Consider the following 60,948-nt stretch of genomic DNA (forward strand, 5'->3'; position numbering starts at 1 on the left):
TACGTTACATATTGGTCTCATTTAGTCAATCATGGGCCGTAAAATCCGAGGGCTGGGTCAAATCAAACTGATGTGGGCCCTACCATGGAAAAATCACAGAAAAACTTAAAAAAAAAAGACGCAGCGCTGACGCTGCTGCAGAGCGTCTCAGGCAGCGCCTGCGCCTGACGTACGATGACCGGGCTAGGCCTCACGACCCCAGCTGTGGGCCCCACCGTGGTGCGTTTCGAACATCAACGTCGTGCATTAGGTGGGCCCTTAGGGCAGCGGCCCCCTTGCCAAAAATCAGCCGTATACGGAACTCAGGTGGGCCATACCATCTAAAATCGTGTGAGGACATGCTTAAAACATATAAAATCACTCGGTGGGGCCTACCTGAAATTTGGATGTGGCTGAAACTTGGTCTGAACCCTCAGTCAAGTGGGACACACATAATGGGTGGGCTGGATTTGTGAACCACATTACAATGGGCCCCCGACCATAGGCCCCTGGTCAGTTTAGATGGCAAATAAATATTACAGTGAGCTCCCGACCGTGGGCCCCTGGTCAGTTTGGATGGCAAATAAATATTACAGTGGGCCCCCTGGTCCACGTGACCTTATGAACGGTCTGGTTGGCATACAAACATTGCGGTAGGCCCTAGGTCCATGTGACCTTGCCAACAGGTTGGGTGCAAATTAACGTTAGGGTGGGTCCCACCAGCAGTTGACGTCACCAAATTCTGTGGGACCCACCTTGAATTGCTTCAGACCGTCCATATGCTGGTGCGGAGCGCACCATGATATGTGGGTTTTAACCCACCCCACGTGTGGAATACACATTGATGTATATATATGTGTGTGTGTGTGTGTGTGTGTGTGTGTGTGTGTGTGTTATATTATATTATATAATATATACATGATGGTGGGCCCTACGTTGGACCCACCTCTGCCTTTTTAAGTGTAGCAAGCTGCATAAACATCAGCTATATTGTTGCTCCCCTTAACGGCAATAGGCCGCAGGCCCCACATTGATATATGTATTTCTACACTGTCCACTGTTTGGACGGTGGGGCCCACCATAATGCACACGTTGTGTCCATACCGTCTAACCACCTGTGAGATCATTTTATGGCATGGGAAAATGAGTGAGTCAGATCCCAAAGTTCAAGTGGACTCCACCATTTAAATAGTGGACAGCGTCATCCACTATTCAAAATTCCTAAGGGCCACTCTAGTTTCCAATTAAGTTGATATTTGTTTTCACTTCATCTATCCATACGTTAATTTATGAATAGGTTGGATCTCAAAATACATCACGGTGGGCCACACCGTGCAATTTCGCTGTGGTATGGTACAGATGATCTGTCGACTTGATATTTTGAGGGTCATGTGCAGGGCCCACTTGTTATGTAGTTGTGACCCATTTGATAAGACCCATTGTGATATATTTTCAGCCGATTGGAGGCCCACCTGTAATTTATATTTTAGGCCCACCGGTAATGTATATTTGAGGCCCATATGATGGGGCCCACCTGCTTGAATCTGAGGCCCATGGGCAAGGCCCATTATGATACGTATTAGGCCTATGGGCAAGGCCCATTGTGCTATGTATAAGGCCCATTGTAATGTATTTGGAACCCGTGAGCAGAGCCCACCTCATATGTTCCACCCTAACCGTCCAGGTCATATAGGGCCAGCCTCGATGTACGTTTTACTCACACCGTCCGTGGGATGTGTGACCCACTAGATGTATGCATTCTATATCCACACTAACCATCTGGTGGGGCCCATCTACTGCATGTGCAAGGCCTACCTATTGTGCATTTGTGCGGCCCATTGATGCAACTCACTTGATGTGCATGAGCCCCAATAGTGTGGCTCATTGATGCAAGGCCCGTTATGATATGTTAGAGGCCCATGGTTGAGGCCCATTAGGATGTGTTTATGGCCCATTTGGTAAGGCCCACAGAGATGTATTTTCGGCCCATGGGTCGAGGCCCATTGCGACGTATTTTCAGCCCGTATGTCGTGTCCCATTATGACATGTTTCCAGCCCAGTTATCGAGGCCCGACTTGATGTGTATAAGGCCCATTAGTGCGGCTCATTGATGCGGCCCACTTGTTGGATTGACGCCCATTGATGCGGCCCAATGGTACGACCCACCGTGATGTGCATATTAGGCTAATGGTGCGGCCCAATGTATCGACCCACCGTGATGCGTAGGCCCACGCGCTGCATGTGTAAGGCCCACCTGTGATGACTATTTGAGGCCACCTGTTGGATATTTGGGCCCACCTTATGTTTGACTCTACATGGGCCACTACTTGGGAGTAATGTTGGTTGAATATCCACATTGATGGGTAATGACGGTTAGATGTCCTCATTGTAACCTTCCCTTAGGCCTTGTTAGGCCCATTCTCTTCGTGGGTTAACCCAAATAAGTGGGCCCCATTCGCCATAGACAGATGGCTCCGTGCCATCGGATTGATATAACCACGGCCGAGAGCCGATCTTTTCATTATTGTTGATTAGTTGTCCATCTATGGACCCCGCCTTGTTTATACATGTTGATTATCGGTACTGATTATCGAGGCCGATCCTGATTGTCGATTACGAGTATTGAGGCTGAATATCGAGGCCGATTGTTGAGGCCCAATGCGATGTATATGCGGCCCGTATTTGAGGACCGTTGTGATGTGCATTCAAGCCATGTTTAAGGTCTAGTATGATGTATATGAGGCCTATGCGATGAGGCCCATTGGGATGCATTTGAGGACCAAGCTATGGAGCCCATTATGACATATGTTAGGCCCATGAGAAAGGCCCATTGTGATGTATTCATGGCCCATGATGCATGGCCCATTCAATGTATTCGAGACCCATGTGTAAGGCCCACGTGTCATGTATTTAAGGCCCATGAGCAGGGCCCGCCTGTTGTGTATATGTGTCCCTTGAGTAAGGCCCGCTGTGTTGTATATCAAGTCTTTGTATGAGGCTGTGGGCCCATTATATGTTTGGCTCTATGTAGGCCATTCCTTGAGACAATGTTGGTTAAATGTCCACATTGTTGAGGTCGATTGTCAATGCCGGTTGTTGATACCGATTATGAGTATGTGACAGCATAGCATCATGATAAATGCCCATACGCATCATCTGCATGTTTGTTATGAGATGTGGTTGATCATTGCTTATGAGACTCCCGATAGCGAAGGTTATCTCTCATGAGCGCACAGTATGCACAAGATTGATGCATGACTCGATTGTATGACTCATGCACTCATGCATCTTGCCTTGTGTGCCCTAGCGACATCGGTCGTAACCTCCACAGGCATATCGTGGATGGCCAGATGGGACACCGAAAATGTTTGGTTCTAGCATATGGGCGCCATAGATGTCCCCGGGTGAAAATTCTTAAACCTCCGAGGCCAAGAGACGCCCAACGTCGAGACCGAGTGGATACATGAGCGACCGAGTGCCGAATACCGGAGGTCACGTCTCTCACCGTGTCGTGGTCGGTTGGGAGGGGTGTGACCTTACCCACCCTATGGTAGGGGCATTACTAGGCCTGAGTTTGACCAGCTCGTGAATGGGTCCGCTATCGTCGTCGGATAGGTATTGGTAGACTATTGGCCGGGCGGATAGTGAGGTTTCTTACGCTCACTTGGACTGTGTGACTAGGAGAGTAGTAGTGCCATTTGGAGTGTACTAAACCCCGATGATGATCCCAGAGAGGAACCGTACTGATTTGTGGACTTATTGAGTAGGAGTTGCATACTCATGCATTTATTTCATTTACCATCCACTCGGGTTGGTAGTGCACAACTAATTACTGTGTACCTTCGCATGGCCAGGATTTCGGTTGGGCGCGCGACTAACCTAAGATCAAGAGTTTACCACATTGAAGCTGACTATCTAAATTTAGTTATGGGACTGGTTTGGATAGAAGTCCCTTGTACTGGACCCCACAGCTTGTGATACTATGTACTATCATCCCGACTTCACACTCTAACATGATCATTCCATTTGCACCGTATATTGCATTACATTCATGGCATATGACATTTTGGGTTACTGTGTTTCTGCATTATATGGTCTAGATACGACTGATGCTATTCATGGACTTATCAGGAATTGCATATTGCATCGCATCCTCAGCATCTGATACCTGGCTCTTTACGACTCCTCATTTGCATAGCTGTTCTATATTGCGTATTCTGATATTGATTGACTTATGGAATTGTCCGTATTTTCGCTTACTTTGTTATCGTATGATTTATGATCTTGTCAGTATTTCTGTTTACCCTGATAATTCATGATCTTGTCAATATTTCTTCTTATTTCGATATGGTACGATTTATGGATTACCAGTATTTTCGGTATTATATGACTATGGCATTGCATTGAATACTTGGCACTTACCTTGTACACACACTTACACCACCCTCTAAGCTTTCTATAAGCTTATGCACGATAGATGCGTGCAGGTGATGTTAGGTTGCAGCAGTGTTGAGCTTGGAGCGTGCAGCGGTCTTCTGGAGCTTGATTTTTGATTTATGTATTTCCCTTTCAGCATTGTATTCAAATGTTTATATTAGTGGATATGTGATGATGATGTTGCCTTTGTGATTTGGGTATGTTTGTGGTTATGCTTATTCCGAGTTAAATGTATAAAAAAAATCCTCCTTGTAGCATCCTAGGATCGGAATCTGGCGTATGAACGCAAGGAGCCGAGAATGGGGTATTGCGAAGGCTGTCAGTACTGGATTCGACGATCGAGAATTTCGTAAGCCCGGTTTCTGAGTTTGGGGCGTGACATCAAGTGAAACCCTATCAATTTTTCTGGCAACCCCATCACTTTACCTATTGGAACATCATCACTTTGTCTAATGGAACTCCACTACTTTGTCCAGTAATCACGTCACTTTATCTAGTACCCCTTTACTTTATCTAGTGAAATTCTGTCACTTTGTCTAGCAACCCCATCACTCTGTCTAATAGAGCCCCTTCTTTCTTTCTTTTTTTTCTTTTTTTTAAAAATAAAGGTGGTCATATTCCACCAGAATTTTATTGAATTGACAGGATTTATAGCCATTCGGGCAGGTCTGAACAAAAAGGATTGGACCACACCTATCATATGCAAAGAGAAGAAAAATGCTACATATCACTAGTAGAACCTCTTCACTTGATATAGTAGAACTTTGTCACTTTGTCCTACTACATAGTCTCTTTGTCTAGTAGAACCTCATCACTTTGTCCAGCAACCCAATCACTTTGTCTAGTGAACCTCGTTACTTCGTTCAATAGTCTTGTCACTTTATCCAACTTCATCACTTTGTCTAGTGGAATCTAGTCACTTTGTCTTCCAGCCTCGTCACTTCGTTTAGTGGAACCAGGTCACTTTGTCTGGCAATCCATCACTTTTTCTGACAATGTGTAACTTTGTCTAATGGAACCCTATTGATTTGTCTTGTTTAACCTTATTACTTTGTTTAGTGGAAACATGTTGATTTGTCCGGCAACCATGTCACTTTGTTTAGTATAACTCTGTCACTTCGTCTAATAACCCCGTCACTTTATCCAATGAATCTCGTCACTTTGTCTAATGATTAAGAAAAAACTATCGACAATGAATGATCTATATTGTCTGTGGCCCCACATGATTTAAGGCCCACATTGAATTGTGCTCTACATAATGTAGGGTCGACATCAAAGGTTACCCTCACATAAATAGAGGTTAGGGCTCTAAATCATGGACATTGTATTTCTAACTAGTATAATGTGCTGAGTAAACTCTGCGGGGAAGTAGATTACATCTTGTCCCCACATATACCATATTCCCTATAGGCAGGGGCTATGTCAGGTTCATCGTGAGGTATGGGTTTTATCCATGCCACCCATCCAAATTTTTCAAATCATTTTAGGGTTTGGTGGGTAGGAAAATTCCTGCCATTGAAACCTCCATGGGCCTACAACAATGTTTACATGCCATCCATACTGTTCGTAACGTCATTACTACTGAGATGAACTGAAAACACAAATATTAGTCTGATTCAAAACTTTTATGGCCTCACGAGGGTCGAGGTTATCATGCATTCACTGCAAAAAATGGAGTAAAGGCTATAGATCTACGGTATCAAAGGCTAAATACTAAGTCCACGAAAGAATATTCAGTCCATAGCCATTGTCTTTAAAGGATCAAGGTTGAGCAAAGGCTACAAATCTATGGTACCAAAGGCTATGGGTTAAGTCCGTAGTGAAAGAATGTTTAATTTGTAGCCATTAGTATCGTAGCCATATATGTTGAAGGGCCGAGGTTAAGCAAAGCCTACGGATCTACGAGACCAAAGGCTACAGAATAGATCCATAATAAAAGAATGTTTTAGTCCATAACTATTGGTACCGTAGTCATTGGTTTTCAAGGGTCTAGGTTGTCATGTGTTAAGGGTCTATGTTACTGTGTGTCAACTTCGACCCTTCACACATGGCAACCTATACCTTTGACAAATGAAAACTATGACCCAAGCGCTTAACATATGATAACGTAGACCCTTAACACATGACAACCATGACCCAAACCTTTAACACATGACAACCTAAATACTTAACACATGACAACCTAGACTCCAAGAAAATATTATTCTACAAAAAATAAAATAAAATTTTCATTTAAAATATCTTCCATATATCAATGGCATCTATCTCTAAGAAATGTGGTCGTCAGAGTAAAAACAATACTTTTGCAAGGACTTAGAAGTTGGTGGTGGTGCCCATATGAAAGAGAAGTTGATGGCGGCAAACATATGTCGGAAAATGTAGTCGAAATGGGTGGTGGTGATTCGCTGAAAGACATATTTGAAAAGGAAGAAGAAGCTTAAGAAAAATAAAGTAAAAAAGAAAAAATCTCCATAAGGGACGAAGTTCCAAAGTAGGGGTATTTTCATCCATTAATTCTTTAAAAAGCAATCGAAAAGCTAACTAAAGAATATATTTAAGATGACAAATGTTTTGGGCATTTAGCAATACCACAGGACTATTATGATTAAAATCCCCTGGACTAACTAGTAATATATTTAAGATGACAAATGTTTTGGATAGCGTGAAAAGAAAAGAAAAGAAAATATTATATTTATCATTCTGATGATTTTTTAAGATTTCCTATGAACATGCATTTCATGATTCCCCTATAAGATGTCCCCATCCAATCGGTGGACACAGATTAGCTATCGATAGGTTAAGTAGCGAGACTCGTTACTTAAATGACGTCATGAAGTTCTATGGGCCCCACCATGATGTATGTATTGTATCCACATCGTCCATCCATTTGGATAAATCATTTGAGGACACGAGTCAAAGAATGAGGTAGATCTGAAGATGAAGTGGACCCCAACACAGAAAAACAATGGGGAGAGTGACACTCACCATTGAAACCTTCCTAAGGTCCACCATGATGTTTATTTGAGATCCAACCTCCTCATAAGTTAACACAGTCATGAAAGAAGGGAAAACAAAAATATTAGCTTAATAAAAAACTTTTGGAGCCATTAGAAGTTTTTAATGGTGGACGTCACTCACCCCACTGTTTTCTATGGTGGGGTCCACTTGAGCTTTTTATCTGACTCATTCTTTAGATCTATGGATGCTGGAGGGTGGATTTCCTGAGGGGACAGGAGATCGACTCTCACTTCTTTCCCTAGTTGATTCACTTGAGGGCTTTCATTAAAGGGTTAAGAGGGTGTAATATTTGGCCAGAGTCGCCACTAACCAATTATTAAGACTTTACAGTCGGTTAGACCCCGTAGAAATGCTTAAGATTGAGGAATCGAAGATCCGTAACCCTAAAATGACTCGTGAGTTTATATCTCAAATATTCCGAGTAAGGGACTGCGGTTACAAAGAGGTAAGTTGTTAGTCACACACTTTGCCCGTACGGACATACTATCTTTACTTCACAAGGTCTGACTAATTTGTGGGAATAAGGGTAGTTCTCGAGTGTAGAAAATATAATGTGATGTAATGGCAATAGTGATTAATTGATCTAAATTTTTTATGGGCAGGATCTGATTATATCAGTAAGCTGCAAAGGAAACGTTTAAAACAATCAAATGCAGGGTGCGAAGTATATATGTATGGGATGCTTGCTGTTGTATAGATGTTTATGATAAAATGACAACTAACCAGATAAGGTTTCTGCTAGAACTGCTCTAATTATATCAGCAGGCCTCAGAGCATACGCCCGCTAATCAGAAAAGAGAAAACGATGGAATGTAATGTATATGTCAAAACGACGAATAACTGGCTAAGGTTTCTGGTGGGTAGGATCCGATTATATCGACAAGTATTAAAGCATACACCTGCCAGTTAAATGCGAGAAAATGATGAAATGCACTATGATGTTAATGTATATGAGGAGCAAGGGGGTTGAGAAGAGAATGGATGTTGTTATCTTGAAGTTTTGCCTTTTACTCCAATTGGGCTTGATTTTTGGCTTAGGTTCGGTCTTAACTAGGTGAATTGACTAGGTTGTGGAGTTGGGTAGGCTGACCGAGTGAGTTGATTCGCCAAGCCGACTTAAGGATTCAGGTTTTTGGGTTTCTAGGGTTCAGGGTTTTAGTTTTTTTGGATTCAGGGTTATGCTGACTGGATTGACTGGGTTGAGTTGAGGGTTTAGGATTGGTATTTATAGGATTTAGGCTTCAAGGATTAGACTTTAGGATTATGATTCCTAGGGTTTGAGGTTATAAGATTAAGGGTTTGGGATTGAGGTTGCTGGGATTTAAGCTTATCGGGTTAAGATTTAAGATTAGGGTTGGGTTGTTTCGTCCATCAGTTCAAACTTAATCAACTTATTAACCTAGGGTGGGAATGGAGTGTTTATAGCTCATGCCCTAAAATGATCTCTCCCAATGAATTTACGGTGTGGATGCAAGACATACATCACGGTGGGACCACATAACTTGGTGATGTCACTTCAGTAGCTGGATACTCAACCTGTTAGCAGCTAATCCACCTCCCCGATCGGTGGCTACAACTTACACCCAATGGTCTACATTTAACAAAAGGAAAAGTTACACCCAATCCAGTGATCAAGATCATCTTATAGGTCAACCTCCTATCCGCAGTGAGCCATACTAGATTAACATCCCAGATCATGAAGTTATGCTCCCTGCACATTCCACCCCAAGGTATTTGTTCCTTCTTAGAATGAAAATTGCATTTTGGTCATTTTTTCACTAGTTATTTTGGTCATTTTCAGTCATACATTGCCCCTTTTAAATCTGCACTTACAATTGTATCCTTGAGAATCCAAGCTCAAGTCGGGTGTGGAAAACGCTGCACGTCATTGTTGCAAACTTCTGAACGGGCGTGTATGGAACCGCCTACCAGGACAGACTTGTCCTGGCAGGGGCTCTGTGGGGCCCACCTATGAGACTTTGAATAATCTGCATCCATCGAAAACCTCCTGCCCCTGTCAGGACCAAGTGGGGAGGGCATTAGGTGAGAACCTGCCCTCACCCAAGACGGTGCAGTCCATACCGTGGGACCCACCTTGATGTATCTATTCTGTATCCATGCCGTCTATCCGTTTTCCCAAATCATTTCAGGGCATGATCCCAAAAATGAAGAATATCAAAATCTTAGATGAACCATACTGTGGAACAGTGATGATTGAACTAACCTACCATTAAAAGCTTTTCAGGGTGCAAATAATGTTTCAGTAGTGTTTATTTGCCATCCAATCCACTGATAAGGTCTATTAAGCCTTTATGAAGGTTTTATCTCTCTCTCTCTCTCTCTCTCTCTCTCTCTCTATATATATATATACATATATATATATATATATAGAGAGAGAGAGAGAGAGAGAGAGAGATGCTCACACACAACTAGTTGGACCATTCAAATTGGTCCAACTAGTTGTGCATTAAATGTAAAAAATTACTATTTTCATCAACATGTAATGCACCACATGTGAGGACATGTGACATTGAGTCTTACATAAGTATGATGGGAATGATGTGTCATAAATCCAACCTATTCATCAAATAGGGCCCACTAATGAAATTTTATATACTAAAAATTAATTAATGATCATCACCCCTAGAGTCACACATATAAGTTGAATCTGGACTATTGGAATAGATTTTTAACAGTTCACTTTTTCTTATAGATGATATCATACTATTTATCATAAAAATGTAATAGCTTATCATTCACATGCTTATAAGGGACCTACCTAATTAACGGACTAGATTTTTAAGATATGTGGTTCATAATCCAAATATATCACATGTGTACATCTTCTTTAGTCATCCCATTTTCTTTGTAAATATTTCTCATCTTCCTTTCAATCTCTTCATTTAATGTTTTTTTTTCCTTTCTAATGCTCTATCTCTTATATGTATGAAAATGAATCAAGTTAGTCCTTTGCTTAGAGAGGGCTATGCGGGACCCACCATAATCTTTGGATTTTATCCAAGTCGATCATCCATTTTGTTATATTATTTTAACGCATGAACCCAAACGAGGCAAATCTAAGGCTAAGTGGATCACCATGATGTATGGACCCTATTCTCTTTTTAATTTATCCTCTAAAATCAAGCCCATGTTTGTGTTTCCTTTCATCCAGGTTTGTGAGACCTAATCAACAGGTTGGATGGAAAATAAACATTGTAGTGGACCTTATAAAGTTTTCAATGGTGAGCTATCAATCAATACTATTTCTTATGGTGTGGTCCACTTGGAATCTAGATTGGTTCATTTTTAGGATCATGTCCCACTATGATATGGAAAATTGGATGGACCGCGTGGATAAAACGCATGCATTATAATGGGCCACAAAGCACCTCTAATGCGGTATTAATGGACACTGCCAAATCCAAGTCCCATTTTTTTAAGTTTCATGTCCAATGGTTTGGACTATATATCTAGGTCCAACCACTAGTAACTTCTAACCTTTCATGTTTATATGACATCTAAACCCTCTAATAGGTTGACCACCATAAGAATCACCTTTTTCCGTAACTCCTTAATATCCAGTTGTATGGTCATTGGTTACCAACATATACTTAGTGTTTTATATGTGTGCACCACTTGATAGGTAAATACTAACAATCATTGTAATGAATGATCCTCATGTTGGGGCTAAACTGTTAAAAGGGTTGGATTTTATACGCACTTAATACTTTAAAATTTATCATACGTTTAATAGTAGATTATATCCCAACTGATTAAACTAAACGGCTATTTCTCTTGGAAACATATCACTTTTATGGTAACTTAGGGATGAATTTACGGATTGCGGATGTACACTTAACCTTGATTTTTTATGGGATACATATTGATATGTATGTGTGATCTACTCCGATCATTACATGTATAATCCCATGATGGTCCATGAGCTAAAACAAGCCGATCTCTGACTCAAGTGAACTATAACAAGAAAAATTATTTGGAGAGTTACGTCCATCCTTAATTTTTATAGGACCCACCATGATGATTATGTGAAATCCACTCCAACCATTAGATAACACATAAAACTTTAGTCTTGATTCTGAAAAGCAGGCCCATATATGATTCAACTAGGCTCTACTAAGGGAAACCATTTGGAGGGTGAGCTTTCATTGTACACTATTTCCAATAGTGTGGTCCACATATATATAGTCATGCTCACCTACACACGTGCACGCCTTTGCACACGTGTCATGGGCATCTAATCCAAATTGTCCATGTGATGCGGAATCCCATGAAACCCAAGGTACAAAATTTTATCTACATCAAAAATTCTGATGGACCATAGCAAAGAGAAATGCAAATCAAGGGAGGAAACTATTTTCATTTTTCATGGCTCACCAAAGTTTTGGATCAAAGTAAAAATTAGGTTTTAACTCATGGCCCAAGTAGTAGAATGAGTGATGAAAACCTCCTTTTGAACAAGGTCTTGAGAACAGTGGGGTGTGTACTAACAAGCTTGAGGTCATTGGTTTGAGCCCATGTTACCTAATAAAAAGTAACTTGTGTGTGTGTGTGTGTGTGTGTGTGTGTGAAATGGTACTATGAGATCGACCTCATAGGAAAGTTGTGTGGGCCCCACCGTGATATATATGGGTCGAACATCTACCCCATCAGTTAGATGCACCATTCAGTGGTGGGCCATGGGCTTAAAAATCAAGTCAATCCATATCTTGGGTGGGCCACACCACATACAATAGTTGAGAGGGGTTACCATCGCGTTAAAACATTCATAATTATTTCTTGGCCCACCAAGATGTGGTTCACAATTCCAGCCCATCCATTTTGTGTGTCCCACTTGGATGAGGGGTCAGACCAAGTTTCAGCGGCATCCAAAACTCAGGTGATCCCAGTGCTTTTATATATTTTAGGCATGTCTTCACATAATTTTAGATGGTATAACCCTCTTGAGTTTCCTATGTGGTTGATTTTTGGGATATCCCATAACCTAAAGGGGACCCATCAAATGCACAGTGTTGATGTTCGACCCACTTCATGGTGGGGGCCTGACAGCTCGACCTTATAATACCATTTCCATATATATATATATATATATATATATATATATATATATATATATATATATATATATATATATATATATATATATATAGAGAGAGAGAGAGAGATATATAGAGAGAGAGAGAGATGCTCACTTGTGCACCTACGCACATGCGCACCTTTGCACACGTGTCATGGGCATTTAATCTAAAATTTTGGTGGGCCATCATAGCAAAGAGAAATGCAAATAAAGGGAGGAAACTATTTTCATTTTTCATTGCCCACCAAAGTTTTGGATCAAAGTAAAAATTGGGCCCATGGGATTTCATGTGGTGCTGCTTCACGTGGACCGTTTAGATTTTGGAGTCACATCACGTATGATGAGTTCTTAGAAAGTTCACATGAAATTTGTGCAAACTAGCATGCAGCTGAGCATTTGGCTATATATATATATATATATATATATATATATATATATATATATATATATATATATATATATATATATATATATCGAGATAGTCAGAACTTCATCTGGGTTTGAATCCTACTGAAAGGTCCACTAGAGATGAAATGACTCAACGAAGTGTCATCTGGTGGCGAGGAAGGTATGGATATGAAATAAATACCCTTGTATCTTGATTTTTATGTTGCCTACTGAGTGTTTGATGAAATACATGTAAAATTCTCCACCAGAAGGAGAAGAGGTGAGAACCAATAGAGGGAGGACGGTGAGTATTATATAAATAATCTACTTAGAACCGATGACTTTCAGGCCTCCCTTTCCTAAAAAATAGGAACCTGAGACCTTTGCAGAAGCAGCATCCCAGAAGTGTCGGCACTCGTCCGGGTACATACCTATGGCCATGAGTGGGAGTGATGGAGTCTTTCGGAGGTGTGGCTAGCTCTGGGTCAGCTGTCTCTTTGTACATATATATATATATATATATATATATAGAGGGAAAAGGTACTATGCGCTCGACCTCACGAGTCCGTCCCATGAGGTCGAGCTGTGTGGGCCCCACCGTGATGCGTTTCGAACATCTACCCCATCAGTCAGATGCACCATTCCATCGTGGGCCTAGGTCTCAAAAATCAAGTCAATCCGTGACTTTTGTGGGCCACACCACATACAAAAGTGGGGAGGGGCCGTGCACCATTAAAACATTCATAATCATTTTTTGGGCCCACCGAGATGTGGTTTGCAAATCCAGCCCATCCATTATGTGTGTCCCACTTGGATGAGGGTTCAGACCAAGTTTCAACAACATTCAAAACTCAGGTGGGCCCCACCAAGTGCTTTTATATGTTTTAACGGTGTCTTCACATGATTTTAGATGGTATGGCCCACCTGAGTTCCATATACGGCTGATTTTTGGGATATCCCATAATTTAGAGGGGACCCATCAAATGCATGGTGTTGATGGTCGACACGCATCACGATGGGGCCCACACAGCTTGACCTCACGGGAGCTTATCGTGAGGTCGAGCGCATAGTACCTTTTCCCTATATATATATATATATATATATATATATATATATATATATATATATATATATATATATATTTCTCCCTGATCTAAATAGCCATTGGTCCAATGAGCATATGCCACACGTCATTGACTAGGTGAGTCGTCCCAATGATCTTTATACTCGAATGATAATATGGCCTGCACAGATGCATGGGTCGTTGTTACACTAGAACTTTCGTTCACTTGACATCTTTTCGACATGTGGACAACGTTGGGCAGGGGGCACTCTAGTATTGCCCTAGCCGGGGTATCATTTTTGTGGGGCAATCCACTCATTCATGCCCATATGATGATCCTAAGCATCCCGTTACTGACATAAAAAATGGATGAATAAGATGGAGTGGAGAAAGGAAGTAATCCAATCTTCCTGAAATATATATTTAATACATTAGTAACATGAAAAATGGATGATTAAGATGCAGTACATAATGGATAAGTAATCCAATCATCTTCCTGAAATGTCTATTTAATACGTACGTCCTACTATTGAATATTTGTGCTTCCAATCAGTAGGTTGACTGATTGGGATCAATCACTAGGTCCTAGTCTTTGTTGAAGACTCATGTAATCCTTGGGCTAAGGATAGTGTCTTCAGGCACATTCTATTACAGGGGCCTTGATGGATCAAAGATCCAAACCGTCTATTTGATGGTAATTACATTGGGACATGTCCTAGCCCCAGCCATCTGGTTCTTGGTCTTTTTATGTTAAATTTGGACCATCGTTAAACATTGTAGGATAATGATCCTTCATTTGCCACAATCTCATTTGGGTATTTGGGGCCTTCTCCATCCTTTGTGGACCTATCATATTGACGGTCAAGATTGTATGATCATAGGCTTCACAGTTGCCGGAGGATTTTATAGAAATCCACTGCCTGGGTAACACCTAATTCCTTCATCTGGTGGACCTCATCATCGATAGTTCTTGCACCAACACGCCCCCTGTTAGATGTCCACATCTATCCAATTCGTGGCTTGCATCCAATGGTATACATTTAACAAAATGGAAAGTTAGGCCCAATCGGATGATCAAGATAATCCTGTAGGTCTGATCCTTTTAGGCAACCTCCCATATCTAGTAAGCCCTGCAAGATGAACATCCCAGATCACGAATTGATTCCCCCTACACGCTCCATCCAATAGAGTGTGTTTCTTCTCATAGTAAATTAAAATCTGTCACATATCGAACTCGGAAACCGGGCTCACAAAATTTCTGATCGCCAAATCCGGTGCTGACAGCCTCCATAGTACCCCATTCTCAGCTCCCGGCATCTATACACCTAGTTTCGATCCTGGGATCCTACAAAGAGGATTTCAAATATGATTTTGATTCTGTACAAGCATAACCATAAGCATAACCCACGAACAATAACCACAAGAATACCATCACAAAATCCACTATGATCAAAAACTTTGAGTACAATGCGCATGAAAGGGGAAATACAATATAATGAAAGTAACAAAAACTCCAGAAGCTCGGCTGCACGCTCTAACCACGGCAAGACTATGGCTGTCTTGGCGTCACCTGCACGCATCAATCGTGCATAAGCTTATAGAAAGCTTAGAGGATGGTGTAAGTGTGTGCGCAATATGAGCGTGCTCAGAATGCAAGGTCAGAGTAATGCGGAATCATTCTGATGAGTACATGAATGCAAACAGTCGTACCAAGGCTATGCGGTGCAAGATATGAATGTTATCGGCCATATCAAGACCATGCGATGCGAGATGCAACTCAAGCATGTCAAACCTCATCCAGATCCTCATATAGCTCATCAAATATCAGTACAGTTCTTATTCTGGATAATCACTGGGGTCTAGTACACTCTACGCCAGCTTGTCGCCCCTATCGGACTCACAACTGGGAGAGTGGAAGAGACCTCACTATCCGCTGCCAATATCGGGCCCAGCTCGTTGATAGCGGACGATTCTTCAAGCTGGTCAAACTCAACCTAGAAATTGTTCCCTCACTCGGGCGGGTAAGCTCACACCCCTTTCCAACCGACCACGACACAGTGGGAGACGCGGCCTACCGGTATACGGCTCTCGCATGCTCATGTATCCACTCGGTCTCGACGTTGAAGTCATCCTCTAGTACCATTGGGTTCAGGAATTTTTACCCAGGGACATCTATGGCGCCTCGATGCTAGAAACAGTATTTTCGGTATCCAATCCGGCCACCCACAATGTGTCTGTGGAGGCTATGGCTCTAATGTCGCTTAGGCATATAATAATCATAATGACACACATGCAAGTACATGAATCACTCTACCAGACATGTAACAATTCCTGCGCATACCGCGCGCTCATGAAGGGCAACTCCGCATATCAGGGAGCCCATAAACAATCTGCCCGAGGGCATATGCTATAATCAGTCACTCCTCATATCAAGCATACATATGATGCGTATGATCATGAATCATGGATCTATACTAAGCATGTTATATAGTGATGGGCTCTGTGCATAGCGAAAATGGGCCTAGACGGCCTACACACTACAAGTATGGGCCTATCAATGGGCCTTAGGGAGAGGGATAATGCGGACATTTAACCAGCATCATCTATACAATGTGGACATCAAACCATCATTGCTCCCAAGGCAAAGCCCATTACAAACATCATTATATACATCATGGAGGAATCACACATTGCAATGGACCTAAATACATCCCATTGGGCCTTAAGTAAATCAAATGGGCTGTATCACATGGGCCTTATGTTCATTAAGTGGGCCGTATTAGTGAGTCGCACCAACGGGCCTTATGTACATTGCATGGGCCATTCACAATGGGCCTTATACAATTCAAGGTGGTCCTCAACAACGGGCCTCGCGTATATCAAATGGGCCACACCCAAATATAAGTGGTGATAAGGATTTTCACCATTAAAATTTCTAAGGGTTTAATGGTGGATGTCCAAATCCATTATTTTCTATAATGTGGTCCACCTGATCCTAGATCTGTCTTATTTTTAGTCTCAAGCCTTAAAATGATCTTTTAAAAATGGTTGGACGGCTTGGATGCAACCCATGCATCATAGTGGATTCCATATGGGAAGGATGGACGGCATAGATGAGGTACATACCTCATGGTGGGGGCCCACACTATGGAAGGTGTGGATCATAGTACATACATCAGTGGGTCCCATCTGGGGCCCACCATAATGCTTATTTTCCATCCAGCCTGCTAATGAGGTCACACTGACCAAGGGTCCATCATAATGTTTATTTGCACCCCAACCTGTTGGTGAGGTCACACAAATTAGGGGCCCACCGTGTTGTTCGTTTTCCACCCAGCCCGTTGATGAGGTCACATGGACATGGATGAAGAGTAAAAACAAATATCATATCTGATCCAAAACTTTTGCAACCCAAAAGGGTTTCAATAGTAGACGTTCAATCCAACTGTTTTCTGCGACGTGGGCCACCTGAGATCCAAATACGGCTGATTTTAGGGGTGGCCCATAGTCAGAAGGAGGCCCATCAAAATGCACGGTGGTGATGTTCACACACATCACGGTGGGGCCCACGGCTAGGACCGTGGGTCCCTGCTTACCCAGCGTAGGACGCTGTTGCGTCCTTGGGTGGTGTCAGTGGCAGCAGCAGAAGCTGCTGCCTAATATTTATTTATTTTTTGAAAACTGAAATCCTATGGTTTTTCCCATGTGAGGCACGCATCAGACGAATCTGCTCCAGCCATTGGATCGTACGACTTAAGACTGACCAAATGAGTCTAATATGCAGCCTGTTTTTGGTGAGTAAAAAGATCCAGGTGGTTTTCAATGGTAAACACCACTATTTCCTATGGTATGGCCCACCAAAAAAATGGGATCAGCTTCATTTTTTGGCTCAACGCCTAAAATGAGCTGGGGAACGGAATGGACGGCTTAGATTATATACATACATCAAGGTGGGGCCTGCATGCGTGGCCCACCCCAAGCCTAGTACACCCCAACGTCAATTTACACTTCACTGTTAGCCACATCCCTAGCCAGTTCACACTTCTCTGTTGAGCCACGTCCAACGTCTCTGGACGTTAGACGGTGTGGAATAACACAAGCATCATGGTGGGTCCCATATGGACGTGGCCCACCATGGATGTATATGTATATATATTATATAAATATATATATATAATATAAATATATTACATATATTTAGGTCTAGTGGGTGGGATTTCCCTGATATGTGGTGGGCCACTTCGTCTGATGGATGGAGTAGATTTAACACAAAAGGAGAGAGAGAGAGAGAGACAGAGAGAGAGAGATATATACGGTGAGATAGAGGGTCCCCGCCACTATGGGCCCCTCTATACATTGCATACATCATTTGGGTCCCACATCAAGTGGCCCTAAGATTGAAATCAACGGTGGATCACCCACCTATCGGCCATCTCCTTGGTCCCTTAGCCTCCTTAGCTCCTTGCCTTCTCTTTTGATGGTGGTTGATGGGGTTTTGATGGTGGGGATGAGAGATGAGAGGGTAGGAAAAGTGGGCCACACTTGTTGTTGTTATTTGGGAGAGAAGAGAGGTTGGACGTGGGATGCTTGGGAGATTTGAGAAATGAGAAAGAAAAAGGGGTGATGGGATGATATGGATGGGATAATGTAAGGAATGTGGATGAGAGGTATGGGTGAGTTTGATTTTTTTGTAAAAAGGGGATAGGTTTGTTTGAAAAATTGTAAAAGAGAGATAGTGAGGGGAGAGAGAGTTGACTTAAGGGAAAAGGAAGGATGGTTGTTGTACTTAGGGTATGGTGTGTACTTGACTTGGGTGATTGATTGATTGATGAGACACATTGTAGAGATTCCCTCAAAATTCGCAACATGCTGCATTTTTCTCGAAATGAACGTAGGCCCACATCTCCTAACCTAGGTATCGGTTCGGTGCGCAAGTCACGGCGTTAGAACCGCGGCGACGGTGCGGTCGCTAAGATACAAGTTTCAAATCAAGCCAATGTTGGTATGTGGGACCTGGCTTAGGATCGCGTGCAAACGTCAGATACGGGTCGAGGGTTACTGGAATTGGACCGGAAGTTCACAGAACAATACGGACTATGATACGGGTCTTACAAAATCATTTTCCTCATTTAGTCACAAGGTATTTTGATCATTTTAGTAATAGATGGCTTTTGAAATCTGCCCTTAAGATTGTATTATTGAGAATCCAGACTAAAGCTCGAGTTTAACACGTACGTCAATGTTGCAGATTTCTACACAAGCGTGTATGAAACGGTGTGGAAATGGGGGAGTGGAATGAGTCGAGCGAGGTTAACACTGAGTTTTGTTAGCCTAATGATGCAAGATATAAAAATTAAATATGATATGCGAGATTTCTGGCTTAAGATCATGTAAGTTCAGAAACAATTACACAAATTCCATATCCCACATGAAAGTCCACACATTCAATGAAGGGGAATATATGCGGGTCCAGGCCTACATATGATAGGGATGGATCAATAAAAATTATGAACCAAACGATACTCAAAGATAAGAAATAATCATCTACACATGCATAGTAATCAGTCCCTAATCCAAGGGATTTAGAAATTTCAATTAGAGGAACCCTAGGATAAGAAAAGGGGCATAACATTAGAGATTTGAGTAATTTAGGGTTAGGTTTAGGGATTTTGGGTGCAAGCGGAGTGAAAGAGAAGAGAGAGATGAACCAGAAAAGTACCGCACGCGTGGACAAGAACAATGGCCCAGACACACGTGCATGTGATCCCAGTCGCACGTGTGTGGGGCCCACTATTCAGAAAAAGGCCACCTTGGCCCTGGTCGGCCAGGGATGGACTCCAAAACCTCTAAATCTCAGCTCGATCCAATGTACGGTTTGTGCATGGTGGTCCACCGAAGTTTCAGCCCTCCTGTAGGGCCAGATTCTGAAAACCTGCTGTAATGAAGAAATCTAATGCAACAAAAGGACAGATTTGAAGTGTAGATGATAGGGTGGGATGAGAAGAATGGATGGTAGAAAATGGATAGTAGAGATGGCGATAGATAGGGGTGAATCGGGATAGATGTGGCTTCGCACCACGGTAAATAACCCTTCGATGAAGGGAGGGCTTCGCACCCAATTAGGCTTCACGACTCAGAGAGTAGAAAAATGCAGAATTTTTATTAATCTTCAATAAATCAAAAGAACTACAAGGGGTGCCTATTTATAGGGAAAACTCTATACCCTAAAACTCATGTCATGTGCGCAACCTATTACTTGGCGATGAAGTAAACTAAAATAAAAATCAATCAAAGAAATCTAAAGCGTTCACGATGTTCTAAATAATATAAATAACCAAAACCTAAAATATGAAATCAATCCGACTAGTGGGCCATGATCATGAGATCCTATGATGGACTTTTATTGGCTATCGGACCCACTCTCTTGAACCAAAACTCCATCTTCTAACTAGGAGGCCCTCCCTGGACGTCGTCATCGATTCAGATCAACTGTGGGGCCCTCCTTCTGGCGTACGTGCGTAGGGCGGCGGAGTGAGTGCGCGTATGCGCGTGATGTCCCCATCACCTAAGAAGGTTGGAAAGTGCCTCTCCAACAAACATTTAGCAGGTCAATGAAATAGTGCACCCTCACAATCAGACAGAACTCAATGTTACCCCAGCGTTACTCGATCATGACCAAGTCGTCCCGGAAGAGTCTATGTGGAGCCCACTGTACAAGGTTTGTTAATAAATTTGACAGGGATGATGTTGTGGAAAATTGCCTGTACTGCCAACCATTTTGAATTAATTTCATGTTGGGGTAACATTGATCCTGCTCCCATCATGACCAAGTCGTCCCGGAAGAGCCTATGTGGAGCCCACTATACAAGGTTTTTTAATAAATTTGACAGGGACGATGTCTGACATCGTGGAAAATTGCATGTAGTGCCAACCATTTTGAATTAATTTCACGCGAACTGCCTCCAACCTCGGTCAGAAGGTAGGTGAGGCCTACCATAATGTTTTTAAGAAATTCACTCCATGGGGACTATATGTTCAGGGTTGAAACATTCGCGATGCCACGGAAGTTTCAGATCAAGCTAATGCTTTTGCTCTTTGAGTTTATACCGGTGTAAGTGACCTTAAGAACAGTTTGGATGACATAAGAACATCATGTTGAACTAGGGATGCTGATGTAGAGTAGGTTGCGGACAGTTTCATGGCCAAGATGGATCAGAAAAGGCCTGGTCCATGACATAAGTGATCTAGACCATCAAACCTTAAATCGGGCGTATCTCACAATCCGGAATGAGTTACCGGATGTAAAATATATGATTCTGGGGGTAGAACGGGCTACTTTAGCCACCCAACCTGCTATGTTGGGTTGTGCAAGCTGGATTTGCAAAATACCATCAGATCGATGGTCGTTTCCCTATTTTAATTCCGTTTTTACAATAAATAATAAATTTTAGTTTGATTATAACTCTTCATCCGTTGGCCTTTAGAAGTTGTGCCCAACGTGAAAAGTGCTTAGAATAATTAGGAGAACAACTTGGTGAGGCCAAATAGGACACTTACTATTTTTCGCCAAAAACCTTGCGCACTAGTGGAAATCATGATCATCTATAAATAGTAAGTTTACTATTTATAGTACGCCACGAATTCTAGGAGTTTCAACTGTAGTTTGATTCTGAAATTTCTTCCATTGCTTAGTATCCCTATTTAAAGGGTTGTGAACTCTTTTATTTCATTCATCAATCAATTTCGAATTTTATAAAATTTATTCTCTATTTTCTTGTTCTTTTCCTCGTGGGTTCGAGGAGTCTTTATGAGAAGTCCAGAGAAGTTCTGTGGATCCAGAACAGTTATCCCCTTGAGGAAGACAGTGCTTGACTTCACGTCCTTCCCTGCGTCAAGTGCACATGGAATGGGTGGTACCGGTAAAACGGATTGGAACCGTCTAGACTACACGGTTTGGTCTAGTCATGAAGCGCACTGGTTCTAGTTTTGGTTCCAAAAATTAAAGAACTGGTTGGTTCAGTTTGGTTCTTGGTTTGGGGTTTTGTAAAACTGAACTGGACTGTAAAATCGAACCTTGGATCCAAATATGGAACCGAACCCCTCAGTTAATAAATATTTAATTTTTACTTTTTTTAAACATAAAAAGTAATAATTAAAATTTTATTTAAAAATAAAAGAGAGAGACAGAGCGAGAGTAAGAAAATCCTAATCTTCCTATATTCTCCCCCTATTTCATGGCTCTCTCCAACTCTCAAGAATCATATATTAGACCGGATTTTAAAAAAAAAAAAAAAAAAAAACCATGCAATTGGGCTAGATTATAAAAACAAACTATGCAATTGGATCGGATTATAAAAAGCCTGGAACCGTAAAACTGAACCGGAACTGAACCGGTTTTTCATGGTCCGGTTCCGATTCGGTTCTAGGGTGCAAACGGTCCGGTTCCGGTTCCGGTTCTGGTTTTCCTATAACAGTTGAGAACAGTTCGGTTCTAGTTTCACCCTAGAACTGGACCGAACCACCCCTACCTTGGACCGTAGGCATTTTCCTCCCTCCTTTTCGTGACCTATGGCCCACTCAAGTCTTGAATCTACTTAATTTTTTAGGTAAATATATTAACATGAGTGGGCAAAAATGGATGCACAAGTTAGATTTCTCACAAAACATCACAGTGGACCTACCCAACTTCCAACTCCTACTGTTGGGTCACGACCAATCCACATTTAAATTCTACTGAATTTATATGTTCTAGCTTTGGTGGCATTAAGAGGGGGCGTTTGGATCTTAAGTTGCTTAAGATAAGTTACTTATGCCACAAGTAGCTTATCTTAGTTTCTACTTATTAAGAAGATAAGTATATTTGTTAAACAATACACTAATCAGCTTCCCCTTTCTTCCATCTCTCATGCCTTTCTTCAACAACTTGTGAAAAAGTAAAAAAGCTAAAAAATAATAACAATAATAATAATAATAACAGATTAAGTACTTTTAAATTTAATTTAAAAAAAAGTTACGTATAGCTAACCATAAACCAAACTAACTTAAATAAGCTAGTTTGGCTTAAATATATAGGCTGCCTAGGGTGGTTTTCGTTAATGGAGGCAGCCCGAAGAGTCCGGGTTTAGAGTCCTGTATAGTTTTAAAAATATATATGATAAAATAATTTTTTTAAAAAACTTATCGTAAATAAGTAGCTTTTTTTTTTCCTTAAATAAGTAGCTTACCTACTGTTGTAAGTAGAAAAAGCAACTTATTTAGTGGTATCCAAAAAGGGCCCCGAGGGATCCAAAATATAGTACATATTTGCTGTAATGCCCGTTTTAATATCCCAGACTTTTGTGATAGTTTACTAAGCTATCCAACCATCCAAATTCACACTAATTAAGTGGCACAAAATCAAATTGTTACCACCTTTAAATCTTAAATTACCACATGCTCACTAGGTGGAATTTAAAACCCTGCTACACTGAACCAAGACGCAGGCTCACACACCATCTAAAACCATCCGAAGCCAGCTGGAATATGATCTGCGAAACTTTGAATATTAGCTGGTCCCGCCGGAATCTTTGCTAAACTGTTGTAGGCTCCCGGCCCACCTTGTTTTATCACTCCATGCATCAGGTGAGAACCATTATTTGAACAATGCATACAAAAGATCAGCCCAAATAAGAAGATAAGATGGGCCCCACAAATGGGATCAACGTAAAACTACTACTAAAAGCTCAGTTAACGTGGGGCCGTACTAATTTTTTGGATGAGGCTCATTTCTCCATTTTCAGGACATCCACGTGAGTTATACTTATGAAGGGATTTGATTAATGATGTGGGCGTACACATTCATGGCGAAGAAGGACAAGAGAAGAGGTAAAGATAGATTTTACCTACGACCTTATCTTTCGCAGGTAAAAGTGAGGTTTTCAATTCAAAAGACCTTTTACCTATGAATATTTTCGTAGGTAAAGACCATATTTCTTGTAGTGGTTAAGGTGCCCATGCTAGATTTGTGAGATTACATCATATCGACAGTCAAAACTCCCTTTTATTTTTGGTTTAAAAAAAATAAAAACCTATAAATAGTAACTTTTAGTTGGAATATAACTTTTGGTCATGTGACTTATTGGAGTGTAGCCTAACTTTTTTTTTTTAATTTTTTTTTTTTTTTTCTGCCTAACATGAAAATGGCTAAGAAAAGTCAAGAGAACAACTTGGCTAGGCTATATTAGACACTAACTATTTTTGGGTGAAAACCATGAAGTCTATAGGAATATGGTGGCTGTTTATAAACAGTAAGTTTACTAATTATAGTAAGCCACATTTTTAGAGAGTTTGAGTTTAAAAGTCCATCATCACTTTAAGTTCACTATTTAAAAGATTGTAATTTTATTTTATTTTTTATTATAAATAGATTTATTTTTAAATTTATTAGAAATTATTTTTATCTTTTATCCAACGTGGATTCAAGGAAGTTGTGTGAAGAGTCCAGATAGCTCCATGGATTTGGAGTAGTAATTCCCTATGGAAGACAGTGATTGACTTACGTTTGTCTGCACAAAATCGTATGTCCGGCATCCCATCCAATTGTTTCCTGTGATGTGGCAAGCCTTAGTTTTGCACCTTCCTTTTTCTTGCCACAAGTCATAGCATAAAGTTTGAACCTGGTGGCCGTAGTGGATTTTACATATACAAGGTGGTGGGCCATATAAGCGTGGGTGTTTTAGATGCTCTCAGCATGTCCTAATTTATTTTCGGTGGGAAAGGGACCACATCGCATAAGCCGAGATATGAATAGTGGTAGGCCCATGACCTTGATTCCAACAAGTCAAGTCACCAACCACCCACTACCTTCATTTCAACAAATCAAGTCGTCGTCCTTACCCACTAACTGCTTTATTTGTCGTCCGTACCCACGTTATTTTCGCATACATTTAATGAGGAGAGAAGCCATGACTCGTGAAAGGATGGCACTGACTTAACCATTTACATACCATGAAGGTTTGATTCTAGTTATTTTATATCCTAGACTTTTGTGATAGTTTACTAGCTATCCAGCCATCCAAATTCACACTAATTAAGTGGTACAAAATCAAATTGTTACCACCTTTAAATCTTAAATTACCACATGCTCACTAGGAGGAATTTAAAACCCTGCAACACTAAACCAAGACGCCGGGTCACACACCATCTAAATCCATCCGAAGCCAGCTGGAATATGATATGAGAAACTTTGAATATTGGGTGGGAATATGATCTGAGAAACTTTGAATATTGGCTGGTCCCACAGGAGTCTTTGCAAAAATGTTGTAGGCTCCTATATGCAGCCGACCTTGTTTTATATGTAAATCCACTCCATGCATTAGGTGAGAACTATTATTTGAACAATGCATACAAAAGATCAGACCAAATAAGAAGATACGGTGGGCCCCACAAATGGAAGCAACGTAAAACTACTCCTAAAACCTCCGTTAACGTGTGGCAATACTAATTTTTTGGATGAGGCTGATTTTTCCATTTTCATGACATCCACGTGAGTTATACGGATGAAGGGGTTTGATTAATGATATAGACACTTTCATGGCAAAGATGGACCAGAGAAGGAGGATCGGAGGTGGTAATGATCTGGACTATCAGAACCTTAAAACAGTTGTATTTCGCAAACTAGGATGAGATTTTGGACATATCATATATGATTTTGGGTAGGAGAAGGTACTTTAGCTGACCAACCCTGCTACGTTGAGGTGGCCACGCTGGATTTGCGAGATTACATCAAATCCACATTCAAATGTCCCTTCTATTTTCATTTTTTTAATATAAATAGTAAGTTTTAGTTGGAATATAACTTTTGATCATGTGACTTATCAAAGCCGTGCCTAACATGAAAATGGCTTAGAAAAGCCAAGAGAACAACTTGGCTAGGCTAAATTAACACTTACTATTTTTGGGCAAAAACCATGAAGTCGAGGAATATGGTGACCGGTTATAAATAATAAGTTTGCTATTTATTGTACGCAACATTTTTAGAAAGTTTGAGTCTAAAAGTTGAATTATTTTTATCTTTTATCTCTCGTGGATTCAAGGAAGTTGAGTGAATAGTATACAGAGCTCCATGGATTTCGAATAGTTATTCCCTACGAAAGATCGGTGATTGACCTCATCATATCCCTCTCTACGTCAATGAAAGATAGTATCATGTTTGCCTGCACACAAACGTATGTCTGGCATCCCATCCAATTGTTTCCTGTGATGCGGCAAGCCTTAGTTTGTGTCTTCCTTTTTCTTGCTCCTAGTCATGGCACGAAGCTGATGGACGTAGTGGATTTTACATATACAAAGTGGTGGGCCATGTAAGCTTTGGGTGCTCTATGCTCTACGTAAAACAGGTGTTTTATATGCTTTCAGCATGTCCTAATTTATTTTCCCTGGGAAGGGTACCACTTCGCATAAGCTGAGATATGAATAGCGGGTGAGCCCATGACCTTGATGCCAACAAGTCAAGTCGTCAACCACCCCGTCCTTAATCTCAACAAGTCAGTCGTCGTCCGTACCCCCATTATTTCCAAGCCATGACTCGTGAAAGGATGGCACTGTCTTTTGTCCATAATCTCATCCGTAGAATTCAAGACTTGGCAGTGACTCTGATCCGTGCGTGCTTCATCTCAACGAGTCATCTCAACAAGTCGAGTCGACGTACGTGCCCCCGTTATTTTTGGATACATTTAATGGCACCGTCTTTTGTACAAATTAAATCTGTATCCGTAGAATTCAAGACTTGGCAGTGACTCTAATCCGTACGGGTTGATGCTGCCAGTAGAATACAAGACTTGGCAGTGACTCTGATCCGCACTGGTTGGTGCTGCCTATGTTTTATGCGTGCAGTCTGCCTATTTTATCTTTTACCCTCTTATTTTAAGGCATCAATCCAAAAACACGGGAGATCTAAATCACATGTGGACCATTTCACAGGTAATACTGGTGATTGAACGCCCACAATTAAAACTTGCTGGGTTACAAAAGTTTTTGATTAAGCTAATATTTGTAATTTTTCCTTCATCAACTCTTCGTGGTTGTTGGACGTTGGGTCTGATTTATGTCACATGTATAGTGTGTGTGTGCATGCCAAAATCAATAAAACAACTCAATACAAACTGATCAACTTTAACCCCAAGCATTAAAATAATTAGATAACTTCAATATGAATATATATGGCCAGATTATGAGAAGATTGGTTGCTTATTCAACCACTTGCAAAATTTTATAAAAATCAGGCAATAATTAGAAGGTAGAGTTTTTCCCACGAAGATGGATTGCTTGGTGACTTCTATAAGAAAAAACTTTTATAATACCAGTGCAATTAAATAAAATGAAAAATTCACAATCGGTCACTAGAAGTAACTGCAATAATGCATCTCTTAAAAGAATTGTGTGATATTGAATAGAAAACAAATCTGACGTATAAGCGTAAATTTAAATTACAGCTAAAAATTATAACTAAGAATTATTGCTACTCCTACGATAAGCTGAGATAAAAGATAAATTAATTGATTAGTTATTTTTTATTGGATTATGTTGGACTAGCCTTGCTCTGTTGATTTCCCATGCTATCTATAAATTTATGTTGTAACTTATTAATATTCTTCCAAATTCTTCTTCCATTACAACAACGGTTATCATAGTTGAAAAGCCTTTCTACATCTTTCTATCGCTTAGATCACTCTCTATTTACATTTGCAAAGGACAATTTTGGATTTTAAAAAAATAACCACAGAGCGCATTCTTGATTCCCCATTAAGCTAGACTCCTATCACATAAAATTTTCGGCATAAAATGGTAGAGCGCTTTCCTTCCTCTGCGGTAATAAACACCACTAAACATGGAATATTTTCCAAATTCGACATTAAGTACAAAAATTCAACGTTAACAAACAGGCCATAAGTGTCCTATGTGGCTTAACCACGTTATTCTCCTAATTATTCTAAGCAATTTTCATATTGGACACAACTCCTAAAGCCCAACGGATGAAGAGTTATAATCAAACTAAAACTTACTAGTTATAGTAAAAATGGAATTAAAATAGAGAAATGACCATCGATCTGATGGTATTTCACAAATCTGTCTTGCGTAACCTGACATAGCGGGGTTGGTTGGCTAAAGTAGCTTGTCCTACCTTAAAATCATATATGGTACGTCGAGTAACTCATTCCGGTTTGCAAGATATATTTGTTTTAAGGTTCTAACAGTCTTGATGACTTCTACCTTCTATTGGGCCTTCTCTGGTCCATCTTGGACACAAAAGTGTCCGCGACCCGCTCTACATCACTTTTTCTCAACCATCTTCCTCTCATAATGACAATTATTTCTTAGAATAGGATATGGCCCGTTTTTCCTACCAATCTTCATCTCATAATGAAAATCTCTTTCGTAGCTATCTCTTCGAATAGGATATGGCCCGTGTTAGGAGGGCGAGCGTTGCCCTATACATTGTTCCAATCATGTGGTCCAGTTAGATCATAGATGGGGCTGAGGTTTGGGCTCGTCACATAACATTAGGGGACACACCTGACAGTCAAGGTTGATTTTACATCAACATCACAGTGGGACCATCCAAGCCACCCATCGCTTGCATGGCGAATGTCAGACCAAAGGAACAAGATGAGTCTTTTTTTTTTTTTTTTTTAAAGTAATGGAATGTAAAATTCATAATCATTAGTTTGTTCTTTTGTTTAATTTTCTCTTTTCTTTTTCATTGTTGTGCTGACATGAGCATAAATGTCGTGGCCAAATGGAATTTTAGGGCACAGGAAACCATTGTGCCCTTAACATAGATCATCTGCGCTCCAAGCTTTGTGGTGCCCACTGTATCGTCTGTGTAAATCCACTCTATATATCAAGCGGGAAATCTTTATTTGAACTATTCATGCAAAATATTAGTAAAGAAACTCATACAGGCCAAACTAAAGGGAACAATGTAAAGTTTCTCCCACAACTCTTTAAGTCCATGTAGTTTGGCCTACCTAAGTTTTAGAGGAGTCTTATTTTTTGTATCTTCGTTTCATGATAGTGAATTACATTTGATTAACAGTTTTGATGAAAGATGCACACCATGCTTACCCCACACAAACGTATGGTTGGAAAATCCTATTCCCATCATTCTCCTGGTTTGATCCACACGAATTGTGGATCTGGCTGATTTTTAATTTGATGACTTAGAATCATGGACATAATTAGTGGGCCCCCGAACTTTTCAATAGTAGGGTATTGAAAGTCTTCAAATGTTATCATGAAAATTTAAATATATATGTAACAACTGAAATAGCCTAACTTGAAATTTTAGAAAATCGGATATAATTTTAGCATGTAAACTCGATCATCAACTATTTTGACGTTAGTTAGATTATGACCTTCTTATATAGGTTAGTTAGATTATGATCATCTTATATAGGCGAATATTCTATATCATAGAAAATCAAATTCTAATGGGTAAAAATACATCATTGATTACCTATAGCTTTTTAGGGTGTATATGTTTATACCCGACAATGAACCTCACAAAATCTATTTTTAAGAACATGATCCATAGCTTGTTACTACACACCCATGTCAGTACACACACTCCAAGTTAGCCACCCCCACCAGGGATCGATCCCAAGACGTCAAGTGTTGAAACGAGGTATCTCCACTCAGTCTGCTAGTTGAGCCATGGATCTGGGTGTCAGACAATGTTTAACTAATACAATTAAGCAGTATATTCATTAGATGACCTGACCGAAAATCATTTAATGACTGTCGTTGTTATCCACAAAAGATCATGTCTATATCCAGGGAGAATCCTACAAACTCCGTAATTTCTAAAACTCAAAATATATACAGTAGTCGTATGTACATTACTCATCATGCACCCTCGCTTAATAAAAGCACTGTTTAACCGTTGATCTGAGAAAATACTTACACATATATGCAATAACAACCCAAAAAACCTATGTGGACCACTTGAGCTATATTACCAACGTAATCCGACCATTAAATACAATCCCAAATCTCTTATAGCCATTAACGCAATGACGATTGATAGGAATCAATTAATAACGATCCATTATCACATGTTGGGTGGGTCTTGGGACTATAGGACCTTTAATCAACTTACAAACCAACCCTAACTCTGCACATGTACAAACTAACACATGTGCGTGTTTGCATACAAACAAACCGAAAAACAGAAATCTGCTTCCCGCGTGCATGATGAGCGTTCGTAGGAAAGAATATCTGTCTAATTCCTTTAAATTAAAAGCCCAATCAAACTTAAATTCCCACAAATCATCTTAGTCCGATCTCTACCATCCGTTGAGAATGATCTCAGCCGTCCAAACAAGGCGCAAGATGCAGCCCGAAACACACCTCCAGCACGACGTCTCCTTCAAGATCCGATCACAGCAGGAGACTTGATGTCTGATCAAGGTCATTTCAATGAAGTTGTGGGACCCACTGTCATGATACATCGAGACCTTACGACACGACAGTGATCGAACCTCCGTTTTCGTCGGAACAGTGTGCGGTGGAAGAGATCTTCAAACCAAAAACACGAGAAACCCGATCAAATCCGGATCGTAGACGTTACGAGACTCCTGGTTATGTTCCAACAAGATTCATGACCAGATAATCGTCATAAAATGTTTGGAAATCCGGGTTTTTCCGGAACTTTCACTTGCGGCAGCCACACCCTTCAAAACCGGAACCCATGAAGAAACTCTTTACGAAGCTTCGATTTGAAGCTACTGCATGCTTCCTGACATCGATCAAGACCGTCCTACTATTTAGAGATCTACTGTACAGGGCAAAAACTGCTAGGTAGACGGTCCGATCTACAGTATAGACTTTCTACGTGGATGATTTCTCATCCTCGATTTTTGTGTTCTTACGAATTTTAGGGTTTGGACGTTGCCCACGGTTTCGATGATCTAAACCGTGGATATGATGGACCTCACCATGGAGAGGGACGCTACGAGAATGTCCCAGATTGGAAGATCCATGTACCTTCGATATTTGACCCTTTTTCTCTAGCCGCTTTTCTTGTATGTTAACCCTGTGTTAGAAGTAGGACATTACGATTGCCTCCATCCACGATCACTCCTATATCGTCTCAATGGCTACGATCATCCAACCATGTTCTCCACATGCCAATAATCCTTAGAAGTGAGATCCTAGAATTCCTCTTTCTAATCCATAAAACATGAGTTAATGACAGTTGCAACAAGGGTAGATCAAGTGATTCCAAGGTTTTATATAAACGAAAGGCTGTTATAAGAATGGACAGCAAAGGTTCCGTAACTAGATAGTTTGGGCTGTTACATCGACGTGACTTTTTTAGGTCTGCATCCCATCCTGTGGGACCATTAATGGACGGCTAAAGGTCCGACTCAAATCTATTTATTGATGGGAGACGTTGGCCTAGCCATGGACCCACTTAAAGGTTGTCATACTCTGGCCCCAGCCTATTTAATCGTTGTTGTACCAAAAACATACGAAACAGCCAGCATATTAGAAGGTTTAAGAACCCATGTAACGAGCCCAAAATATTCGAATAGAGAGCTAACAAAATCCATCTGCAACCCTTGTTTTTATCAAGGCATACATCAATCCACCTGTTTAAGCCCATAAGCGTGTACAAGTCAGCTAATGCGTGTACCTCCACAGTAAGGGCTCATCATTAAAGGTTTGAATTAGTGGACCATGATGCCTGTTTGTACAAAGAAAATTCCAAGGCCGGCCTGGTAAGTCAGGCCCAAAACTGTAAATAATCTGGGAATGATAATGTGAGTGGCATGGCTCTTAACTAATGGTATCCCCATACAGCCATGGTTTTAAGACTTGGACGATGCTGTTGCGACCTATCCCAACTGACTCAAAGAGTCTGTAGGAACCAATCCCGTTCAACAATACAAGTTGAGTCGATCCAAGTGGCCAAGTCTTTTAACCATGCATATATCACATATAATCTATTGCCAGACTATAAATAAATAAAAATATCTCAGCAACTAGATTGATAATAGACAAGAGGCAATGCCCGCCAATCCAATGTCTGATCTAACGCGAATTTGAGCCGTCACTGTCGACAATGAAGCCAATTAAATGAATCCAGATCCAAATCACCAAACCACATGCCACGCCTGGGAATCAGATGGGTGTTGATGGCACCGACATTGGATTTTGCGTGCATTTGGATGCGCAGACCTGATCAGAATAGTAATTACTAGTCTAATGGTGGAAGCAAGCAGTTTCTAAATCTCCTGAACATATTTCTCCATCATATGGAACATTCACAATTCATTCAGTTCGAAATTCATTTCAATCCTGCATCCAAACACAACCTCAAAACAGCCATATTAACATCCATAATGAACACTTCCGGAATAACATTGGAATCCACAGAAGAGGGGAATATAGCAGAGAAGAGATTTAAGGGTCACCACAGATCCATAGTACCATAGATTTTGAGTTCCAAGAACAATGTACGATTTCAGGACTCCCACCATCCCTACTAAAATAACAAAACCCAACCACCCACACTCAATTGGGAAGCAGAAAATTCTAGTGTGGGTCCAAAGCATCTCATACAAATCCAACCTCGTAGCCTGAAAGGACCTAACCTGCTAAGGTGGGACCAATCACAAGGTCACCGTTATAGCAACGATTCAAATCGCCCGCTTTTCCCGTGAAAGGTTCTTGTTTATTATCAACACAAATCAACCATTCAAGAGCCAACCCATGGACACAACTCAAGAAAGTGAATCCAATCTATCTGAAGAGTTATATCCCAAACCAAGGTAGATACAAATGATCGATCATATTAATAGGTGAAAGCAAGCGCAAGAGAGTTCCACCACAGCATGATGCAAATTAATAAAATGCAAACTGAAAGCATTGAGTGAAAGACAGAGAGAAGACTTAGGTAAGATCATCCTCTTCTTCTTTGGCTTTCAGTGCATTCTTCGCTTTCAAGAGTAGAGAGGTTTTCCAAGCATCCTACATACAGATACAAAGTAGAAATATAAGCAACTAAGCAAACAAAATGACACGCCCAGACACAAGGTATAGGCTTGTATACTAGCTTTGCTGAGCCAGGGTGTTTCTACACATTGCCACATATGCAAACCTGGCATAACCCGTGCATCGAGTGGTGGTATCCCACCATGGAGATGACCTGCCCAATAATTAGGTTGATCAACTCAACAGGTGGGCCAGGTGTCACAGTAAAAAAGCCAGTAAGCAAGCAATGCAAATGTTTCCTGCATGATGAGCTGACAGGCCTGATTGTTGGATCAGGCCGACAGGGACACACCTGATGTAGGGGTTGGATGTCCTACACATGCCAGCTACATGTAGAATTGTGTAGGCTTAGCAAAATTATGTATGTGTGTGTGTGTATATATATATATATATATAAAGGAAAGTGTTCCTATAAGGTCAACCTTACTGTAAGGGAAAGGTCAAGCTGTGTAGACCCCATCCATCAGATGTACCCCCACTTTCTAGGCCTACAGCCCAAAATTCAGCCTGATCCACACCCACCCATTAAAACCCTGCTGATTGCTTGTGGGGACTCACCGAAGTGTGGTTCAAACATCTGACTCATCTATTGTGTGTCCCTCTTGGATGAGTCCCACCAAATTTCAAGTTATTCCAAAACTTAGGTGGGCCCCATGAATTGATGTCAGATGTTTTAAGCATGATTTTGCACTGTTCCAGATGGTATGGCCCACCTGAGTTTCGGATACAGCTGGTTTTTGGGACAACTCATCACCTGGAGGGGATTCACTGGATGCATGGATTAGATTGTCTGAGACAATTATGGTAGGGTCCATTGAGCTCGACCTTACCATAAGCTACGGTAAGGTCAACCTTATAGGAACATTTCCTATATATATGTGCATGTATGGCCATGTAGGTGTATGTATATATACATACATCCATGTGCACGCGCACGAGCACGCGCGCACACACACACATGTGCACACACACAAAAAAGAGTAAACAATACAATTTTGATTTCTCATAACATCTGGTATAAAACAGGTCCCATGAAATGGTAGAAAGCTACTACATGTGCAAGGCTGATAAGATCAATCGGCAGAGTAAAATGAGGAATTATTGGGCCATGAAAATGGTTTCGTGACAAGCAGGAGATACCCATGGTTTAGCAGTTCAAATCATGATACAGGTGATTCAACCAGATTGGCAGGCTACAAAGGTTATCCGATCAAGTTATAGACCCAGATGTGAGTATTGTTCACACAACTGCAATGTTCAGACATGTCTGTTCATCTATAGACAAGCATGAATTGGATAATTGACAAGTTAGTCCATATTTTTAGTTAGTTTACCATCACATTCAAGTTACCTTTTCCAATTAAACTTGATTCACAAGCAACAATGGTTGTTTAAGTTAAATATGGAAACTGATCAGTGCATTTGTCTCTGAGGCCGTAAAGTGGTGTGTGATGCTCATTTTATCTAAGTCTCCTTTTTAGTGGTGTGATATCCTAGATTTATTCTCGTGTTTCGTTTCTCCCACAAGTTATTTTTGCAAATTGGAGGTGAAATTTTATCCTACGATTGGCATGTACAACATAACTTTATTTTTGGGTTTGGTTGTTGCTTCATCCTGAGTCAAGAATGACGTAGATCGGAAATTGTGACCTTTTAAGCTTCAGCCATTCTTCTTTAGATTACAAAGTTGTACCTTTCAAAAAAAAAAAAAAGACATACTTCTGATAGAGTTTCCAAATGATAGAATCTCCAAGTCTTTCTTCAAAGAACATGCTCATACTTCTCCTTATCCATTTCCTTTACCAAACAATATATTTTCTTCGATTTTCACGCTCTGTATCCAAGTTGATTGAGCAACATAGGTTAAGAAACTGTCCAAGTTATGGTACCTGCTGAAGATGTATCAATACATGTAGTAAGACATACAACATCTAGACATTTCATCAAAATTATAAAATTTGGAACATTAGTAAAATGTGTGCATGCAGTGGTATGTGTGTTGTGGATGATAATGGTAACATGCAATGGTAAATAATCCAGTACCAAACACAAATTCCTAAACACACTATTGACAGATCCTATCACCATATGAACATGAAGTCAGACACAACTGATCCAACCTCTTAAATAATCAAAGCAAGTGTCACTACCTAGACTAATTGAACAGAGAGGATTCACAAAAGGTAAAAAATCCCTCTTGTGGTTTGTGCACACTTTTTATTATTATTATTATAATAATGAATTTAATGTAACCATAGCAGCTACTGGCCCCATTCATCAATATTTATATTTTTACATAACTAACCTGCAGCCCCAGCGCGCGCACAAAATACTCTGCAGGTAAATAGCTAGTCGATGACGCCACGAGAGGGCGCTCAAGAAGGCATTTGAGAGGGCATGCGTGGGGCCGCTCGAGAGCCCATGCCACCACGGGAACAGGAGTCTCTGCTTCATTCACGGCCAGGAGAAGGAAGGACTCCCTGCGTTTACTCTCTTCATCGGCAACTTGGCGTTCAGCTGCTCAACCACAGACCTCTTCCAGATTTTCCAGAAATACGGTAGGGTGGTTGAGGTTCATTTGCCCCTTTTCCCTAGTACTGGAAAACCTAGGGGTTTTGCGTTTGTCCGATTCATGTATGAGGATGACACTAGAGCTACTAGAGGAGTGCTTGATGGTAAAAGGATTGATGGCAGAGTGGTGTTCGTCCAATTCGCTCACCCTAAAACCCCTAACCCGAAATACCCTTCCAATCCCCCACCCAAAACCTCCGATTTTCATCCTTTTCCGCCTGCCCAAAACCCCTCCCCCAGTAGAAACCCTAGCCCCCTAGGAGGAGAGACTAGGAGTCACCACCTAAAAACCTGAAAGATGAGCGTCCCTCCCACAAACAGATTACAGCGGACCCAGTTGCGGTGGCAGCCAAGCTGCAGGATCTGGAGTTAGGTCTAGTTGGATGGTCAGGTGAGAAGGAGATTTCAGTTACTTATCTTCAAGGTGGTATCAGGGAGTCTAGGTTCAGGGCTTCTGCAATAGACATTGTCAGACTCTCCAACTCCCTTTTCCTATTCACCTTCAAAACCAGGGCTGAAATGATTGATTTTGTTGAGGATTCTTCCCTCTAGCAAGGTTTTGGGCTGGTCAGGGTATCCCCATGGTCCCCAGATATCTACCCTCTGTGCGAAGAAGTTTGGATCAGGCTCTATGGCATTCCTGCCCATGCGTGGACTGAGTTAGTGCTCCATGATCTGGGAGCCACACTAGGTTCGGTTCTTCGGATAGACACATGCTCTCGATATGGGATCTTCCAGCGATTCACAAGAATTCAGGTGAGATTGGCTCTGGGCTCCTTTTTTCAATCCCAACTTTCCCTGCTGGTTGCAGGGAAAATCTTTCCCCATCTGGTGCCATTTGGAGAACATCAGGGCCTGTGCCCCTGCCCTTCCCAACGGCATCTCTAAAGGTGATCATAATGCAGCCCCCAAATCGAGTAGGGAGTGGGTTTCCAGCAGATTTTATGGCAGAAAATCCGGTGTAGAGGAGCACCCCACAGATGTTTGGGCAAATGCTAAAGCCATCACCAAGTCTATTGAAGGCCTGCACAACCCTCAATCCCATCTCTTGTGATGGACCACGACCAACACTGCTCTACTCACCAAGGAGATCTAGTCTTAGAAGCTACCCCGCTCCTTCCATTGCTACCTTGGCCGAATCCTGAAGAACGTGACATCCCCTCCAGCATCTCCACAGAGCTCCTCGCAGTCAATATTGTCCACCCTCCCCCAGCAAAGTTAGCCGATTTGCCCCCTTCCCAACCCGCTGATACTGATGTATCGCATAATACTTTCTCTGAGCATCCAACTACCGAAGAAAATGCCCAATCAGAGAAGCAGTTGCATAAGGCTCTTCACCCGGATAACCGACCTTCGGCTTCATCGAAGGAAATGATAATCAGTTAGGTGCGCAATTTCTCTGAGAATACAAATGTTGATAATAGAACTGTAGATTCCCATCTAGGTTGTTTGGCTTCATCGTGTCCCCAGCGACTGCCTGTGGGTGGTGTTCTACTCGATTACCGCCCCCCGAAAGTATCCATATCAGCTGGGAACTCTCCAATCTATCCTTTAGAGGGCAGTGACTACAAACCAGACTCAATAGGCTCTGATCCCCTATCCAAACTCCACTACCCATTGAGAATGCAGTGGGATGGCCAATGCCGCCTGGCCTGTCTGATGGTTGCGTCTCAGTATATAGGAAGTTAGACTTCTCAGTCGATCTTTCCCCTTATCGGCTATCTCACAGCGAAGGAGAAAATCATAGAACCAACCCCTAGGAAATCCAAAATCTGGCTAATGGCAGCCCTGTTTGTAGTACATTGGCTGAGGGTGCTCCCCAATTGGGTGAGGCTTCCTGCCCCCAATCAGATATCTCTGCTATCAACTGCTCTCCTATCACGTCTATGAAGCCTGGTAGCAGGACTCCTTGGTCTGATATGCGTAAGAAGACCGAGTGTTCAAAAATTGCTAGGGGCTCCCGTTTGGGCAGCAGCTTCAGGTAGGGAAGTAAGTCTTGTTTGTATGGCAATGAGTCCATCTCCGAGGGTGTTCTTAATGAATAATATCCTCATATGGAATGTTCAGGGCATGGCTAACTCGGCCACCACCCAAACTGTCCGTAGGTTGATTAAGGATCATAACCCAGCGACTTTGGCCATCTTAGAACCCATGGCGGGTGAGCATAAACGAGCTGGGATTGGGCTTAAGCTGGGCTTTCACTTGTCCTTCTCCAATGCCGGCGAAGGGGGTAAATTTTAGGTCTTTTGCAGCAATTCAATTTCTGTCTCCCTCATTAATATGACTAACCAGATCATTTCTATAGATGTTCGTCCATCAGATTATTATCCCTCCTACAGGCTTTTGTCCATGCTAAATGTTCCAGACTTGACCGAAGGTTGCTCTGGGATAGCCTGACGTCGATGGCAGCAGGTTTTTCTGGGCCATGGTTTGTCGGTGGGGATTTCAATGATGTTCTAGACCCTTCTGAGAGGATTGGCAACAGGAATTTTAATCAGGCAAAGCTTCAGTGATTTCCGAGATGCTATTGATTCGGCCAGTCTTATGGATGTCGGTTTCGTAGGTAACAATTTTACTTGGAGCAATAACCGGACTGGTACTACCAGGGTCTGGCCGAGGCTTGATAGAGTTTTGTGTAATGGGAACTAGATGAGCAGTTTTCCTAGTTTTCGCATTCACCATCTGCCGCGAATGAACTCTGACCATTCTCCTTTGATCCTGGCTTTCCCAAAGCCCTTCATTTCTGCCCCGAGGCCCTTTAGGCTCCAGAGGATGTGGGTGCTAGATGAATCCTTTCTCAAAGTGGTTGAGGAAGTGTGGAGAACTTCATTATCAAACCAGCCCATGTTGAACATTATCCTTAAGCTCAAGAATGTGAAGAGATATCTGAGCTCTTAGAATCGCGACGTCTTTGGAAATGTCTCCCAAAACATCAAAGCCGCAGCAGAAGCTTTAGATCAGCTAGAGGGTTCAGCCCAATCTCCTTTTTCGAACATCAACTCTCAAGAGATTGCGGCAGCCAGATCCAAGTTGGCTCGTATCGAACTAGCAAGAGAGATTTTCTGGAAGCAGAAATCTCGCAACAAGTGGCTTACTGAAGGCGATAAAAACACCAAATTCTTCCATTTATCAGCCTCTAACAGGATTAGGAAGTCGTGCATCTTCCAAATCAAGCTTGACTCAGGGGTTACGTCGACCGATCAAGAGACGATTAAGCGGGAAGCTGTCAGCTTCTTTCAAACATTGCTGACAGCGCCCTCTTCCCCTATTGGTTGCCCGCCTGCAGATCCAGCTGAGTTCTCTATCCCCTCACTTATTTCGGAGGAGGATAACGCAATCCTCATGCAGATCCCATCCTTGGAGGAAGTTCGATGCGCGGTGGTTGCTATTCCACAAGACGGTGCTCCTGGGCCTGATGCCTTCTTTGGTGCGTTCTTTACTAGCTGCTGGGACATTGTGGGGGCTGATATCCACAAAGCTGCGGTAGAATTTTTTCAAGGGGGAGAGATTCCTTGGGCCTTCACCTCCTCCCTGATTGCCTTGATCCCAAAGTCTACTGGGCCGAAATCTTTCTCGGACTATTGCCCCATTAGTCTATGCAACTGTATTTACAAGATCTTCACAAAGATTGTGGTGGCCAGGCTAAGTTTCATTTTGCCTAAGCTGATTTCCAAAGAACAAGGCGTGTTCGTTAAGGGAAGATTAATTGCGGAAAATATTGCCATTGCCCATGAAGTTTTCAGAGAAATCAACAGGAAGGTTAGAGGTGGGAATCTCTTGTTAAAGCTGGATATGGAAAAGGCTTATGACAAAGTGGACTGGTCTTTCCTGAAACGGGTCCTTCTTCGATTCAGTTTTGCGCCTCCCTAGGTCGAGATGACCGAATCTTGCAGGCATAATAATTGGTTCTCAATCCTAGTTAATGGGGAGAGCTGTGGCTTCTTCAAATCCACCCGAGGGCTGCGTCAGGGTGACTCGTTATCCCCATGCCTTTTTATCCTTGCAGCCGAGGCTCTCAGTAGGGGCTTCTCTACTCTGATTGCGGACGGGCTATGCAGTCCTTTCAAGTTGAAACAGGGATGCCTCCAACTCTCCCACCTCCTATATGCAGATGACACGGTGCTATTCATCAATGGGTCCCGCCGGTCGCTCTCAGCAGTTCGAGATTTCTTGCATAAAATCAGTCAGCGTCAGGCCAGTGCATTAACCTGCGGAAAAGTGCATTTTTCTGTTCTTCTAAGCTCCCTGCAAGTAGGATCAGGAGCATCAAGAGGACCTTAGGCTTTGGGAAAGCCCTTAGAGGCCTTACATATCTGGGTATCCCCATTGTTCAAGGGAAAACTTCCAGTAGAGATTTCAACCCCTTAACTGGCAAGATATTAGCTAGGATTCAAGGGTGGAATGGTCCGCTCCTCTCTCAAGCATGTAGGCTTACATTAATCTCTTCAGTCCTGTGCAGCATCCCGGTGCACATCATGTCAGCCTTGCAAACTTCTTGTGGGGCTGGTGAGAAGGTAGAAATAAGGTCCATTGGAAGAGCTGGGGTTTAGTCTCTACCCCTAAGGCTGAAGGCGGGCTGGGCATCAGAAAATTGAAGGATGTCGTGAGGGCTCTCCATCTCAAGATGGCGTGGAGGGTCAGGTACATCAGCGAAGATAATCTGTGGGCGAAATTTATGTAGTTTAAATATAGATTGACTGGCCCGAATCCAAATAGTTTCAGATTAGGCGTTGGGTGCTCGCCGTTTTGGAATAATCTGGTGAATTTATTTCCCATTATGGTTAGGCATGGCCAGTGGGAAATTGGCCGCAACAACTGCAATATGTGGCGGTGTAATTGGTCCGGCCTGGGTCCTTTGCAAGACATCCCTTCCATTATCATCCCTTCTGATCGTCGAGACCTTCTGATGGTTGATTTCCTTACAGCTAATGACCTAAAGCAGGACACGCCGGTAGCTCTTCCTGCCTCGATTCGGGCTCACATCGTCAATGGAGGATTCTGCACTTCCAACAGCGACGACTCTTACATCTGGCCTCATGGCCCTGGTGGTATTTTTTCTATAAATTCAGGGTGGGAGGTGGTGAGGACGCACAGGCAAAGATTGCCCTGGGCAAAGTGGGTGTGGCACCCATTACTTCCCCCTAAGATCTTTGTTTTCCTTTGGAAGGTTCTGATGAATGTGCTCCCCATTGATGGAAATGTTCAGAAAAAAGGAATCTCCCTCGTGTCGAAGTGCAAATGCTGCGAGTTGGGGCATAATCTCTCTTCTTACGCCGAATCTGTCCCATCTTTTCCTGCACAGGTCCCTGGCGCAGGGGATCTGGAACCTTGTTGCCAACATGCTGGAAGTGCCGTCAGCTCCTCATTTCTCCATTCTTGACCGACTCTTGTGGTGGTGGGTTCTCCCATGCCCGCGTAGTTGTGCATCTTCTGCCTTCCATCTGGCGGCGGCTTTTTTGTTATGGGATATTTGGAAGGCCAGGAACGAGTCCAGATTCGATTGCCACAAAGTCTCGGTCCATATTGTGTTCCGTAGAGCTTTGTGGTGGCTGTTGAATATGGCCGCATGGCGCAGACCTCCTTAGTTTTCCCTCTCCAACCCAGCTATCCCCGGCTCCATGTCTTCCCTTCCTCCCACTCGTTTCGAGGTCGTGAGGTGGAAAAAAGCTCCAACCGGTTGTTGCAAGCTCAATGTCGATGGATCAGCCATCGGGAATCCGGGGCCTGCCGGGGGTGGCGGCATTTGCAAAGATCATAATGGCACATAATGATTTTTGCTTTTTACAACGGCTACGACATAGCATCCAACAACAGAGCGGAAATCAGGGCTCTCCACGATGGGGTGGAGCTGTGCGTCCTCCACGGGCTGCCGAATGTTCACATTGAATCTGACTCAAGATGGGTCTTTGATTGCATTCTAGGGAAGTCCTCTGTCACGTGGAAATGGAAATAGATAGAATCAAGAAGCTCCTTACCAAAGGGTCCTTTTCCCTTACCCTCATCCCTAGAGAGGCCAACGGCCCGGCGGATTGTTTAGCTATGCAGAGTAGTACATCCCATGAATCTAAGCGCCTCTCGGTTCCCTCAGATCTCCCTCCTCTTGCTAGAGGTTCCTTCTTTATGGACAATACAGGGCTGGGATCTATTAGGAAGAGAAGATTGGCTATGTATAGGATATGATAGGCGGGCCAGCCTTTTTGTCTCTGGTCTTTGCCCGAATTCCCTCCTTGTAAATTTTGCCTCATCAATGAATTTCTCCTTTTTCCCAAAAAAAAAGTCCATTCCTCTAAACTTGCTGCAGATTGAGCAATTAACCACATTAAACATTTGTAGAAGATACAAAGTACACAGCTCAATAAAAGATCAGTTCATCAAGTGTATGATTGCACTGATTTGGATGGCTTAAGATCATTCATGGAAAATTGCTATAGTGGCAATAGTACGGGAACTATGAAATGGAAAGGAAAGGAAAATTCTCAAAAGCATTATCATAATCATTGGAGTGTTACCTTTTAAAAAAATTGCCCATAGGTTATGGTTTCAGTTATGGTTGGCTGTTGGATGGTGGGTGGGCTCCTGGCACGATTGATTTGAAGATCCAACGGTTGCCTCCCTTCTGATGAGGGTGATTTTATTTTTATTTTTGTGAAATGGGCAATAAGGTGGTCATTCATAAACCAAGAGCATATAAAAAGATGAAAATTCTGCTCATATTGGAAATGCATTTATCAATCCTGATTAGGAAAAGAGAATATAAATGAAATTGAATTACCTGATTGTCCCAGTCAGTCCTCCATGTAAGGTAAGATAGTACAAGAGTATGAACAACTGTGCCGAACAACATTCCAATCCAAATCCCCTACAAAACAAATAACATAATTAAGAAAACCAACCTCCTATTGCTGCATTTAGCAGTTTTTTCCAAGCAGTCGTTTGGTGCAGCATAGATTCTTGGAAGTTAGGATTTTCAATAGTGGATTTTTTAACAACATTCCAAACAATTCCAAACAACCTTGCACAACATAAAAACCAAATCAAGATGCATTTAAAAAGAAAAAAAAAAAAAAAAGACGAACCAAAAGTTAAGCTTATTTGATTATCTATCAGATTGGTGGAAATTTATTGGAATGTCTACAAAATGAAAAATATCCAATGGTTTCAACAAACAGGCATCAACGAGTCAGGGGCTAGGACTGCTCAACTAATCTGATTTTCAGACTGTAACTTAGCAATAATGGTTTCCAAAATTTACTTCGTTTAATTTGAATTATGAATGCCACAACCATCAAGAAACAAAACCTAGATGGGAAAAGGCAAAGAAAGAGCGATTTTTGAAATCCAAGAGGTCTCTCTGACCTTCTGCCCTCTCTCTATATATTTCACAGCAAAGAGCTCCTCATTTTTTAAAACCTGTTGGTAGAAAGACCTGAATGAAGGGCAAACATAAATATCAGTTTGATACAAAACTTTTCTAGCCCATGAGAAGTTTTTAACGATGTGGCCATTCAATTACGTAATTTACTATGGCGTGGCCCACCTTAGATTTGGATCTGCCTCATTTTCGGATTCAAGCTTGAAAATGAGTTGAAAAGATGAATGGTGCACATGAATAAAATACATTCATTATGTGAGGAAAATTTTTGGTTGCTGAGTTTTACATTTCTCAGCTTAGTAATTCCTTGGTTTCTTGAAAAAAAAAAAATCAATTCTTGGTTGGTTTTTACATTTCCCATGAATTCCTTTTGGTCATAAATCTTGGCCCAACTTCTAGGTGGGGAGTGGAAAACTTGGGGAATTAAAACAGGATTTTAGACTCTTTTAAGGTTTTCCCAGACTTTCATGAATAAAGTAGGGGCACAAGTGTATGCATAGAGTCCAAATATTTATGTATATGGATCTCTATAAATAGGTTATCTGGATCTCACGGATGAATTGGACCACACATGCATGGGTTGCTTAGGGGTCCCACAGTCTAAGATGAAGTGGGTTCCACTAGTGGACCTAGTTGGCAATGTTTGGATGCGCATGTGAGATGAATTGTGAACGTTCCATTTAAATAGTCTAGTCTGTAAAAAGTTGCAGGTGGTGTTTCCTCTAATTCCTCAGTATCATAAAAGAAATTAATTGCAATTGGATCATTCCATCTTTATTAGATTAGTATTCAATTCAATTGGATAGATCATCCAAATGTGCACACACCCTAAAGGTGCTGGAAATTAGCGCCTTGAACAACATCAACAAACACAAAGCAATATGACAACATTCAACAATCGAATTTCAGTAGCTTAATAAACATTAAATGACACTTGAATCAGATATTCTCTAGTTCAAACAGAAACTAAATCACACAGAGGAAATTTTTTTTTTCTTTTTGCATAGCACATTAACAATTCATTATTTGCACACGCATGTAAGGTGTAGTTCATCTGAATTGATAATCAGGTGAGCCCTGATTGGACAATTCCAGCCCTTGGACTCGAGCACCTCCTTTAGGGGAAAAAAGGATAGCGAGAGGAGCATGTGTTGATGTGTTGTAATTTTCCCTAAAAGTCCTCAACTACAAAGGCTGAAAATCCCTGGCGGTCCCATGATCAGTTTGGTTGGAAAGAACTAATAGGTGCTTTCGGAATAGCAGGGCCTCAGCTGCTCTAGGATTTTAATCATTAAGGCGATTCTATAGTTGTCATAAGTGGGTCATGAAATTGGTATTCCATTGGTGATTAGCAAACATCATGGATAAGATTTATGACCCATTCTCTGATTTTGAGGTCTTATCCCACCAGTACTGATAAGCAGTGAACCTTTAGAATGGACTGTCTGTAAGCAATCAGTTCCCTAAAGGAGAAAGGGCCACTGCTTGTCTTTGTTTTCCAGTTCTTGCTTATCAGGACCATGCATCTATAAAGTACACAGAAAGGCCTTCCTTAGTAACTCGGCTTCGCTGGGTACTCTTAGTCAGTTTCCTCACATCCACAGATTCATCTTCACCGTCCTACAATTAAAAAAAAAAAAAAAAGTTTGTATCATTGAGCATGGCTCTTTGGCGCCAGGAATTTGGTAAATGGATCTTGGGTTGTCATTTGAGATGTAAGTTGCATATGCGGAGTCGCAGACTATAATAGATTTATTCTTGCTTGCAAATTCCACCAGTTTTTGTTCCACAGCATGTTTCACTTCTGAAAAGAAAAAGAAAAAGAAAAAGTAAAAAAAGAAGAAGAAGGAATAAACACCCACGTGCCACACCAAGATGAGTGTAGAGCTGGCAAATCTCTCTAGCTAGAGGTTACTGACAATGTTAGACTGTTTCCTAAGAAAAACAGACTGCACATGTGGACAGCTAGGCTATGCGGAAGACCCAGTCAAAAAATCATGGTTGTACACTCATCAGATGGATGCCACACTTGGAATAAGCTGTGATTGGACATGTCAACAGAATCACATAAATATATGAATGTAACAATAATCAAAGTCATGCCAAAAGGTTGTGAAGTTATAAACTCCACAAACACAGTGTTAATAAGATAATAATGAGAACTGATCATCTATAAATCACCTACCATCCTCTTAAAAATGGATGATTGTAGAAGAAGAGAAAGGATGAAAAAACTGGGTTGTAGTGTACAGCCAGTCCTCTAGAGTAAATACTCTACCCAAGTAGTACATATGAAAAGTACATACATTGCGTGACATGATAAGGTTCTTAACAAACGAATAGCACATGATACAAATTATCTGTTCAACCATGGAGAGGCATTTACAAATGAGAAGAAACAGGCATTCCATCAACGACGCAGAATTTGCTGTTATGTTTGGATGCACTATTGAATCGCAATAACTAATTAAACGAATTACCAAATTATCCAAATGTAATTTCCTTAGCATTCATAGGGCTTAGGCTCAATAGTGCAGTTACAGGAGTTCGAAATGTAATTTCCTTAGCATTCATAGGGCATATAGAATGGGCTAGCCTCTTGGAAAGTTCCTCTTTGCCGATCCTCAGAAAGCTGTTCTCCTGCAAGATTGAGTAAACTTTGGCATATAGAATTTGGAAAAAATAAAAAATAAAAAATCAATTCATATATGTGTTCATGCCTGGATCTTCGTGGGTTGGTGAACCCATTTTTGGATGTCTTGTGATCCAAAAAGTTTCTTCACCATCTCATCCAATTCTGCAACCTTCCTCTTGGGATTAGCCTTGTCCATTTATACAAAAGGTAGAAGTGATAGCAAACATCATTAAAGCAAGGTACGGTAGATGGTAATGAACTCAAACAATATAAAAAGGAATTCTCCACACCTTCAACATCTCATTTTGGGCCGTGAGCAACTGATCTCGTTGTTGAAGCTGCTCAACCGTCAGTTGGGCATCTAGTACTTTTGCTTGCTGTTGATTGATTTCCTCAATCCAGCTACAAAAACAGAGCGCCCATATGAAACTAGTCCTAGAACTTCATTTTAAAATATTGCAATAAAGAAGACATGAATGCAAGATGTTATGCGGTAGAAGTGAACAGTTCCATGCACCAAAAACAATGTTCTTTAGGTACTGGAAATCCTTTTTTTCTGCCAGAAACTGCAATTAAAAATAAAAAATAAAAAATTTGCTGCTTGGAGGAAATCCTTTTTTCACCATTAGGAGCCTTTACTGCAAAATTTTGTTTTCAGGCTTGCTTTGCTCTACTCTCCCATGGCTAATTACCATGATCTTTGCAACTATTTTGAATCCCATCAGATAAACTTTCCAATGAGCTCTAGATCATCATAAATCGACATTTGAGTATGAAGTTGTGGTCAAAATGATCAGAGGCTTTATGTTAGTTCTCCATTAAATAGAATAAAAATGAGCTGATGGCCCAAAAATGCCATTCTCCTTTTTTTATACAATATAATGCGAGACTTTGGAATCTAATACATTAAGGATCGATATTTAAATGGCACCAAGGAAAGAAAACAAATAGAACAGTGGAATTTCAGGTGTAGTAAATTAAGAGAATAATGCAGGGACATTTTCACATTGGGCTCGAGTGGGGTCGCTTGTTGGATGCAGGGGCACACTCGAGATGGGTGACCCATGCGATTTGGGGCTCACGGGGGAGGTCTCGTGTTCGAGACTCCTTACCAAGGGCGATTAATGCGCATTTCACACCGGGCTCGATTGGGGTAGCCTGTGGGATGCGGGGACACACTCGGGGTGGGCGGCCCATGTGATTTGGGGCCCACGAAGGGGGTTCGGCCGAGGTCTTTAAACCCATGAGATGTGGGGCTTGGGCTATGAGATAAAGGGATTAATTCGCCATACTCTAACAGTTCGAGCTTTTAGAGCAAGTGGTTAATTGTCCTGCATCAAATTGGTATCAGAGCGGGAGGTCTCGTGTTCGAGACTCCTCACCGGGGGTGATTAATGCAGGGACATTTTCACACTGGGCTCGAGTAGGGTCGCTTGTTGGATGCAGGGGCACACTCGGGGTGGGTGACCCATGCGATTTGGGGCCCACGGGGGATGTCTCGTGTTCGAGACTCCTTACCAGGGGTGATTAATGCGCATTTCACACCAGGCTCGAGTGGGGTAGCCCGTGAGATGTGGCGACACACTCGGGGTGGGCGGCCCATGTGATTTGGGGCCCACGAAGGGGGTTCGGCCGAGGTCTTAAAACCCATGAGATGTGGGGCCTGGGCTATGAGATAAAAGGATTAATTCGCCATACTCTAACAGTTCGAGCTTTTAGAGCAAGTGGTTAATTGTCCTGCATCAGAGAACTTACCCGATTAGCAGCATCTTTGGCGTATCTAAATAAAAACCAGCAGGCCTGGAAATTGATCTGTTCAAGAGTGCTGGAAATTAAAAAATGGACTTTAAGAGAAAAGAAGGGCTCAAGGATAAAGTCCTTCAAACAAAAAGTAGATGCCTAATAATCAAAACCATCCAGGCTGCTTCCATTTGAGACATGCCACTCATGGAAATAAGCTTGGATGCAGTACAAAAAAAAGTTTCAATTGGCGAAATATCTTGTTCAAAAGTGAGGGCCAATCACTCATTCAAGACAAACATTTTGCTTCTTATTAAATGTGAAATCTTCCAGATTGTGGCATCCTAACTATTTAATCCATTCCATGGTCCACAAATAGGAGATAATGAATAGAGTATAACCAAAACCTGTCAAGGGCATCAAGGGCAGGCTTAACAGGCTTCCTTCAAATTGTGTGGGCGATATGGTGATGGCCACCGTGAAAAAAGGTAAACCAAATCTCTGGAAGGTGTGATGCCTGCTGTGATCGTTTGCCAGAGGAAACCTTTTAGGCGAAAGGATGATGTTTACATGTATTTCAAAGATAATGTTGGCGTTATAGTGAACCCAAAGGGTGAAATGAAAGGATCTGCAATCACTGGCCCCATTGAAAGGGAGTGTGCTGATCTGTGGCCCTGTATCGCTAGCGCAACCAATGCCATTGTATAAAAAGGGTTCCTTGTTTGCAGCATGTTTCCAATTTTCAAATTCTACTCGCAACTATGGCATTAATCATAGCAGTTTCATGCACTTATTAAGCTTGACTTGTGGATTTGTTTTAGTAGAATAGCAATTACTTTTTATTTTTCATCGCTTGTTCTTGGACTAATGTTTTCATGTTGTCATTGAAATCTGTGTTGGAAAAAACAAAAACCTGTCACAGCCTGCAGAACTTCAAAGCCAGTCAAAACAGTACACCAATGGCAGCCGGCTCAGCTTCATCAACTGAGCAATGGAACATGCATGTAGCCAGATGTTGACAATGACCTTTCTCCTTCCAGCATTTGGACTGGTGCTGAAAATTTTTCATGGCTCCCTCAACTGACCATATATGTTGCTTCCACCATGTACCATCACCTGAGAAAAAAAAAATTCTATATGCATCATATGTTCATGCATACAAAAGCATATATACATGTCGACAGGGATATACATGTAGTCAGCTCAAAAACTGATTATAGTAACAAATCAATTGAATGAAAAATGATCAAACTAAGACATTTACATCATGACAAAGACGTTTAATCATAACATGGATTCATATGAAGCTTCTATGAGAGATGCCAAGACAAAAGTGAATAAGAAAACAGATCATAACATTTTCCATTGGCCTATTCTGTGGAGTGCCATAAAAGGCCGTTCATCTCCCACAGGATTTCCCTCCTTTCATGGTTCTGTACATTGATGCTCGATCTTCCATCAATGGATAGAGAGAGAATACAATCAAACTGAAAGTATACTATTCTCCACAAAATCACATCTCTTTGGCATTTCAACAAACAACTCCCCTGCATTTTTTTCCTAATACTAAGGGAGAGTTAAGACCAAAAAAAAAGAAGAAGAAGAAGAAGAAGAGAAACATTAGGGCCTGTTTGGATGCCTGTAACTTTTCTAAAATGTAAGTAAGTTACAGGTGACTTTGTTACAGTTGGCGTTTGGGGGAGGAAAGTCACAGGTGACTTTCTCTCAACCTGTAACTAAGTTACAGGAGAAAGAGCCGAAAATCTTACAGGAGCTGGAGTCGTTTTTCAAGTTACCTGTAACTAAAGTTACAGGTAACGGTTGAAATTTTTGAAATGAAAATCGATGGGAAGAATCACACCTGCATTGAAGAAGCCTACCTACCTTCTCAGACGAAGTGAAGGCCTCCATTTCCCTCTCTCAGTCTCATTCTCCCTCTCCCAGTCTCCTTCTCCCTCTCCGATCCAGCTTCAGCAGGGTTAGAAAACCCCTTTCTTTCTTTCCTGTTTTTTTTTTTTCTTAACTTTCCTTCCCTTTTTTTTTTTTTGTTTTTTTGTTTTTCTTCGGGGTTGACGGAGGCAGTTTGGCTAGAGGCGTGGGTAACGTCCGATGGTCTGTGGGGTCCACCATCCTGTATTTTTTTTATCCACGCCGTCCATTCATTATTTTGGATTGTTTTAGGGCTTGATTCCAAAAAATGAGGCATATATAAATCTCAGATGGACCACACCACACAAAATAGTAATGATTGAAAGTCCACCGTTAAAACTCCTTGGGCCAATGTAATGTTTGTTTCACATCCAACCTGTTGATTAGGTCAGAAAGACCTGGATGAAGGGAACAAAACAAATATCAGTTTGATCCAAAACATTAGTGGCTTACCAAAAGTATTTAATGGTGGGCATTCAATCAACATTGTTTCTAGTGATTTGGTCCACTTGGGATTTTGATGTACCTTATTTTTGGGTTGATTTCTTAAAATGATCTAGAATAATAGATAGATGGCGTGGATAAAACAAATACATCATAGTGGGGTCCACATTCCATTATTCATTTTGTATAAGTGGGGTTTGTTGGTCGGTCCAATTTGTCCCCGTGTAGGTCCCAAATCTGTTTTAACATATGGTCTTTTTAAACACTCTCAATTTCTATTTGCATTGAGATTCCTCACGTCCTTATTTGTTTTGAAATTGAGTACACTGCATTGTTAACATATCCTTTTTCAAACAGTCCCAAGTTCCATTTGCATCTGAATTCTTGCCTGTTGTCAAATGGTGAGAAATCGAGGGTACATCAAAGTGTTAAGATATCTGGTTTTAAACAGTCCCTCCATATTGGTCCATTTTAATAATGTCCTACTTTGAGATTTTAACTGCTAATGCAGAATTTGGTGGAAGCAGCTTCCTATGCTTGTGATTTCTCTTTAACTGATCCTTGCCAACAAGAGTCACTCCTGTGGGAAATTTTTGCTTGGATACCTTACCTGAAGTTTTTTTTTTTTTTTTTTTTTTCTATATTACAAGCATTTTGAAAACGCGAGCTCACTTTTATGGCCCACCTGTTGATTTGTTTAGCCTAAGAATCAACCAAATTATTCATTTACATGTGCTTGATAAAATGGAATTATTTTATCCAATCTTTTTTACGTGTAAATCTGATTTTTCAACAATTCCATATTTTGAGCTCTACTTAGTATGAATATGTAACTTATTACCTATAATAAAGTTACAAGTTATCCAAACACAAAAAGTAAGTTACCTATAAGTTATAACTTATATCTAAACAGGATTACCTGTAACTTACTTACACCTGTAAGTTACATGTAACTTTCTTACAACTTAAAAAAGTTACAGGCATCCAAATAAGGCCCAAGACATGATAAAGAGGCTACCAAATGAATAAGCCATTTTACTTGATCGAACAACAAAAAATCATCAACTTACAAAGAGAAGACCAAATCTCATCAAATTTAGGAAAGATAAGCACATATCTAAGATAGATTCAGAAAAATATCTTAAAACGAGAAGAGAGGGAAAGGGGAAAGATAAAACCCTAGGAATCTGCTTCGGGTAATCAATAAGGTTGAAAATCCTAGCCATAAACCTGTCTATTAGATCCTTCTCATGGACAACCCTGCTTTCAACATCTCCTCCAACACCGACAGCCACCACTGTCGAAATCAATGGCGACAAGAGTCGATTCCTTCAGCGGTCGACAGCTCCAATTGCAATACGTTGCACCATGACCCGTGAATACATGGCAGCCATCTATCACTACGATAGCAATGGAGAAAGCCCTTGTTGAAATCGGCAGTGATGGTGGCCTCCCTTTTCTTTGATGATGGTGAAAAATAAAACCCCTAATAGGTATTTGATCTTAATGGGTTCTTTTATAGAAAGTTGTTGCCACCGTTAATGGCTGCCTTACCTTCTTCCTAAGAGGACGACATTCACTAGGGCGTGTTTGGATTCACGTTTGGGAGTGTACATTATCGTATTAGGGACCATGATGGGATGTGTCCTGTGTTTGTTTTGGAATGGTCGGGCGACGCATTCCACGCGCACGAATACAGTGTTGAACTAGTTTTCGTAATCGAGTGTACATTACCTGCTGACTACTATTCAGCATCCGGTCTCGTCTATTCACAGTATCGTATTGAAGAGGGAAAGAACTCAAAAATACACCATATCGGCTCTATTCATTGGGAGAACGGCGATGCGCTACTCTTTCGTCTCTGTATATTATCTCCCTTACCCTGCATGTCGGAGATGAACTCAAATTATTCCATTTCTTAGACCGACTTCATCTTACAGTGGCTACAGTACATTGCTGCCACCTTCCTCTTTGCAAGACGGGTGTCCCTGCTTCTCAGTCCAACTGCGCAGTGCACTTGCTTCAGGTATGATCCTCCCTTCTCTGGAAATCGGTTTGGTTTCATCCAATGACCTTTACTAACATCAGATTCAATCATTGCATCGGTCAGTTGTATACACCCTGACCGTATACACCCTATTTCCCATCTCTATGTGTATGCGGGCAATGGTGGGGCAATCTTCTCTTGTCAAATCCCTTATCGGTTTTCATAAAAGATTCCGCCGAACTCTGGAAGTCTGGAAAGGATGGGTGCATGACACCCATCTTGTAAGACCCGTGTACAGGTGATGTCTGTACCGACGAATCTTTCGATCAGGTGGATATGCCCTGTATTACATAAAACCCTAGTCTAAGAATTCAAAACCATTCATGAACGACAATTCTTCTGTTTGAACCTTTCATTTTCTGGGAGAGCATTATCTCGTGCATGAACTGCACAGTCTAGGTTGATCTCAAATAGAGGTATTTCTCTATCAACAAATTCGCTCCTTAAATCTGAGATATCTGATTGAGGAACCCAGTGGTTTTTGACGTGTTTTTCTTTTTCATTCTAGAAATATTCTTCATTTCATGTGAACAGGTATGATGTATGAAACTGTTCAACAGCAACTATAAATTTCAGACTTTCTCATAAAGTAATTGATTGCATAAAAAAGTGCTTTCTCTGTTTCGTTTATCTCTCCCTACATTTTCAACTTCTGCTGTTGAACATGTTTGATGTATTAGTCATAGGTTAAAGGTTTACAAAATTCATGCATGCAATTATGTTGTGGATTCTGCTATTACATCTTCTATTTCTGATGTTTCAGGGTTATTAAAATATTCAGCCCACAAGCATTGGTTTTACTTGTTGAGTAACCAGGTGTTTAATTATGTACTCTATTTACATACTGAACATGTTGTTCTTGTCGTGTGCCATTGGATGAACGTTTTAATCTGTTCAGTAGCAACTAAATTTGGGATACTAATTAACAAACTAAGACCACCTGTGCATCTGTTGTACCTGACCTTTACATGTTTGAAGTTTTAATATGAGGTTGAGGGACTAGAAACATTTGCTGTTGAAAAATGTAATCTTAATTCTACATTACATCTTACACTTCTGCTATTATCTGAGGGTAAAAAATTCTCACATCAAAATCTTCATTACCTGATTGAAGAAGCAAGTCATTTCTGTACTGTTTGTAACTTTTCTCATATCTTGAAGATGTGATGTTAACAATCTTGATGTATCACTATATTCAACACCTAGTTAACAATTGAAAGATAAACGAAAAAAATAACTGATAAGCCTGAAACATGTGGTTTAAGTATTACTATGAAATCTGTGTACATCTTCTATTGATGTTGGTTACATGCTTCACGTAACAATCTGAGTGAGAACGACAAATAATTCTCAGAGGCATAATCTGTTGTTAACTCTGCTGTAATTTTTGCAATACTGCTAGTATCTCCTGTTAATAGAATCTACTCTACTATCTTCACGAACTGATTAAAGAACCAAGTGATTCATATACTGTTTCTGACTCTGTGTACATGAATCACTTGATGTTAACAGTTTTCATGCTTCAATAATGTCCAGCAGAATGAAAAAAATTCTCATATCCCGTGAAAATAACTGATAAGCCTGAAACATGTGGTTTAACAGCTTGATGTAGACTGTTTTCATGTATCAATCTGTTCAGCAACATATTAAAAAATTATTTGGAATACAGCTATAACTGATGTAAGAAACAAGTACTTAATCTGTTATTTGTAACTTCCTGTACATCTTCTAATTCTGCTGTTATAAGATGGGATGTATCAATCTGTTCACTGACGATAATACATATCCTAATGAGAACCAGCATGTTTTCAACAGTTATTTTGCAACTGATCCTGAAAGAAAGACTTCAAGATATAAACAGAAAAAGAAGAAATTGTTTAATTAAGTAAACAAGTGTATTATCAGTTATTTCGAATTGTACAAGTTTGATGTAATATGTATACATGTTTCTATACAAGTCAAATTTACATTCTCTTCTAATTATCAATCAGATCATTTTTTCAGTTGCCTTTAAATTGTCATGGCATCCGAAAGTGCGGAATATTCTGATGATAGATCATCTGACAGTGATTGGAATGAGAGTGAAATAGCTGCTGCCATAACCAACATTGCAACTGCAGTAATTGTAATGGGAGCGGCTGAATATTATCGTTGTTACTGTGTGAAGGCTAAACCCAATGAAAGCCAGATTGAGAGGGATAGGTTCATAAGCCGAATTATACGTAAGAGCGATACTGAGTGTCTTGCACAGCTGAGGATGAGAAGGGACAATTTTTTTGAATTACGTTCGCTGCTGAGGGACCAGAATTTACTTTCCAATAGCAGGAGATGCAGCATGGAGAAGCAGGTTGTAATGTTTCTTCATACTGTCAGACATAACGTACAAAATCGTGTGATTGGTCATCGTTTTACACGATCAGGTGAGACTGTAAGTAGACACTTTAGTAGAGTGCTAGATGCTATAATCGGTCTATATCCCAAGTACGTAAGGTTTCCTTGTTTACACACGCCCAAAGAAATTTCCGACAATCCTTTATGGAGTTCATATTTTCAGGTAAAGTTGAAGATATATTAGAGAAATTCCTAAATAATAAGTTGATAGTTATTGGATGAACTGATCATATGTTACCCTTCTGATTGTAGGACTGCATCGAGGCCCTAGATGATACTCATATCCCGGCTTATTTGCCAAAAGGAAAAAGCTCAACTTTCAAAAATAGAAAAGGATTTTCTATCATAAAATGTTTTGGCCGCATATACTTTTGATATGAAATTTGTATATGTGCTAGCCGGTTGCGATGGATCCGCATCCGATGCGCGTGTGCTACAAAATACACTCACCCATCGCCCTGACTATTTTCTTATTCCACATGGTAATTGCGTATAAGGGGTGATTGTTTTTTTGTACGTAATTATATGTCATAGATATCTGAAACATATCTTGCAATTGTGTAGGAAAATATTATGTTGTTGACGCTGGATATACACATTCGCTTAGATTTATGGCACCCTATCGAGGTGTGAGATATCACTTGAACGAGTTTTGTACTGGAAGAAAGCCTGCCAATAAAAAAGAACTTTTCAATTTTTGTCACGCACAGTTGCGAAATGTCATAGAGCATTCATTTGGCCTTTTAAAAAATTACTTCCCTATTCTACGTACTCCTCAGTTCAAGTTTATAACGCAAGTGAAAATTATTATAGCTTACTGTGTCCTCCATAATTCCATTCGTGTTAGTGGTGAGGATGGACTAGCTGAGGTAGTTGAGGACAGTGGGGACAGTATGGAGGATGTTGCGCCATCCCTTGTAGATGTAACCGCAGTAGATGAAGGACAAGCGTTGGCTCGGTTAACAGATCGCGCACGTGATGAGTGGACAAGGAAGAGAGACGAGATTGCTGAGAGAATGTGGAATGACAGTCTTCCACGTATAAGACAACGGAATTATGTTGCCTGATTTATGTACTGATCCGCTTAGTCGAAAGCAGGAATATTTTCACATATTTGCACCAAGTTTGGGATAATATGTTTAATATTCATGTTGAATGTCATGATGTCTGCCTATGAGTCATTACTATACTGCATTACATGACTGTAGCTGTTATATATCTATTTACATTTTCTGCTTGTAGGTTCTATGAATTTTCTATGGAGCACTATTAAGGACCCGAGAAAGAAAGATGTGGAGCCATCACCTTCAAAGAAGGGTGTTGCTTCAAACCAATGCCTGAGTTCACCAACTGAATTAATTGGAATTCCTAAGAAAAAGCATACGCCCTCCCGCAAAGGGCCATCCTCGAAATGTGTATCCCAACCAGGGCGTAGTGTAGGCGTTCCACGTAAAGTTAGTAGACTTCAATGGATAGACAGCATGGATAACGCATTGGTTGATGGGTTGGTGGAACAGGTGAACCTAAGACTTAAAAGTGACGTCGGGTTTAAACCTGAAGCGTACAAGGTCACGGTTAAAGTAATCTACGATACTTGTGGCATTTTGCTAAAGAACCGTAATATTTCTAATGGTTTATGGACCCTAAAGAGGCTGTACTGGACAATAAAGGACATGCTCAATGCCTCGGGTTTTGGATGGTACGAACAGAACAAGATGGTTCTTGCTACAGAGGATGTATGGGATGGATACATTGCGGTATGATCTTCACATATAAATGCTTTTAAAGTTTGTACAGTTTGATTTTACAAAATTGATGAAAACATTCTGTCTTTGTGTGTACAGACACACCCCTATGCCAAACGGGTGCGAGGCAAACATATTGAAAGATAGGACAACCTCGCGTTCATGTTTGGCAATGACTGTGCCCACGATGAATTTGCTAGTACGACATATTCTTCTCCGACATCAGGGAAAAGGCACGACCATGACGAGTTCAACTCCGACGATGAGTTGGATGAGGGGGCTTCCTAGACAGTACCTTTGTCATCCTCTGATGAGGAAGAACAGAGACCCCCCCCCCCCCCAAGTTCGAGGTGGTGATGGATCCTTATTAAATCGGGCAAAACGTGTTAACAAAAGCCCAATCAAAGCCACCTCAGGTTCTCGTCATAGCCGCACAGAGGGGAGTGAGATAAGCCGTGGGCGGAGGAGCAGGCCGAATGAACATATCGGCGACAAGATGGGGGAAGTGGCTGAAGCCGTTAACAACCTGACCATTACATTAGGTCAGGAAAAAACCATGACACGCGTTCAGCGGTTGCTGGGTATCCTGGAAGAGGAGGATGGTCTTTCATATGAAAACCAACTCCGTACTGTAAGGTTCTTGCAGGCTGATGTAGTCAGTGCTGGGTATTTTATAAAGATGGGTCATGAACGCAGGAAGGAATAGATAGAAAAAGTGATCCTTTCTCATTGTGGCGCTGATTGAGAATGTGGCACTTGGTTCATATCACTTGACTTCTTTCTTAGTTGGATCAACAGTTTTTTTGGATGGATGGTTGGTTGTATTAACTTTTTTTTCCCGAGTTTGTCATGGCTCGATTTGGATTTGTTAACTTTTATCTGCTTTGGATGATACATATGCTGCTGGAGCAGCACTGCTAATGATGTACTGGATGGACTGTTCTATTTTAACTGTTTGTGAAGCTGCTACCATCGTACTATTAATATTACTTGCATGTTGAAAATGTTGATACTACTTGCAGGTTAAAACTGTAGACTTATACAACATTTCTGTACCGATCTCCCTATCTTTTTCTGATAGTGGAGATGCATTTCAGTCTGGTTCTTATGTCATTGGATTAAGACAATGATCGGGACAGTGATTGCTGTTATGGCTTACTAATTTTATATCACTAACCTGATTTGTCAATATGATGCTTTTTTTTCATCTCTGCTGTACATTGGTTTTGCTGGTTACTGTTCTGAAAGTTATACTGATATACCTTTGTCATGGGTAACTGACGTGGATTAAGACGCTCGTCACTTAGGGTAAACTTGGATTGTTACTGGTAATGTTCTTACTTTTGACAAACCCTTTATTTGATCTATCGAATTTTCCTCATACTGTTACTGGTATTGTGAAAGTTCATAATCCAGCTGAGGTTTATTAGTCATGTTGCATTTAGATAAATTTGTAATAATACATAGCTGTCTTCAATATAAACCAGACAATTTTGAAATGAAATACATGTGTCTTGTATGAAATCAGTTAGATTTGTCTAAATGCTGCTCATGAAGATATTGTGAATGTTTTGAATCGGGTTGCAATGAAATGGCCATCCCTTGAGGATACTGTATTGATTCTCTGTTCTCTGGTAATTCTGCTATGATAGATGTGTGGTGAAATATTGTATCAGGGAAACCAAAGTTTTGCAGATACTATCAACTCTTTGGATAGATAGGTAATATTGATTTCTGACTGTAACTGACTCAGAATAATCTGTCTCCCTCATATATTTTCTACAATTCAAAGAGGATATACTCCGCTAGGGAGTTCGTTTGATGGTACAATGGACACCAGGACTACAACAATCTCACTCCTGATATGAACAGCATTGATACGGCTGTTCTTCTTGGTAAAGTATCTTCACTATCTCAAGTTGTGAAGAAATGGAACTGGATGGGGGAAGTGTAGGGTTAAGGAGCACTATAGTTCAGCGAAAGTTCCAGTTGCTTCTTAGATATAGATTGACTTATATATCGTGCAATAGATGTTTGCTGTTTTCTTGTTTTTGATTCAATTTTTGGTAATGGTCTATAGTATCGAGCTTCAGAACTTTTCTCAGATGCATTTATTCTAATTTTTAGTTTATATTCTCATTACCTCCCTCATTTAAATTCTGAAATATACAACGCTCTGCTGAGGGAGATTCAATATAGGACTGATACAGTTTTCTGTTTTCGTGTAAATCACCTGGTTTACTTCGTCATATTGTATAGAAAATCAAAGTAATACTAATAATAATTCTACTATTGAGAAGCTTTTAGTCATGAATGTCAATGTGAATATTTCATTATGGTCTGATACACTTTATTCTTGCAGCAGAATGAAACAAAAGTATTAGGTGGTGTTTGTGGGGAGGAATCCCGGGATCTATGCAACATGGGATGCATGCAATGCTCAAGTTAACGGATTTAGTGGATGCAAATACAAGTCGTTCACGACTTTTGAAGATGCTACGAAAGCCTGGAATGAGTATCAGGTTTGTAGGATTTTTTTTTATTACATTTTGTCTGAACTTTTTGTAAGTTGAGGCAGTGAAGAATGCATCATATCCTTCTGATGGGTGGGAGGAATTTTTTACTGTTTTCTATATCATTTAGGCATCTTTCCCCGATCGCACGGTGCGACATACAACTGGAAATGGGGCTGCTCGTGCATCTCATCGCCACTCAACAAAGGACAGTGGCAATTATGTACTGTCTGTCTCAGATTGGACCCAAATCGGCACCATAAATGTTCGGGAAGATGGCACGGATGAGAGAGTGCCTATTGTTGAAGTTGGAGACGAATCTTGCATGGCTCCGCTTCTTCGTATGCTGCTTGGATTGTTGATTTTTTATGCCGGTATCAGGTTGTTTTTATCGGTTATAGTATATGTAGGGCTGAGGAGAATGAAATAGCTTCGTTTATAATTTTTTCCTTTTTCTGTTTGTTGGTAAAATATGATGGTTGGGGCCTCTGGTATTATTGTGGACTGTTTTGTCAAAGACATTGAGAAGGGGTTGGATACACCGATCACACATTCACATGTTGATCTCATTGAAATATGTTGGTATTTTTTTTTTTTAATTTGCAATGTCCCGTTAAATATATTCACTGATATTTGATCTTCACCGTGGAAAAGGTTCAAATTATCAGGATAATTCACCCGTTAAAATCGTCAATCAAAGTAACTGATAATGGATAAACAGTCAGGATACTTCCAAATGGCTGATAACCCATGTGGGGCCCACAGTCTTCTTAGTCCTGAAAAATGTATCCCCAGCATGCAGCTACGTAGTTGGAGTGTAGATGTTGTCCACGTGTACCATGTGTTAGATTGTAAGGCCGCTGTGACATTTTTTAAGGCTTCCATACCGTTAAACAGATGAGTCGAAGTAGGGAAACTAGTAGAACGGTCATCATTCATGTCCCAGAAGGTGATAGAGTGCAGTGATTAATCACGGAAAGATGAGTGGGCCTCGTTTGAGATTTTATGCACATTCGCATGTACAAATATGCTTCATAGTACACAGACTACCATATCTACATGTATATACAATGTGTGCCCCTTATACGTCGTTTCTAAACATTGATCTGTACTACAAATTGTATACATGGAACGACAATATGTCCTATCCAAACATTGGTTAGTGGCACATATCTGATGGATGTATTCTGAATATCGCCCAACGTATACATGAACAGTACCGGAATGCAATACAATACACCCAAAATGTGAATCCAAACAGGCCATAAGAGGACGGCATTCACTAGGGGCCTGTTTGGATGCCTGTAACTTTTTTAAGTTGTAAGAAAGTTACATGTAACTTACTTACAGGTGTAAGTAAGTTACAGGTAATCCTGTTTGGATGTAAGCTGTAATTTACAGGCAACTTTGTTTTTGTGTTTGGATAACCTGTAACTTTGTTATAGGTAATAAGTTGGATATTCACACTAGATAGAGTTGAAATAGGGAATCGTTGAAAAATTAGATTAACACATAAAAAAAGGGGATAAAATTATTCCATTTTATTAAGCCCATGTAAATGAATAGTTTGGCCGATTCTTAGGCTAAACTAATCAACAGGTGGGCCATAAAAGTGGGCCCATGTTTTCAAAATGCTAGTAATGTGGGCGAAAAACTTGAGCTACATGTGTATTTGACATCCTAGCTGACCATCAGATAGGTCCATTGTGTCCGATGACTAGCCCATAAAATTGGAATGGTCCAGTTATCAGAAGGCCAACTTGTACACTGGATGTGGACCACTGAAACAATCCATCTGCCGTGCAAAATGGCCTATGTTTGGGCCAATACATCTACACAAGGGCGCTCGCTTGATGCATGGCCTGGTTCTCCGATACATGACAGTTGGCATGTATGGCTGCATGTATGGGATTAACAAAGCTCAGGGTAACGATTTCATTAACAAAGGAGACTAGCCAAATACAACAAGTATAACCATAAACTAGTGGTGACTTGATTTGCAAATTTTTTAAATGATGCTATCACTATAAGTAAGCCATGAAGGCTATGTGACGTGTTATGTGGGCCCACTATGATGTATTTGTTTCATCCACACCATCTATCCATTATTCCATATCATTTTAAGTCATCAGCCCAAAATTAAGGTACATCAAAATTTCAGGTGGACCACATCACTGGAAACAATGTTGATTGAAAACCCACCATTAAAAACTTTTGGTGGGCCACCAATGTTTTCGATCAAACTAATATTTGTTATGTTCCCTTTATCCAGGTCTTTATGACCTAATTAACAGCTTGGATGTGAAACAAACATTACAGTGGGCCTTAGTAGTTTTTGAATGGTGGACTTTCAATCATTATTGTTTTCGGTGGTGTGGTCCACTTGAGATTTAGATATCCCTCATTTTTGGAATCAAGCCCTAAAACGATTTAAAAGAATGGATGGACAGCATGGATAAAAGAAATACAATATGGTGGGCCCCACAGATCATTAACCATTATCCACGCCACCTCCCCAAGCTATGTTCATCAACGTAGAAGCAA

General features: G+C 40.9%; 2 protein-coding genes and 1 long non-coding RNA gene across 3 annotated transcripts; 2 read left to right on the forward strand and 1 right to left on the reverse strand.

The window, feature by feature from the left end:
* Positions 1–37,990: 37,990 nt before the first annotated feature.
* On the forward strand, positions 37,991–39,458 carry LOC131254332 (uncharacterized). Its single transcript, XM_058255320.1, has 2 exons — positions 37,991–38,086; positions 38,487–39,458. The coding sequence occupies exons 1-2, from the start codon at positions 37,991–37,993 to the stop codon at positions 39,456–39,458; spliced, it is 1,068 nt and encodes a 355-aa protein (XP_058111303.1).
* A 6-nt stretch (positions 39,459–39,464) lies between these two features.
* On the forward strand, positions 39,465–40,968 carry LOC131254333 (uncharacterized). Its single transcript, XM_058255322.1, has 3 exons — positions 39,465–39,839; positions 40,153–40,229; positions 40,374–40,968. The coding sequence occupies exons 1-3, from the start codon at positions 39,465–39,467 to the stop codon at positions 40,966–40,968; spliced, it is 1,047 nt and encodes a 348-aa protein (XP_058111305.1).
* Positions 40,969–42,103: 1,135 nt separating this feature from the next.
* Positions 42,104–47,899, reverse strand: LOC131253496 (uncharacterized). Its single transcript, XR_009175212.1, has 5 exons — positions 47,351–47,899; positions 45,886–45,997; positions 45,441–45,782; positions 42,361–42,447; positions 42,104–42,204 (listed from the first exon to the last, which is right to left on the reverse strand). It is a non-coding gene; the product is annotated as an uncharacterized LOC131253496 (long non-coding RNA).
* Positions 47,900–60,948: the final 13,049 nt, after the last annotated feature.

This window comes from Magnolia sinica, chromosome 8 (assembly GCF_029962835.1).
Source record: "Magnolia sinica isolate HGM2019 chromosome 8, MsV1, whole genome shotgun sequence".
In the NCBI taxonomy this organism is placed as follows: Eukaryota; Viridiplantae; Streptophyta; class Magnoliopsida; order Magnoliales; family Magnoliaceae; genus Magnolia; species Magnolia sinica.

What these genes read in the sequence shown, in the direction of transcription:
- LOC131254332 (XM_058255320.1), top strand. Translation starts at nt 37,991, where the DNA reads ATGGCAGCAGGTTTTTCTGGGCCATGGTTTGTCGGTGGGGATTTCAAT. An exon ending in GCAACAGGAATTTTAATCAG is followed by an intron (nt 38,087 to 38,486) that starts GCAAAGCTTCAG and finishes CTGAGCTCTTAG; the next exon opens with AATCGCGACGTCTTTGGAAA.
- LOC131254333 (XM_058255322.1), top strand. Translation starts at nt 39,465, where the DNA reads ATGACCGAATCTTGCAGGCATAATAATTGGTTCTCAATCCTAGTTAAT. An exon ending in TTCTTCTAAGCTCCCTGCAA is followed by an intron (nt 39,840 to 40,152) that starts GTAGGATCAGGA and finishes TCTACCCCTAAG; the next exon opens with GCTGAAGGCGGGCTGGGCAT. An exon ending in AAGATGGCGTGGAGGGTCAG is followed by an intron (nt 40,230 to 40,373) that starts GTACATCAGCGA and finishes CATTATGGTTAG; the next exon opens with GCATGGCCAGTGGGAAATTG.